General features: G+C 46.0%; 5 protein-coding genes across 5 annotated transcripts; 3 read left to right on the top strand and 2 right to left on the bottom strand.

The window, feature by feature from the left end:
• Positions 1-37,485: 37,485 nt before the first annotated feature.
• On the bottom strand, positions 37,486-38,775 carry LOC311055823 (2-(3-amino-3-carboxypropyl)histidine synthase subunit 1-like; the record flags this gene model as incomplete). Its single annotated transcript, XM_084072089.1, has 1 exon — positions 37,486-38,775. The coding sequence occupies one exon, from the start codon at positions 38,773-38,775 to the stop codon at positions 37,486-37,488; it is 1,290 nt and encodes a 429-aa protein (XP_083928215.1).
• A 4,643-nt stretch (positions 38,776-43,418) lies between these two features.
• On the bottom strand, positions 43,419-44,555 carry LOC311055821 (N-acyl-phosphatidylethanolamine-hydrolyzing phospholipase D-like; the record flags this gene model as incomplete). The annotated part of the gene is made up of 1 exon (XM_084072087.1): positions 43,419-44,555. One exon carries the CDS (start codon positions 44,553-44,555, stop codon positions 43,419-43,421), a length of 1,137 nt encoding a protein of 378 aa, XP_083928213.1.
• Positions 44,556-45,685: 1,130 nt separating this feature from the next.
• Positions 45,686-46,879, top strand: LOC311055820 (N-acyl-phosphatidylethanolamine-hydrolyzing phospholipase D-like; the record flags this gene model as incomplete). Its single annotated transcript, XM_084072086.1, has 1 exon — positions 45,686-46,879. One exon carries the CDS (start codon positions 45,686-45,688, stop codon positions 46,877-46,879), a length of 1,194 nt encoding a protein of 397 aa, XP_083928212.1.
• A 5,733-nt stretch (positions 46,880-52,612) lies between these two features.
• Positions 52,613-56,266, top strand: LOC311055912 (structural maintenance of chromosomes protein 3-like; the record flags this gene model as incomplete). The annotated part of the gene is made up of 1 exon (XM_084072177.1): positions 52,613-56,266. One exon carries the CDS (start codon positions 52,613-52,615, stop codon positions 56,264-56,266), a length of 3,654 nt encoding a protein of 1,217 aa, XP_083928303.1.
• A 7,236-nt stretch (positions 56,267-63,502) lies between these two features.
• On the top strand, positions 63,503-65,719 carry LOC311055919 (mitofusin-2-like; the record flags this gene model as incomplete). The annotated part of the gene is made up of 1 exon (XM_084072189.1): positions 63,503-65,719. Exon 1 carries the CDS (start codon positions 63,509-63,511, stop codon positions 65,717-65,719), a length of 2,211 nt encoding a protein of 736 aa, XP_083928315.1. The 5' UTR covers positions 63,503-63,508.
• Between the last annotated feature and the right edge of the window lie 6,370 nt (positions 65,720-72,089).

Here is a 72,089-nt window from a genome sequence, read left to right as displayed (position 1 = left end):
TCGAGGCCCACTGAATCGCACGTCACTATAAGAGCCCATCACATTACAGATGAGTGGAAGCTGGATTCACATGTGCTACGAACAAGAGCAACTCATGAGAGTCACACAGGAGAGAACATCGCAGTGTACTGAATGGAGGGTTGGAGGAAAATATCCCTCATTGTAAAAGACAATGCATTCAACATGAATGTAGCGGCTGAACTTTCCGAGATGACCCTGAATCTCGCAGAAGGCACTGGAATTGCCAGAAGTGGCGTGGGCAGGATCAGGCCTGTGACAATGTTTTTCAGAAACAGCACCATAGCCAGCCACCTGCTAAAAATCAAACAAGAGCAGCACCAAAGCACAGGTTAATATTTCCATAGTAATGCAAGCTCCACCAATCAGAGAAGTCAACGTCACCGGATGTTACACTTTAGCAATGTGGGTAGTGACATCACAAATTAAAAAATGTTTTTTTCTTGAAACTTGATTGATTGCATGCAGAAGTATCGCTTCTACAGGTGCATAGCATAAAGGCAATTTATTTGTATTTGTTGTACGGATTTTCAGGAGAACGTTTATTTCCTTTGATATTGCAATATTGCCCTGCTTACAGTATGCCAATACACAGCCCTATTAATAACACAGCCATATATGTGCAACCAAATTCATGTGCTTATTTACTACGATATAATACGTAGCCCCACTAGCGGTGGGGCTTTAAAGATAGCAATGTCGGTCGCTCCACCATGTTCATCAGTCCAATCAAATGGGGGTCTACTCCTAAACAATGTATCTCCAAAACTCCTGCTCAGATCATTTTTGATTCTCAAATAATGGGTGAACAATAAGGCAGTGATTCAGGGTACTGGGCCGGGGCATAAGAAGGCTTGGTCCACAAACTGATGCCCTATACACGTTGATGTCTCTTGTTTCAATCTGTTAATCACTGGACTTGTTTTGGTCACATCATGGGAAATGTTCTCCTCAGCTTGGCTAAACTTAAATTGTGATTTAAGCATTCTGAGCATGTTCGTTGAATTATGGTGGAGTTAATGTAATGAATCATCTGTGGTGAAAGTTGATGTCCCCAGTGATGTCCTTTCACAGGGGTGCTCCTTCCATTCCGACATCTCGCCACTCCGACTAGTGGCTTCCGCGTGCGGTTAGGGTTAGGGTTAGGGTTAGGTATAGGTATAGGGTCCGTTAACGTCGGAAAGGCGACATGTCGGGAAGGCGAAATGCACCCCCTTTCACAGGCTGCTTCCCCCATACGGCCATAGCTTCTCGCTGTGGCCTACCTAGCGTCTACCTATTGCGGTCCCAGAGATAGAAAATCAAATGGGGGTCTGTGGCCTAATGCATATCAAACCGGGGGGTCCTTGAAGTTTGACAACCATCCATTTTACCAAGCATACAGGGTTTAAATGGTTTAAAGACGGGGTGCCGTGATTTTCAGTGTTTTTTTCCCCCCCTAAAACATAATCATCAGGTATTATGGTTATACTAGGAGGAAGATTTTTTTCAAAAAAGTGTACAGAAATTGTTAAAATTATGTTTTTTTATGTGGGCACGCCTCCAGTTCATTAAGTATACCTGGTTCTCACCTTAGCACCTCCTCCATCACCTTAGCACCACCCACCTGTCCTAGTCCCTCCTCCTACTCATGCTCACACCTGTTGTGTTTTGATAATGAGGGGGAGGGTATGTTTTTACTATGTCACTAAAGCGCTGTTTTTCTATTGGCCCTCAAGGTTTCAGCCTCCAGGAAGAAACTCAAAATAGTCAGAGAAGATAAAACACCATCAAAACACCACCAAGGGGCTTACTGAAGTTCTATCAACCTCATAGACCAGGAGTCTTCAATGTTTTCAGGCCAAGGACACCCCAGTTGATAGAGAGATGAAGCAGGGACCCCCTCTATATTGTAAAAAAACGTATTTCAGATAAACTTTTGCTGCTCTTTTTTCCCTCTACACCTATAACTCTTTGCCAAAAATAGCCGATCTACAAAATCACAACGCCTCGCAGCGCGAGGCGTTGTGAGCTTGTAGATCTGCTATTTTTGTCTTCAGTTCTCCTCAGAAAAGGGAGGGTTCAAGCGGTTAATGTAAAAACAAAATCATATCACACAAAGATTTGGCGGACCCCCTGTAGTAACTCTGAGGACCCCCTAGGGGTCCCGGACCCCCTGTTGAAGACCCCTGTCATAGACACATAAAAGACAGAAAAAGTGCAAAACCATGGCACCACCTCTTTAATGGTATCAACAAGGAAAAGGGTTTCACTCAAAAGAGTGTCTCAATTTGATCTTTTAATATTCTGTTGAAGAGAAAGGAAATAATACATTTTCCTTATAGCATAACTATTTGGTATGCATGTGCATAAAGAGATTTTTTTATTTAATTTTTTACTGTAATTTGAAAAATATCAGGGTCAGTCTGATGTATCAGCCAGGATTAGCCAGTGGCAACCTCTGGCACAGGCCCCAAGTTACAAAGTAGCCTTGTTGTTAGTCACTGTGTTAAGCCTTGCCCATACTTCTGTCTCTGCCCAGATGGGTGTTGTGAAAGATTATGTAATGACAAAAGCTGCCACAGGGGGATGGCATAGCACTGTGTATAAAATGTTGCAACTGAACAAGCCATTTGGAAAAGGAGGGGTTAGACAGAGGAAAGGCCAGTCATGAGGGCTTCTCTACACATACACCTGCTTTCATACCTGCACTTGACCTTGGTATTGTTCTCTTCCTTCACTCCTTTGTCCTCTTCACCTAACCCCTCTTGTGAGTTACAGGCACAGTTTAATCTCACCAGAATTCACAAAGATGGAGACTTTATTCTGGGCGGTTTGTTCTCCATCCACTACTACACTGTCTTCCCTGAGCTGTCGTTCACCTCCAGACAACAGGACTCCACTTGGTATGGGTGAGTATAACCTGGGTTTACTGTGGGGGATACTTGTCCAGTGGAGATATGTTTTATTCCTGCTTCTTGCCAGACTGAATTAAATATAATTATCCTATATTGTCTGCGTGTGTCTATGATATGTTTGATCATTATGTTTGATCACAGTTTAACAATCTAGTTAAAACATTTGTGTACACCTTGACATATCCCTATGTTGAGCAAATGTTCTAAATTGTGTCAAAACTTGTCAAAATTGGCCAATTTGTGTTTTTTATTCAAACATTGCAAAAATACGTGTGAGCTTGTAGATCAGCTATTTGCCAATTGATTGATTTTTTAAATTATTTTTTACAAATTTAACCCTGTGTATCACAAATACAATAGCAAGCAAGAGAACAGGGTGCTTGTTTTGATGATGTGACATATACAAAGAAAACATTATTCAAGGTCACAGTGGCATTGTGTGTGTGTGTGTGTGTGTGTGTGTGTGTGTGTGTGTGTGTGTGTGTGTGTGTGTGTGTGTGTGTGTGTGTGTGTGCGTGTGCGTGCGTGCGTGTGCGTGTGTCAGTTTTGACATCCAACGGTTCAGGTGGGCCCAGACCATGGCTTTTGCCGTCACTGAGATCAACAGAAGCACTCGCCTACTCCCCAATGTGACTCAGGGATACAGCCTCTACGATACCTGCCTCACACTCAGAGTCGGATTCCGTGCAGCGTTGGCACTGGTCAGTGGGAGAGGGGAGCGCTTTCACCTGGATGAGCGCTGTCTTGGCTCCCCTCCAGTGCTGGGAATCGTGGGTGATTCTTCCTCCACACGTTCCATTGCCATCTCTAGTATATTAGGTTTGTACAGAGTGCCCCTGGTAAGTTTCCTTCTTGAAACCCGCTTTTGCCATCGCCAATTTGAGTTTACTTATTAGTTAATTCAAAAATATTGACTGTAATCTTTTTACAACTTGAAAGACATAGGAAGTATTGACTAGCTCTGGCTCATTTACGTGGATGTGAAAAACTGACATGTTGATTAATGTGCAATGTCCCTGATAAATAAATACATAAATAAAATAAATACTTGAGAGTAGCAGACAGATTTAAGCATTTTTTTCAAAATGTCACAGCACAATGTATCTCTTGTTTGATTCTTTGCCTGAAACTGAGAGTATTAATCCTACAGCCTTGAGTCAGACCAGCCTCGTGATCAGATATAATGTATTTTTATATATAATTAGACAGGGGAGTAAGCTTTTTGGTGTGACATTGAAATCTTAAACCTTATGCTTGATCAATACTTACTAATGTTATAACAATGTAACCTTACGAGAACGCACGATTGCAATGTTGCAATATACACAGCTCTGTTCACACACATCTTTATTCTATGATGCCTATATATTACACACAGTGAGACAAAATATTTTGTCTCACTTACTTTCACAATGTAAACATGTTTGAACTGAGAGAGAGAGAGAGAGAGAGAGAGAGAGAGAGAGAGAGAGAGAGAACCAGCCAAAGGATTTATTGATGTGGCTTGTCGTTTGTAACAGTGTCTGTGGTGCTTAAGGGTGTACACAGGTCTACAGACGCTTCTGCTGAGCTGCTACTCTTTATTGTCACATAAAATTTGGTGCAATTGTGTTGCCTACAGTTTACAATCTTATTTGTTATTTCTAGATTTGTGTCTGCTCTTATTCAATTTCAAATGGCTCATTAATGGGATAAGGGTGGGGCTACAGTACCAAAACAGCTAAATAGCATTGTGTTTTATTCTCTCATTGCAACTTTCTTGTAGCCTGCGACTGCTTGCTAGGCAATCGTCTACATTAGAATCAAAATGTGTAAGAATTTGTAACAGACTGTGACACAATACAGTATGCTAAGGTTTAAGAGCAGCAGTGTTCATGTGTGCACAACTGGTTCGGCCTGCATGACGTTTGCCCCAAATGAGACTCCTGGTCTATATATAGTCTCCACTGTGATTGTAGGGCATGGTAGGGTCTGTGTCAACAGATTATGCATTGTGCTCCAAATGGTTTCTGAAATGGGATTCCAAACATCAAAGGCTGATATGTTTTCAGCAAAATACAATACCTGCTCCACTATGTTTATGTTCATAAATTATAAATGTAGTATTATGCCAGAACAGATGTTTTGTGCGTTTCTCAGGTAAGTTACCTTTCCACCTGTGCTTGTCTGAGTGACCGGAATCGCTTCCCTTCCTTCTTCAGAACAGTACCAAGTGATGCCTTCCAGGTGACCTGCTACACACAAAACATTAGTTTCTATTAAACTCACTTGACAGCAGTGTTAATTTTGACAGCACATTTTGATTCAGTTTTAGTCATAGTCTTTTGAATAAAATTCCATGACTTGACTAAATATCATAAGATTTAGTCATAAGACTAAATCTACAGTTGATTTGGTCGAGTGAAATGTATTTTCACACCCGAGAGCAACCAATGCTAAAATGACTTGTCTTAGTTCTACTGGATCTCTTCTCCACTTTTAGTCCCTAACATACGTATTAGTCTAGTTTGTATTTGTTGAAATTGTCAATATTAGTCATAACTTAGTTTTAACCCATTAAGACCTGGAACTGTGTCATTTGTAGATTTGAGCTAAAAAGCATTATTTTACACTTTGGGCTATTCAAAAATAGCAGATATACAAGCTCATAGCGCGGCACCAAGTGCCGCGCTATGAGCTTGTAGATCTGCTATTTTTGAAAATTCGTGAAAATGTGTGCAAATCTTTGAATATATATATTTTTAAAGCAAACATTTTTAACTCAAATATTTGCTTCTGGGGGTCCCTGGAACAACATATTTTGATGGGGGTCCTTGACATGAAAAAGATTGAGCACCACTGATATAGAAACATACGTTTTTCAGAAAACTGTTGGGATTTAGGAGACATGTAGAATCGGCTTCATATATTGCATATTGCAGTTTCAATTTCATTGCAAAGGGAGATACCCCTCAAGCAAAAAAAATAGTTTCCGAACCCCTGATTTAGCCTATAAGCACTTGCCCTTTATCCAATCAGGTGCGAGCTATGCTCCAGATCATGCGGCGGTTCGGCTGGTCCTGGGCAGGACTGCTGATCGTTGATGACTACTACGGCCACAACGCTGCCAGATCCTTACAGTGGGACCTGGCTCGCTCCGGTCTGGGTTGCCTGGCGTACGTGGAGGTTCTGCCCTGGGACCACGACCCAGCTGAGCTTCAGAGGATCGTCACTGTGATGAAGACCTCCACGGCTCGCGTGGTCGTCGGGTTTTTATACGAGAGCCGTATGGTCTATCTCATGGAGGAGGTTGGTGTGAGTGCTGGAAGACGTAGTCTGATTTCCTTTTATACTTAAGTAAAAGTAGCTATACCGCAATTTAGAAAAGTTCTAAGTAAAAGTCCAGTGTTCAACATTATATTATATATTATTTTTAAAGCATGGGCAGCATCAAAATATACTTAAAGTACCAAAAGAAAAAGTACTCATTATGCAGAATGTACCATTTCAGAGTTTTAAAAATGTGTCAACATATTTGAAAAATAGCCGATCTACAAGCTCACTACATGTCTCAGCTGTTCTTGCTGTCGTTATTCTCTAGGCAGAGATACACACACAACAACAAGGTCACGTCACTTCCTGTACTAGTCCCGGAAGGACCCTATCATTGGCTGACAATCCTTAAAGTGCCATACACACACACTGAGTCCGCAGTGGGCCGCTACACTACCCCCCCCCTTACAAAAGTCCTCGTCCCCGAGGACAGGCCCGTAAGGAAATAAAACACAGCCCATAGGCAACAAGAGCAACAACCTGAGGTAGCATAGTAGTGTGAATCAACAAGAACCCCAAAAACACAATCCCCCACCCCAAATACAGTGTTCTCTTTCTTTTTTTCTTCTTTTTTTCTTACTCACAGTTCACATTGTCCATATCAGTCCTGTGCCCCAAGGGACACCACATAGTCTCTCAGGTGCCTCGGAGGCCTTGTCCGCCTTCTTGGCCGAGACCCCGTAGGGGTCGGGGGCAGGGGAACAGGGGCGGTCGGTGGGACAGTCCCTGGGGAGGGGGCAGAGGGGACATGGGGCAATGGTGAATGGCCGGGGGACACGGGCGGGGGGTCCCCTTGTGGTGTGAGTGGGGAACCAGGAGGGGGTTGGGCAGCCGGGGAAGGGGGAGAGGCTGCCTGTGCATCTGTGCCGGGGGCCGGAGGGCCTCCCCTGTAGGGGGCCAGTCTGTCTCTGTGGAGCGCCACCTTCCTCCCCCGGGGGGGCATCTGCACACAGTACACTACCTCTCCCATCCTCTCCAGCACCTTGCAGGGCCCCGTCCACTTGCTGTCGAGCTTGGGGCTACGCCCCTTCTTCCTGATCGGGTTGTAGACCCAGACCAACTCGCCTGGTGTGAAGTCCCGTCCCCGAGACACGTCGTAGTTGCGCTTCTGCTTCACGGTGGCCTCCTGCAGCTGTTCCCGGGCGAAGCGTTGGGCTGAATCCAGGCGGTCTTGCAGCTTCCTGGCATATTCCGGCCCTGCAGGGACCGCCGGGCATCAGGTGGGCGACCGAAGATCAGCTCGGCCGGGGTGCGCAGCTCTCTTCCCAGCATGAGGAGAGCCGGTGTGCACTCTGTGGATTCCTGCACCGCAGAACGACACGCCATAAGCACCAGGGGCAGGTGTTTGTCCCAGTCTCGCTGGTGACGGGAGGTGACAATGGCCAGCTGATCTCCCATGTTCCGGTGGAACCTCTCCACTAACCCGTCACTTTGAGGGTGCAACGGGGTAGAGCGGGTCTTGTGTATGCCCAGGTGTTAGCACACGGCAGCGAACAACCGGGATTCAAAATTTGTTCCCCTGTCGCTGTGGATGGATTCCATTACTCCAAACCGACTTATCATGCCCCCCACCAGGGCATCAGCGATCGTCTCCGCTTCTTGGTTTGGGATGGCATATGCCTCGGGCCACTTAGTGAAATAATCAATAGCGGAGAGGACGTAGCAGTTGCCCCCGTCAGAGCGTGGGTACGGCCCCGTAATGTCAATCCCCACCCTCTCCATGGGGCACCCCACAGGGAACTGTTGGAGTGGTGCTTGCGAGCGCCCAGTGGGGGCCTTTGCGAGCAACACAGAGGTCACAGCGGCGACAGAAGTCTGCAACGTCCCTCTTCTGCCGCCCCCAGTAGAAGCTCTGTCACAGACGCCGCAGTGTTTTGGTGACCCCAAAGTGCCCAGACCCGCCCGCCCCGTGCATGGCTTTCAGCACTGCATCCTGCAGGCCCTTAGGGACCACCACCTCCCACTGCTCCTCCCCGGTGGCTGCTGTCTTGAACGCCCGCTGCAGCACCCCACGGGACAGCCACAGTGAATCAAACATGGTCCACAGACCCTTTGTCGCCTTGGAGAAAGGCGCCACCACCTCCCATGGTGGACGCTGCTGGGCCTCCACCCACTGCAGGACAGGCTGTAGATCTGGATCGCTCTCTTGCTCGTGTCGCCATTCAGCGTTTGACACTGTCTGCAGCTCCCTGCAGACGACCTCTTCGACCCGTCTGACGGCCGCGCACTCCTCCCCCTCCGCACGCCGTTCCAGCTCCCGCGCCTCTCTCCGCTCGCAGTAGCGGCATCCCTTCGCCGCACACGGCCGACGCGAGAGGGCGTCTGCGTTGGAGTGGTGAGCCCCGGGCCGGTGCTCAATCTTGAACTCGTACTCCTGTAGCTCCTCCAACCACCTGGCGACCTGCCCCTCTGGCTCCCGGAAAGTCATTAACCACTGGAGGGCCGAGTGGTCAGTCCTTGTAACGAAGGGGAGGCCGCACAGGTAGTACTTGAAGTGTCTGATAGAAAGTACTACTGCCAGGAGCTCCCGGCGGGTGACACAGTAGTTCCGTTCAGCTTTATTAAGCTTCTGGCTGAAGTATGCCACCACTCTCTCTTCCTCCGGCCACGGCTGTGAGAGAACACCCCCCACCCCCACACCACTAGCGTCAGTGTCCAGTATGAAGGGCAGTGCAGGGTCGGGCGGGGCGAGGACCGGAGCCTCGCACAAGGCTTGCTTCAGGCCGAGAAATGCCTCCTGGCACGCCTCGGACCACACATAGTCTCTGTCTTTCTCTAACAGCCGGTATAGGGGTGACGCTATGGTGGCAAAACCTCGCACATGTCTCCTGTAGTACGAGGCCAGGCCGATGAAACTCTTTAACTGGCCCTGGTCACGGGGGGTGGGCCACTCCTCCACAGCCCGCACCTTCTCGTCCATGGGGCCGATACCCTCCGCGCCCAACTCGTGCCCCAAGAAAGTCACCTTCCTCCTCATGAAGTGACACTTCTCCGGGTGCAGTGTCAGACCTGCCTCCCTCACTCTCTCCAGAACTCGCCTCAGGGACCTCAGGGCTGCCTCGAAGGAGCGGCCATGCACCAGGATGTCGTCCAGGTATACCAGGCACTCCTGGCGAGGGATACCAGCCAGCACTTTGTCCATTAGCCGAGCGAAAGTGGCGGGGGTGTTACAAAGCCCGAAGCTGAGGACCTTGAACTGCCACAGACCCCGGCCAGTGCAGAAAGCCGATTTGGGGCGGGATTCATGGGAGATGGCCACCTGGTAGTAGCCGCTCTTAAGATCCAATGTGGTGAACCACGAGGACCCCGTGACTAAGTCCAAGGATTCGTCGATGCGAGGGAGGGGGTACGAGTCCTTTGTGGTCACGTCGTTCAGCCGTCTGTAGTCCACACAGAATCGCCAGTCTCCATTCTTCTTTGCGACCATGACCACAGGCGACGCCCAGGGGCTGTCGGACGGCTCAATGAAGTCTGCCTGCAGCAAGTCATCTAAGGCCTTGTCACATGCCTGCTGACGAGCAAGAGGGACGCGGCGTGGGTGGCCCTTGATGGGCCGCTCATGTCCAGTGTCTATCACATGCTCTGCCATGTGAGTCCTCCCCACCTCACTCTCGCTCATTGCAAAACTGTCCTGGAAGTCCACCAGCAGCTGTCTCAGCTGTTCTTGCTGTTGCTTCTCCAGGTCCTCGTACTCTTCCCTCCACAACCCTCCCCCCGGGGGCAGCTCTCCTCCACCGCCCCCCCCATCAGCAGACATCACAGTTTCCCCCCTTGCTGGGGGAGGGGGGGCAGGGTAGGGGTAACCTGGCGACATGAAGGGGGGTGTAGGGACGGGGAAAGCGAGGGGAAGGTTCACCGGGCAGCGAACCGTGGGACATCAGCAAAAGCATGGGGGTAGGGGGAGGAGCCGGGGAAGGTGGAAACGACGAGGGGCATCTTCAGTGTCTGGACAGACTGGGCAGGGGGCAGAGGGCCGGTAGCTAGGGGGCCCATGGCAACTGTAGGACCCCCCGGAAAGTTAAGTGTACCCCTCCCCATGTCCAACAGGCACCCCGTGTCCTGGAGGAAGTCCAGCCCCAGGATGCAGCGGTCCTGCACGTCAGCTGCACCGCTGTAGGCTGCAGTGGTGTGCCGCTGGGCAGAAGGTCCGGTCTCACCAGCGTCACCGATGACCCGGTGTCTACCAGGCCCAAAGTAGGCACCCCCTGGACGGAGACAGCGACGTGGCAGGAGCCCCCACCACCGGAGCTCCCACGGACCCACCCCACCACGACAGGTGGCGTACCGCTGTCACCTACTGCAGACTGATGAGGACGAGAAGGCGGCATGGTGCTGTCATCTACTTCTGGCTGATGAAGATGAGAAGGCGGCATGGTGCTGTCATATACTTCTGGCTGATGAGGATGAGAAGGCGGCATGGTGCTGTCATATACTTCTGGCTGATGAGGATGAGAAGACCGCACGATGCTGTCATCTACTTCTGAGGGGAATTGAGTCTCCCCCTCCCGGCTGTGCTGTCGGGCTCCCCCCGCTGGATGACGGGCCTGGACTGTCGACGTTGGGGCGGCGGCGAGAAGAGGGGTCTGCATATCCCCGTTTATGCGGACCCCGAGGTGTTTCCCCGAACCTGGCGAGCAGCAGGGCAGTTCCTGCGTATGTGCCCGGGCTGGCCGCACTCCCAGCAGACCTGCGGCCCGCGTGGCTGTCCGCGTGGTCCCTGCAGAGTCACCGCCCTCAGCTGCTCGGTCATCTCTGTCGCCCACGCTGGCGCCTCCTCCCTGGCGGGGCATCCCGACGCCGATCTCACCGCACGGGGGCTCATCTCGTGTCCACCGCTGGCAGCAGCGCTCCGCAGGCTCTCCCTTTCTGTAGCTGCCTCGAGCAGTGACTTCGGGTGCTGAAGCTGCACCTGCATGCGCAGGTCAGGGGGAGAGATGGCCCCGACAAACAGGTTAGTAGCCAGCTCATTCCGTGCCTCGGCAGGCATGTGACCGTATGCCCGCCGCACCTGGCTCTCAATGTCATTAGCCAGCCCTCGGAGCGACTCACCAGGCCTCCTGCACTTCCCTCTCAGCTCATTTTTCAGGAGCGCTGGCTGAGACCACGTCCCAAACCGCCTCTTGAGCGCCCCCACCAGGGCCTCGTAGCATCGTCGCTGCTCAGGGTCCAGCAACAGGAGACATGAAAGAGCATCCCCCTCCAGACACAAAGCCAACTGCAGCGCTTTGTCCCTCACTGTCCACCTTCTAGCATCTGCTAACAGTTCGAATTGGGCATGGAATGCTTCCCAATCTGAGCCCCCAGTGTATTTGGGCGTCTTCACCAAGCCAGCAGACGGTGGCGCGTCGGCGTCGCCATGGTAACCACCGGGCGCGGTGAAATTGGCGGGAGACACAGCACCCCTGGTGGCCCCCGCAGCGTGTCCCCCCCGGTGGTTATGGTTAATCATCCACGCTGGGGGGGCTGCTTCCAGTCGCGGCATGTCCATCCCTCCCGGTATCCCGTACGCAGCCTCGTCCTGTGGCTCCATTTTTATCTTCACCCCGACGGAGCTATCCATGCTAACCGGCTCGCCTAGCTAACTCACTGACTGAAGCTAACTAGCTAGCGCACGACAACACAGCGTCTCCTTACCGACAAAGTCTCTTTTTATTTTGTAGTTTTACTTCTGACACCAGTGTAACGATCCCAGGAAGTGGAGGCTGAGACGTAATCCACCGTTTAGGTTCTTTCTTTATTATAATATCTCACACAGTACAACCAGGCTCACATAGCCACACGTTATTCTCTAGGCAGAGATACACACACAACAAGGTCACGTCACTTCCTGTACTAGTCCCGGAAGGACCCTATCATTGGCTGACAATCCTTAAAGTGCCATACACACACACTGAGTCCGCAGTGGGCCGCTACAATATGGCTGCTGTGAATAGAGCCTATTACAAGGCAAGTCAATCGTTCCCCGGTGAAAATTCTTCATATTTCTTCAGGTGAGGCAGTTTTGGGAGAACACATTTCAGTGTAAATTTGCACCCCTTCCGTCAGAGTGGGCGGATGCTGGTGGAGGGGTGTGTACTGGACAAGAGGACCTAGGAACAGCAGAAAGCATCTTTTTGGACATGTCTAACCTCAGGGGAGAGTATAATGTGTACAAGGCTGTGTATGCTCTGGACCATGCCCTCCATGACATGTTGCAATGTGTGCCAGGAAGAGGGCCTTTCATTAGGCACAGCTGTGCTAGTTTGCAGACAATACAGCCATGGCAGGTGAACTATTAATTCACAGTTTTTCAGTTAATGTTTCTAGTTGGACTCACATTTAGAATAGTAAGTTATATTTAAATATGGTTTTGGTAAAAAGTATGCAAAATGTACATAAGATAAAAGGGGTATTATAAATATTCTCATAGTGATGTATAGTAATATAGCTTAGTAATAAATGTTTATGAGAGTTTGGAGCAGCAGTAACACATGTTACACAGAAGCCTTCGGGTATATACTTACTTTTTCATGCTTCAATAATGTAATGCCACACCCAGATGTTTTAATGCCCAGAATGCCAGAAAGTAATTGTTGTGTCTCTTGCTCTTCATAATTTTGCTCATCACCACTTCTAGCTTGTGTATTACCTTGGAAAGATCAACTTCACTACAACATTTGGTGATGATGTATCATTTGATGAGAACGGTGATGCTTTACCAATCTATGATGTCATGCACTGGGCGTGGCTCCCTGATGGAACCACAGAGGTTCACAATGTAGGTGTGGTCAAGAAGTCAGTGTGGGGCGATGAAGAACTCATCCTTGATGAAGACAGAATCTTCTTGAACTTTGAATCCACAAAGGTCACTTTGGCTTTCTAAAATAGCTAATGTCAAGCTCATGGTGTGAATGTAATTGAGTTTAGACTGAAATTGATCATCTGAGGACGGAGGATCACCTAGAGTGATCATTGTTGTTTCCACCGTAGCCACTTCGGTCAGTGTGCAGTGAGAGCTGTTCCCCTGGAACCCGTGTGGCCAGAAGGAAAGGGGAACCTGTCTGCTGCTTTGACTGCATTGCTTGTTCTGAGGGAGAGATCAGCAATGAGACTGGTAAGTTAACATGTAGCTACAGTATGTAGCCTACAGTAGTTTATCTTTAGGATACTTATCTGTCCCTTTAATCTTGCCCTCTTTGTTAGACTCTACAGAGTGCACCAGTTGTCCAGAGATCATCTGGTCCAGTCCCCAACGTGACCACTGTGTCCCTAAGAGCAATGAGTTCCTCTCCTACCATGAGGCCCTGGGTATATCCTTGACGGGTGCAGTACGTTGATATCAGGGAACAAGGAACCAGGAGAGGCCTGGTCCATAAGAAAAAGATATCAGGGAACAAGGAACCAGGAGAGGCCTGGTCCATAAGAAAAAAAGATATCAGGGAACAAGGAACCAGGAGAGGCCTGGTCCATAAGAAAAAAACACAGTCCCCAGTGAACATTTCTCACAAAGTTCACTGGCATTTCTATTTCATGTTATAATTTGTAAACATGCCCAAAAACCTAAACCTTAAAGAAAGGTGAAATGGTTAACCCTAATTGGAAAAAAATGTTTTTCCCCCCCTCCCTCCAGGAAAGGGGTAACAGCCAAAAAGGGCTTAGGGCAAAGATTTAGAATGTAGTCTAAAGGAATACTTAATTAAACAGAATGTGAAATTATATGGACCTTAAAATTAAAGAGTAGCAGGATCCCAAAAAGACTTTCTTTCAAAAATAAGATGGCGAGAGCAAAAATTCCTTGCTCTGCCTTTTTCTGAAAGGATGACCTTTCTAAAAAGGCTTAGCACTGAAGTCCGACCCTAACCATTCCCTAACCGCACGCGGATGCCACATAGTCGGAGAAAAGGTCTGTCGGATTAACGCATGCCTCCCATCCTTGACAGCCATCTCATTGCTAGGCACACTTTTCTGTGCCACTGTTCTGGTGTTGTGTTCATATTGTACTTGTATGCACTACTGATATTAGTTAAAGCATCCAGCCGATAGAGGGCGGTAGAGGGTGAGAAATGAGGAGAAGGAGGAAGTGAGATGCTGCTCTGTTGTATACATGTGAGAGAGAAGTAAAGAGACGGTCCCCTGAATACTTTGTCTTTGTGATTCATCTTTGCACTAACATAACAATTGGCGACGAGGATAAAGAACTGAAAGATGGCTCTGCTTGGCTTACAACCGCCTTCCGCGTTCCTGGAATGCCCGGGCGAGCCGAAAGTAGCGTTTGGCGCGTGGAAAAAGTTGTTTGATAACTACCTGCTTGCGGCGGGGGGGTCTAACTTTTCCGTGGAGAGGAAACGAGCCCTCCTAATTCACTGTTTGGGAACAGAGGGACAGAGACTATACAATACCCTGCCGCTTACTGCTGATACGTACGACGGATCGGTGCTGGCTTTACAGACCTTCTTCATACCAAAAGTCAACGTTGTTGCTGAGAGGTACCGTTTTCGGCAGTGTGCTCAGGCTGTGGGTGAGTCAATAGATCACTATTTGGCAGCGCTGCGGGAGCTCGCCAAGACGTGCAACTTTGGCAACATGGAAAATGAGATGCTTCGTGATCAAATAGTTGAGAAAACAGGCATGCCTCGCATCCGTGAAAAGCTGTTATCAGAACACGAATTAACCCTTGATAAGACTCTAGTTTTGGTCAGAACAATGGAAACAGCTATGGCTGATGCAAAAACATTTATGGAAGCAGAAACGAAGCATGTTAATGCAGTGTACAAACAAGGAAATAGGATGCCTGGAAATCAAACTCCCAGTCACAGGAGACAAAGGGAGGACAGACGTGGAAGTGGGAACAGTCAGTGTTACAGATGTGGGTCGTCAAGTCACATGGCTAATGACCAGTCTTGCCCAGCAAAGAATTCTAAATGCAACATGTGTAGTAAAATAGGTCATTTTGCTCGTGTCTGCAGATCTTCTACATCAGTGAATGAAGTGGAACTGCCAGAGGTACATGTACTATGTGTCAACAACAGAAAGGCTGTTAAAGGGAAACTAATTGGGAATTTCACTCTTGCTACACCAAGGTCCCAAATTCATAACAGTGACATGCTAGTTGACACTGGATCTGGTGCTTCAATAATTCCTAAACAGATCTACATGGAGCACTTCAAGAAGAGCAAACTCAGCCCACCTACAGTACAGCTGCAGACATACTCAAAACATAAACTACCAGTACTGGGACGCCTTGAAGCTACAGTCACTTACCAAAATAGGAGTGCTACTGGGTTTTTCAATGTTGTCGAGTCCGGCACCCCTCTGATTGGGTTGGACTTGTGTGAAGCCCTTGACATTGAGATAAAGGGAGGACGTTTGGTGGACCTCACACCTGAACCTATAATGGACTGTGCTGTGATCTCTCCACCAGAACCTCTACTCTTGCCCATTGATCACAAGGTGGAAAAAGAAATCGGACATGCTAAGAACTTTGTGCATAAAGTGCAAATCCGCTCAGAGGTGAAACCTGTACAGCAAAAGCTTCGCCGTCTGCCGCTTTCAGTACGCGAGGCTGTCACCAAAGAACTGAATGAACTGGAAGAACAAGGAATCATTGAGAAAATTGATTCATCTGAGTGGGTGTCCCCCATTGTTGTTACCAGTAGAAAAAATGGAAAAATCCGCATGTGCGTGGATATGAGAGAACCTAACAAAGCAGTGGTGCCTGACAGCCACCCCTTACCACTGATTGAAGACTTGCTGTCAGAGCTGCGTGGTTCTGTAATATATTCTACTTTGGACCTGAAAAGTGCCTACCATCAGCTGGAACTGCACAAGGAGAGCAGAGGGCTTACTGCTTTCATTACACATGAGGGTCTATTCCAGTACTGCAGAGTGCCCTATGGGCTAAGTTCCGCCCCTGCTGCATTTCAAAAAATGATGAAAAAAATTCTCAGTGGATTGCAAGGCGTACAATGCTACTTAGATGACGTCATTGTCTATGGATCTTCACAGGCCGCTCATGACACTAACCTGCAGGCTGTCCTACACCGCATTCAGGATGCGGGTTTGAAACTAAATACAGAAAAATGCCTTTTCCGGCAGACTACACTGGACTTCCTCGGGTTCAGGCTGTCACCTGATGGCTTGGAGCCTAAGGATTCTCATGTCACAGCAATACTAGATGCCCCTGCACCTGCTGATGCAGCTTCCCTGCGTTCATTCCTGGGTCTAAGTGCGTGGTATAGCAAGTTTATGCCCAACTATGCCAGCGTGGTGGAACCTATGAGGTCCCTGCTGCGAAAGAACACTGAATTCACCTGGACTGATGCAGCTCAAGGGAGTTTTGAACAAGTTAAGGGCATGATTGCTAACGGACCTGCACTGACGCTGTTTGACCCAAACAAACACACAGTGGTCTCAACCGATGCTTCTGATTACGGGCTTGGAGCCGTCCTGACGCAAGTAAACAATGCTGGAGAGGAAGAAACAGTTGCTTTTGCCTCTCGCAGCCTATCTGATGCTGAAAAGAAATACTCAATTGTAGAAAAGGAGGCCCTGGCATGTGTGTGGGCTGCTGAGAAGTGGCGTGTGTGGCTCTGGGGAAGGAGGTTCCTGCTACGCACGGATCACCAAGCACTGACTACACTCCTGACCACAAAAGGGAATAACCGGGCTGGTCTTCGCATAGCCAGGTGGTCTGCTCGTCTCATGGAGTTCGATTATGATGTTCAGTACAGGCCTGGATCACAGAATAATATTGCTGACTGCTTATCCAGGCTACCACTGCCTGGAACCGGCGTGGACTACACAGAGACAGTGGAGTCAGTTGCAGCAATAATGACAGATACCGATGCGATTTCTATGGAAGATTTCAAAGCTGCATGCCACTCCTGCCCTGTTCTTGCCAAACTCTGCGCACAAATTCCCAAACCATGGCCGAGGAGTAGGACTGCTGTTGACCCTGACTTACAGCCATATTTCATGATACGTAATGAACTGTCAATAGTGGATGACTGTATTGTCAGGGGTACTTACCGCCTTGTACCAGAATCTCTGCAGAAACAACTGATTAACATTGCCCACGAGACCCACCAGGGAATTGTCCGCACTAAACAGCGTCTGAGAGAACTGTACTGGTGGCCTAAGATGGACGGGCAGGTGGATGCTCTCATCAAGGCATGCACTACATGTAGACAAAATGATAAGTCAGCTGTGACCCACAATGCTCCACTACATCCTGTCCCATTACCTACTGCTGCCTGGGAGAAGGTTGGCATTGACATTGTTGGCCCCTTTGAAAATGCACCTAGAGAATGCAGGTTTGCAATTACGCTAGTGGATTACTACAGCAAATGGCCAGAAGTAGCTTTTGTCACACACGTTGATACTGCAACAATCATTCAGTTCCTTACAGCAATCTTTTCACGGGAAGGAAACGTAAGAGAAATTGTGAGCGACAATGGTCCACAATTTACCTCTGCTGAGTTCAAGGACTTTCTAAAACAAAGAGAAATCGTGCACCTGAGAGCATCCGTGTACTATCCCCGTGCTAATGGAGAAGTTGAACGGTTCAACAGGGTTTTGAAAGACTGTCTGCAGACTGCTTCAATACAAGGCATACCCTGGAAACCATTCATACGATCCTTTCTTATGGATTACAGAGCAACCACTCATGCAACCACTGGAGTCAGCCCATCATATCTACTCCATGGAAGGCAAATGAGAACAAAACTCCAGATCATGGATGTCATTCCTGCCACAGTGGATGAAGGTGCTGTACGAGAAAGGGTGAAAAACAAACAGGACAAAGTGAAACAATACACAGATGTGAAGAGGAGTGCAAAGAACCAGCACTTCCACCCTGGAGATCAGGTTCGAGTCAGGAAGCCATGGAAAGTTAAAAAATCACACCCTGTGTGAAGGTAGCGGCGCCTTTGAATACATTATGTCATCGATATGTGTTTATAATGTGTTTATAGCCATGTGTCATGTGAAGCTTGACCAATCACTTTGTTGACGGGTCTGACCAATCAGAGCGTCGACGACAGATAAAGTTAAATTGAGGATCTAACTTTAAATAACTTACCTAGAAGGAGACTTTAGCCAAATAAAAATATATACAAAAAAAAACATGAGGAAATAAAAAATAAACCTTGACATCATAGTGATGTCATGAATAGTCCCCTTGCCTGACAAATCACAACCTTGACGGGCCTGACCAATCAGAACCTTGACGGGCCTGACCAATCAGAACCTTGACGGGCCTGACCAATCAGAACCTTAACGGACTCTTGGATTCTCGATCGTCTCTATCAAACCATTCTGTCATAACGGATGACTGGGTCCCGAACTCAGACTTTCTATACATTCACCCTTCATCTGTTCTTGTATCTTTCTCTTTCTATTCGTCATATTAACTTTAAATAACTTACCTAGACGGAGACTTTAGCCAAATGAATAATAAGATGAAGTCATTGTCATCATTTATATAGACATCGAATTCTATATTCATGACATCATAGTGATGTCATGAATAGTGACCAATCACAACTTTGGCGCACCTGACCAATCAGAACGTTGACGCACCTGACCAATCAGAACGTTGACGCACCTGACCAATCAGAACGTTGGCGCACCTGACCAATCAGAACGTTGACGCAAAAGCCAGGCATAGAGGGCTAATATCCGCTCTATACCTAAAGGTATAGAGCGGCTAGCGCCGCTAAAAAGGAGTACAAAAGTTCACAGAACCACGGACGGTGGTGAGACAGAAAAGTCCTCACACATACCTGCTGGATGATGGAAGGACCTGGAATGCATCACACCTGTCTGCACTACCGGTGTTGGACACTGAAATGGAAATGGACAGAGAACTGGGGAATCCCCAACCAGGGATCCATGCTCAATCAGAGACTGATGGACAATGCAGACCGTACAGGGATAGGAATTCCCCTGCTTGGACCAAGGACTATGTTTTGGGCTAGACCTACAGGGGTCAGAACCGGCCTACATAAGCTAAGACACTTGAAAAAAAAAAAAAAAAAAAAAGATATTGTACATTGTTGTTGTGATTCCTTACCTGCTGATACATGCTTATGCCTACTGTTGATTTATTGTTTTTAAGCTATCTGCTAGACAGTGTTATGCTCAGTACAGCATGGACAATGGTTATTGTAAAGGAAGTCAATTTGAAATTAATGGTTATGTAAGCTGTTGGCTTTATTGAAACGGGGAGATGTTGTGTTCATATTGTACTTGTATGCACTACTGATATTAGTTAAAGCATCCAGCCGATAGAGGGCGGTAGAGGGTGAGAAATGAGGAGAAGGAGGAAGTGAGATGCTGCTCTGTTGTATACATGTGAGAGAGAAGTAAAGAGACGGTCCCCTGAATACTTTGTCTTTGTGATTCATCTTTGCACTAACATAACATCTGGGAATCTTCATCTATCATCGAAGCACACCGATAGTGCGTGCCAACAACTCAGAACTCAGCTTCCTTCTCTTGTTGTCACTCAAACTATGTTTCTTGTGCTCACTTCTGTTCATTGGCCGTCCCAGGCTCTGGACTTGTCAGATGAGGCATGCAGCATTTGGGATCAGCTTTGTACTGAGTGTCTCGTGTATCCTGGTAAAGACTATGGTGGTGTTGGCTGTGTTCAAGGCCTCCAAGCCTGGGGCTGCAGACATTATGAAGTGGTTCGGTGCTATGCAGCAGAGAGCAATCGTTCTGGTTCTTACTCTCATCCAGGCAACAATCTGCACAGCCTGGCTTGTGTCTTCCTCACCAACTCCTCGTAAAAACACACAATACCACAATGATAAAATAGTCTATGAGTGTGATGTCGGATCGACAATTGGTTTTGCAGTGTTATTAGGATATATTGGCTTATTGGCACTCCTGAGCTTCCTGCTAGCATTCATGGCAAGGAATCTTCCAGACAACTTCAATGAAGTTGATCTTCTGTGCCGTGTGGATAGCCTTCATCCCAGCATATATCAGCTCTCCAGGCAAATATGCAGATGTAGTGGAGGTATTTGCTATTTTATCATCTAGTTTCGGCCTTTTGGTGGCACTATTTGGACCAAAGTGTTATATAATCATTTTGAGACCTGAGAGAAACACTTAGAAGTCTGTCATTGGTCGAGGTGCAACCACGATGTAGAAGCAGAAATGTTACAATACACTTTCTGTGTGTATTTTATAAGAAATGTATATGGATGGCTTCGACAGCTGACAACCTTACTACTAGATTAAGTTTTCAACTCAAATTAGTAATCCACTCAGAGCAAACATCCATCATAAAGACAAGTTGGTGAGAAATAACCTCCCTTTAAAGCTATACTTTAAAAAAAACAACTAAAGTTGAATTGTATATCTTTTGTGTGTGGCAAATGTTTCACAACACCCACTCCATGAATGTCACCCCCGAAAGCCTTTTATAAACATATTTTCTATTGAAACGGTGGTGGGGCGCCCTTCCCGCTAAAATGAGGTCATCAGTCCAGAAACGGATATGCACCGGTTTCCTGTTCCGAATGTGAAAAGGGTGTTCCTCGCAAAACACAGATCTCCACGAGGCTGGGAGGCTAAGTTGTGGAATGTGGCCGGCAGGACACAAGGAAGCTGTGGGGGAATCGAGTTCCAACTTTGAGTGTGTGTGGCACTCCCTATGGGCAGAAGTGATAGCACTTTTTTAAGGGTGTGCTCTAATAGAGGCCCTCAGCATGTGATTCCAATTTGGGGCTGTCATGATATATGGCTTTCTTTCTTTTTTGTGTGTAAGAAGTAGGCCCCTCCCATACATTTTTGGAAACCCGTCCACGAAAGAACCCATTCGTGACTAAGAACACCACGGACGAGAGGTGTCTGAGGACCCACTACAGCCACGGATTAAGAACAACCCGCTGATCAAGGCTAGTAATTGTACTAGAAACAATCAACTTACTGTATAAATAGTACAACAGTACTAATGTTTGATCAGTTTGCGTTTAATGTTAATGAATAAATCACCACCGATACTACAGTTACACAGCATATCCAGGACTAATTGTGTAGGTCTACCAGGGCAATAGAGGTATATTTAATGTATTTTCCAATGTTGAAAATAAGCTAGAGTTGATAGGAACTGGGGGTAAAATGATGTTACACTGTAAAATAACTTTAAATCAGGCTGATGTTTTTTATTGATTATAAAGGTTTAACACTTGAGGCTATGCTATGCTTGTCTATATTTGTGTCACAATCAAAGTTCATAAACCGTTCTAATGCACTGTTTGCATGTTTTATCATTATGTTTGTGTGATTATATCATGTAATCCCTATTATGCATTAGACAAAAGTCCCAGCTTCCGTTACTCAAAATTAATTTCCCCTCGCCACTAATTTCATTGTTTCGGACTAAACACAACAACAACATATCACATGTGACTACAAGACAAGCCACAACGTGCGTGATTAATTTACGAGTGGCGTAGGCTACTTTTCATTGCTCACTACACATTTGGCTCCTCAGAGCATAAATGAAGAATAGCGTTAGTTCATGCAGGACACGGAAGTTGTGCACGCCAAAGCTGTAACTAGCTGTCAGTCAGCTGATGTGAACATCAGCTTTCTATTCCCCATTCACAGCCCAGCTGGTCATTACATCACACACTCATTATCCAATCACAGCTCACGCTTGAGCAAAGAGGTTCCTATAAATGGTGTTCACTCTCCATTCCGACATCTCAGCACTCCGACTAGTGGCTTCCGCGTGCGGTTAGGGTTAGGGTTAGGGTTAGGTATAGGGTTCGTCAACGTCGGAAAGGCGACATGTCGGAAAGGAGAAATGCACCCCCTATAAATACGGCTTCATATTCTCTAGATCTTTCTTGGTTGCTGAACCAATGCATTTTGCTAGCTGCTGCGAGCTTCATCTACTGCTCATCTACTGCTTTGTGCGCTGCTCTATGATATTTTGGTGCTATATGAGATGAGTCTGCTTATGATGCTGACTTTTACCACTGCTACAGCAGCCAATGCTTCTTCTATTATTGCTGCCAAACACTAATGTGCTCATAGCTTAAGCTAATAGCAAGCTTGCTGCCATGTAGAAATTAGGAATTGTTTGTAGCACAAAGCTAATACAGCATGCTTGCTGCCCAGACAGTAGAAGCTTGATGTGTTTGTAGGCTACTCTCTTCACCATGTGGTAAGTTGAATTGTTTGTAGCTTAAAGCTAACATAGCATGCTGCTGCATTTAGAAGTTTGTTTGTTATACAGCACTGCACAGTTAACATGGCATGCTTGCTTCCCATTTGGAAAGCTTCAATTGTTTGTAGCTTAAAGCTAACATAGCATGCTGCTGCATTTAGAAGCTTGGCTTGTTATACAGCACTGCACAGTTAACATAGCATGCGTGCTTCCCATGTGGAAAGCTTCAATTGTTTGTAGCTTAAAGCTAACATAGCATGCGTGCTGCCATGTGTTTAGAAGCTGTGTTGTTATACAGCACTGCACAGTTAACATAGCATGCTTGCTTCCATGTGGAAAGCTTCAATTATTTGTAGCTTAAAGCTAACATAGCATGCTGCTGCATGTAGAATCTTTGTTGTTATACAGAACTGCACAGTTAACATAGCATGCTTCCTTCCCGGGTGCATTTCGCCTTTCCGACATGTCGCCTTTCCGACGTTAACGTTACGAACCCTATACCTAACCCTAACCCTAACCCTAACCGCACGCGGACGCAACTAGTCGGAGTGGCGAGATGTCGGAATGGAAGGAACCCCCCGTTCCTTCCCATGTGGAAGCTTGAATTGTTTGTAGCTTAAAGCTAACATAGCATGTGGAAAGCTTCAATTGTTTATAGCTTAATAAAGAAATACATCACATGGATGCAACTGGGACACATCATCAGTGTTGTAGCCTGGGGTCATAGGGTGTTTCGGGTCTCGCAACATACAACATACACCCTCGCCCAGGTGACCCAGCCAGGGTTGATCAAGCCCCGACTTACGTCCCAGTAGCACCCACGGTCAGTCCTATAGGGAAAGATAGGGCTAATCAGTCCGCTTCTCCAGAACTACTCTGCCGGAACTCGGGGGAGGCTCTGGCACGTGGAGGGACTAGGCTCTGTGGTTGGCCGCCTGGCCGGGCTCCTCCTTCGTCTCACCAGGTCCAGGACCTGAGCGCTGTACCAGATCCTCTGCACCATCCCGATCCAAACATTTCCTTCTGGCGTGATGGTTCCTTGGGCCGATACCACTAGATTGGGCCGTCTAATGGTATTAGCTCCGCTTGCGGTACGCTGGAATGGAATAGCCCTCCTAAAGGCCTCACCGTGGGTTTGTTGGGCTTCTTCCTCACGGAAGACACAGCATGGGGCGCTAACCCATACTGCTCCCGGGATGCCGTCTAAAGGTAACATAGCATGTGGAAAGCTCGAATTGTTTGTAGCTTAAAGCTAACACAGCATGCTTGCTGCCATTTAACACTCGCGTGACTAAGCAATCAATGGGACCGATTTTGAGAATTGAAAGTGGCTTAACTTCTCTCAGGAAGCTCTGAGAAAGTTCCCCTTTCATGACTTTTCCTAAATATATGTTTCAAACCATCTCCGTTTTTTTTTTTTTTTTTTAACTCATTATAAATATGAAATACATACCATGTATCCCATCCCAGCCGTTTTATTTCGGCTAAATTGATCGCTCTCCCCCTCTCTCCCCCTCCCTAGAGCACTTTACACCTCGAGACCCCCCACAGAGCGGCCCGCAGCGCACCAGAGAACTGATGCGCTGCGGGTCTATGTTGCCATGTCTGCTTATTATAAGCGACTTTGGGCTTGTTTTTCACGTCTTTCTATTATTATTATTATTACCCTTATTATTATTATTACCCATATAATTACATTATAATGGTAATAATGTTCTACTCCACTACACCTCAGAGGCAAATCTTGTACTTTTACTCCACTACAATTATTTGAAAACTTTAGTTACTATACTCTTTTTCGAATTCAGTCATTGTAAAGTCACTTTATAAACAAGGTCGGCTATAGTAACTTTAGTTACTAGTTAGTTTGCAGATATAAATAAAATATATAAAGCAGTCAATAATAAAACCAATCACATCACTTTATAAACAAGCACTGAAAATAACGAATAAAAAAACGATTAATGTACTTTATTTAATAAGACAAAAAAACTGAAAAACAGTACATGGAAGTAGTTTGTAGATCAGATATTTAGCGCAGGAGTAGAGCATGAATGAACATATTTGTGGAACATAGCGATGTGTTCACTTGTTACTCTGAGAGGAGAGGAACAGAGAGGGACAGAGAGGAGACGTTTCTGTCAGCGTGGACAGCTGATAGAATGAGAGCTTTACGCTCAGACAATTATGTGAATATTATATAATATAATATAGGTTTGTCAAGAGATATCCATGTGTTTTGGACAATGGAGATAGTCACGTAATTAGACCGTGGCTTCAGCGTTCATATAGGCTCCATGTTTCACGTTAGTGAGTTCTCTCTAACGCTCTGGAAGACCCCTCGCTCTGCGCTTGTACAAGGAATTCCACTGCCCTGCCAGCGCTCAAGTGTAGTGAAAATAAACTAAACCATTTCGCTACTCACCGAAGCAACGGCTGTTTTGTGTTGTTGAAAGTTTATTCTCGGAGGTGGGAAGCCTCTCAGCACCCCACCTACTCTGTAAAATACACTTTTTGGGCAGAAAATAAAATATGTCAGCGAGACGGAAATGTATTTACTCCACAGTGCCCTCTACAGATCTAGAGTATTTGACTTACCATTAACCAAAATCTGTAGAGGGCACTGTGGAGTAAATACAAATAATTTCCGTCTCGCTGACATATTTTATTTTCTGCCCATAAAGTGTATTTTACAGAGGGTGCTGAGAGGCTTCCCACCTCCGAGAATAAACTTTCAACAACACAAAACAGCCTTTGCTTCGGTGAGTAGCGAAATGGTTTAGTTTATTTTCACTACTCTTGAACGCTGGCAGGGCACTGGAATTCCTTGTACAAGCGCAGAGCGAGGGCTCTTCCAGAGCGTTAGAGAGAACTCACTAACGCTCTGAACCAGGGCTAAACGTCGGGTCTGTGTGATCAATGCACAACAACAACTCCTCCACGCCGCTTGCTCTCGGTCCCAGCATATCCACGGACTTATTATTGTAATAGGCTACATATTTTATTTCATGGCCTTGGAAATGGAATTGTATACTTTAGCTCTCATAACAATATCTACTGACAAACACACTGACACGCAAATATTGATTGATTAATGTACTGTATTAAATAAGACAAAAAAACAGAAAAACAGTACATGGAAGTAAAAATGAGATCCCCACATACACAAATCACAAATCATGATGACATATAGGAGACAGACAGAAATACACACTAGCCTACTGCTTCATGTCTCACTGTTTTCTCAGGGCAAAACGCACGCAGTAACATTTTCATAGACCTGCCTGCTTATTTCTCTCTCAAGATTTGGCAACCCATTTCAACTTTCACAGTGGCTTCAGCGTGCTTATAGGCTCCATGTTTCCCTCAAGAGTTTAATGTGACGCTACAGATTGCACTGTTTTATACGCTTTTTTATAAACATTTTACAGAATCTGCAGTTACCATGACTACTAAATTATTATTTTATAATGTTTCTGCCTGCAACAACATGTGAGTGAGTGAGCTAACTGACTGAGCAGAGTGGAGTTGAATGGCTATTTAAAAGACAATGGGGGCCCCCACTGGGTGGGTGAGAAGGTGTCAGTCAGTCTGGTGCAAAGAGGTGAGACAGTAACCAATCGTAGAGCTTGATTTCTAGATCAAATTGATCGTTTAGCAGGCTGTGTGTAGGATAATGAAACCCCAGTCATGCCAGTGTTAAAAGCTTTGATTTGTTTGTACAGCGCTGCAAAGTTAACACAGCAGCCTTGCTCCCCATGTAGGCTACTGCCTTTTATTCCCAGCAGAAGACATTCCAGTGGTTTTAAAGAGCTTTCATCAGGTAATGAAACTTGGCTATTTTAGCATTTTTATGGCTTCAGGTATAGAAATATATGGAGCTAAATTTTTGGGCCGAAAGTTTGATCTTTTTCCAAAATAAGTACTGCTTCTAAGTTCTAATGCTGTTCTGCTGAGGCACTCTTGACTCTGGGAATACCCACAATACATGGTGCAGTACCATCTAGTTGGCTCTGAAGCTTCAAGCAGAGCTTCCAACAGTTGTAGTGCTCTGCTAGCACAAATGCTTTTATAATGTGTTTATACTTATCAAAGCTGTTGTAGACAATCTGTGTGCAACGGGGCATAATATAAGCAGGGGTGCACATAACTGGTGCGCAGGTGCGCATGCGCACCCAAAATAAAAAATGCGCACCACATCAGGCGACACGAGGCGCTTTTGCACACCAACAGCTGGGACAGGAATTTCCAAGCTTTTATTTTTTAGCAAAACTAAAAAATAAAAGCCTGGAGATCGAGGCTAGGAATTTACTTCCTGAAGCCACACTCACACAATCACTCTAAAGCACCCGTCGGCCCCATGTACAGCCATTAGGCACAGGGGTAGAGATATGACTCGCGTCGCCTCGCATTGCCTCGCTGCGTGCACGCAGCCAGCAGCGGCTGTTAGAGGCACTCGTCACCGATGATGAACGCTCCGTAATGGTGCAAAATATGCCGTGAACGTCCCAATCTGGCGGATAAAATCAGCGCAGCAGCACAGGGCACCAACCTTGGGGGCTTTATCTAACAGCGTGAGAAAAAAAACGGCGAATATCGGCGGAATTTAGAAGCAGAGCGTCCTCCCCCCCCCCCCCCCCCCCGTTGACAAAACTGTCCGGTGGGCACCGTGCTGACCCCCCCCCCGTTGACAAAACTGTCCGGGCTGACCCCCCCCCCCCCCCCCGTTGACAAAACGGGACTTTGGGAATGTGTTCTGTTAAGTCACTAGCAAATATGATTACTAAACAGGGTTCATGTGAAGGAACCCCAGATTCATGTAATCATGGTGCAAAAAATGTTTAATATTCTAAACATTTGTTTTGAGACTTGTTTTTTATAGACTTGGCGCTTGTTTCTCTTACAATCTGGCAACACGCCGTGGTGGTGTCACGTGACTACTCCTTGGGAGTAATCAGGAAGTCTCATACAATACAGCATGCATCTTGGGTATTGTAGTCTATGCAACTGACACAGTCATATCATGGTCAATTCAGTTCAATGCTACCGTGTGAGAATAAGGTGAAGGCGAGGGTGTTTTCTTTCTTAACTGGTCATGTGCAGGCATTATGGCAGTGTAACTGACATGTTAAATAAGGTACACAACTATCATGGGATATTCAAGTTAATATAATCCACTCAGTGAAGCTGTTATTTCTGCATTCCTGTTCTATTCACTTAATTTATCGCTCAAGTTCAGGTAACTATTATGTGGGTGGATTAGTTTGCAGATGCTTACATAGATAATTACTTCATGGATTTAAAGTCTTGTGAAATGGGGCGATTGCTTCAATTGTAGTGGGTTGTCCTCCAGGGGGTGCCATTTAGAGGGCAAGCAAAGGTTAATCTAATTCTCTGCTGCTTCAATTCTATCAGCTTATGACTTAGATGCAGGGAGCGGATTCATAGTGCACTGAAGTAATTTGCATGTTACTTCACTTTTAGCTAACCATGTCATTGTAAAGGGATATTCATTGCTTGAATTCACACTGCTTCTGTTTTGTTTATGAGCTATTACTGCTATTACTGCTATTATGGTACTAATGTTCATCACGCTACAGGAAAAAGGTTACTGCTACATAGTAACATAGTGACAGCAGTGGGCAGACAGAGGGAGTCCTGCTGGCTGAGGCACGTTATCTAGTGCATTGCTTATTTCTCACTCAAATATTTTCAGATGCATATTGTCTGTTTAAGTACTAAAGGAAGTTACGCACCGTCTGGCCACATCTCGAGTTGGACAAAAAACACAGCAGGTGAAAGGTGGAAATCATATAATAGTCATTATTCATTGCAAGGATAAAGGGGGTTTACTTGTCTCTGACTCATACAGGTGCTGCTGGGTTAAGTTTCATTGGATGGTTGCAGAAAGAAGAAAACTTATGATGATAATTGCAATTTAAAATAATTGCTTATTGCAAACAAAGTCTTAAAGATTCATTGCGGTCTGCTTATTGCAAACGGTACAGCTACAGTACTCTTCAGCTGCTTGGTTCCAGCATTCACAATGAAGCAGCAGGTTGCCGGTCTGCAGCCATGAACGCTACTACGTTCACCATGAGTGAATGAGATAATCCCAGCTGTATGCTTGCAGATCTCCACAGCATCCAGATGAGAAGACTTGCATGCTTGCTCTTGTGTGTGTGTCTTTCCAAAAGTTCATCTAGGTGGTGTTCTGCATGCTTGTGGAACCTGAAGCTTTCGTGGATTGCTAGTATCTATGTATCTGAGATTGACATCAGGCATAAGTATGCTGCTGAAAGTGTTGGCTGGGTTCCACTGCACTGATTTGGGTAGTATGATTCTGTTTTTGTATTGTATTTCTTGATCTGTGCGTGATGGGTAAGGTCCGCAGTATGCGTACTGCTGCATATAGTTATTACATTTTACACATTAATTTAGTTTAGTTTAATAAAAATAATTTCTGCGGTCTGCAGCTGCTACACATAGTTTCACACTATTGTAGGATGAACTTTTATACATCTTAAACACTGTAAAACAGATAGGGAGGGAAAAGGTGCAAACGTCATTGGGCCTCATTCAGCAATAAATTCGTAAGTTGTCTTCTTAAATTTCTTCCTAAGTGAATTCCTAAGAGAAGTCGAGTCAGATTCCTGAAACGTTCTTAAAAGGCAGAATTGTTCGTAACTATGTTCTTGATGATGATGAATCACAATCCTCGTAACTTGAAGGGGTGTGCCAGTTAATCCTAATTACCATGGGGAGCCTCCCCACCAATCCCCATATAAGGCATGACTGCATGGCTCTGCCTGCAGTCACACCTGTGTGTGATTGCTGCACACAGAAATCACAGGAAATCACACAGAGAAATAAAGTTGAGAGAATGAAGTAAAGAATACCTAAACTAAAGCCTAAAGATGGTGGAACACCAGACTCCAAACATAAAAATAAATAAATATTTCTGTGGAGATGAACAGCAAATTATTTTATTTAATTAATGAATGTATTTTATTATTTCTCTCACATTAATCAACATATCACCACTCGACATCAATGTAAATTTGCTGAAATTAGCTGTTAAAAATGTTATCCATATTTCATGTTCAGGAGTAGCGTTAGTAGTGGATATAAAACATTTTAGTACTGAAAGCTGGTGGGTGGATATGGAGGGTCTTTAAGGTAGCAGCTGCTTGGTATGTAATGGGGTGGAAATAGGGGTGTGGTGGGTGATATGGTGGTGCAAGGAGGGGTGTAAGGGGCTGTGTGGGGGGTATGGGGATGGGTGTGACGGGTGGGTATAGGGGGGCTTTCAGGTAGGAAGGGGACTTGAAAATGGGGGTGTGGCGAATGTCGGGATATGGGGGTGGGGGTATGGGGGGCGATGAGGGTGGGTTGGGTGGGGGGTTATGGGGTGGGTATGGGGCTTGGGCTTCAACTCAACCGGGTCTGTTTGGGTTAGATGCATTTGGCTGCAGACCCCCACCTGAAAATATTTTCTGCTAGGGAAATGTTTTCAAGATTTATCAAAATGTTTCGAAAATAGCCGATCTACAAGAAAATTGCCAGTAATGGGACGCGTTGTGAGCTTGTAGATCAGCTATTTTCAAACAAAGTATAAAATAGGGTTAAAGTGATTAAACTGTTCCTCGTTTGCTGTGGACCCCCTGGAACAGCTTCAAGGACCCCTGGGGGTCCCCAGACCACACCTTTGAGAACCTTTTTTGCTCTAAAGATATGATAAAAATATTATTGTAATTTAAATCCTATATTATACAACTGTAGAATTGAAGAAACTTCGAGAATTAATTATTTTTGCACAAACATATCACACTTAAGAAGTCAAAGGCCACCCTAAGAGTGCTCTCTAGTATGCATAGATTTCTTCTTAACTTAAGAACAAATCACAGCTGAGAAAACATTTGTGAATGCCAAAATCTCTTATAAAACTTCTTAAGTGGGTCTAAGAACAAATTTGTTCGTAAGTACGGTTTATGAATCGGGCCCATTATTTCTAACCCTAACCCTAACCCCAACTAAAACCATATTTTGTCTCTGTTCTCCATGATCCAGTACCTGCAAAGACGTCCTCTGGCGAGGCAAGACGGATGTTGTTCCTGACCGACAAGGGAAAGCCAAAGTCATGGTTTACGGCCCGGCTCCGTCTCCTCTGCAAAAGATGTGGACTGCTGCGCATCTGTATAACTCACTTATTTCCGCATTGGCGGGGCTACTGTGCAGCTACATTGGTCCCGGCTTAAACTTTGAAAGTTGCTCAAAAAGCAATGAGTGGCATGTACTGTATGAGGAGATGGTTAAATAATAGTCTGCATTCAAAAGTGGTTGGCAATGGCATGGGTTCATTCTGATAGGTCTTTTAAAGATGCAGGTGGCATCCTCATATCTGAGCGGATAGGAAAGTTGCAACACGCTGCTGTTACACACATGTGCTATTAATCAGTGGTGATTACAGGGACGTTCCGTTGCTAGGGGCAACCAAGGAATCTCAACCCAATAGTACACATTCCGGTTTAAGGCACTCCTGAAGTACAGGATCAACATGGCTGTTGAACACATACATATTATATGATAATGATAATGATAATGATTTTATTTGTATAGCGCTTTTCTAAACAAAGTTCCAAAGTGTTTTACAGACATGTCAAAACAAGTAATAAAAACAACCAAGCAGTAGTAACAACATACAACAAAAATATACAGCAATAGAAAAAAACGAATAGACTTAAGAAAAACATTTAGCATACAAGTGTGTTTTCAGGAGAGATTTAAAAGAAAGCACCGATTGTGCCAGCCTCAGCTTCTCGGGGAGGGCGTTCCATAGCCCAGGGGCCCGGATTGAAAAAGCCCGCTCACCCCGGGTAACAAGGTTTGCTGTAGGAGCGACCAACAGAGCCTGAGGACCTTAAGTTACGCTCCGGTTTGTAGGGCTCCAACATGTCAGAAATATATTTGGGAGCCTGGCCATGCAGGGCTTTGAAAGTAATAAGTAACATTTTAAAATCGCTTGTTGCGCTAACAGGTAGCCAATGGAGAGCCGCCAATATAGGGGTGATATGGTCACGCCTCCTAGTATTAGTTAAAAGCCTAGCGGCAGAGTTTTGAACTAGTTGAAGACGGGATAAAACATTTTTGCTCAGGCCGGATTATAGGGAATTGCAGTAGTCTAGTCTTGAAGAAATGAAGGCATGAATGACTATTGTAAGGTCTGTGACTGACAGAAATGATTTAATTTTGTTCCTTAATTGAAAGTAGCAGGATTGGACAGTTTTTGTTACCTGTAGGTTGAAGGAGAGGTTGGAATCGAACATCACGCCTAGGTTACGGGCAGCCAGGGTTACATTTGAGGACAGTGTTCCTAGTTCGGAGTGGAAGGGGTGGGTGGTGTTTTGGGGGCCAAAAAATATTATTTCCGATTTTGTTTCATTAAGCTGGAGAAAATTTTGGGACATCCAGAGTTTGATATCAGACAGACATGACAGAAGGTGGGACATATTTCCAGTGACACCGGGTTTGAGGGGGATGTAGAGCTGGGTGTCATCCGCATAGCAGTGGAAAAGAATACCGTGTTTGCGAATAATATCACCAATAAGCAGCATGTATGTAGTGAAAAGTAAGGGACCCAAAATTGACCCCTGGGGGACGCCACATTTTAGGGGAGCCCGGGATGAGGAGGCCTCCCCAATTACCACTGAGAAATCCCTACCAGTCAGATATGAGCTAAACCACTCAAGCGCTACCTCATTAACGCCGACCCAATTTTTCAGGCGGTCCAAGAGCAAACGGTGGTCCACCGTATAAAAAGCCGAGCTCAGGTCAAGTAAAAATAAAACTGAGCAGTCACCGACATCCGCAGCCATTAAAAGATCATTTGTGACATTTAAAAGTGCAGTTTCAGTGCTATGCAGTGCCCGGAAACCTGATTGAAATGTTTCAAAAATTGAATTAAAATTCATAAAAGAGATAAGTTGCTGGGATACTATTTTTTCTAAAATCTTTGATAAAAAAGGTAGTTTGGATATTGGCCTAAAATTATTTAAAACTAGGGGAACAAGTGATGGCTTTTTTAAAAGAGGTTGGACCAAGGCGCTTTTCAGGCTTGTGGGGAAAACGCCAGAGGAGAGGGAGCAGTTAATGATCCTTAAGATAGTGGGCCCAACTGTAGCTAAAGTCTCCTTCAGGAATGACGTGGGTAAAATATCTAGTGGGCAAGATGAAGATTTCATATGAGAAATGGTGTCCCTGAGTGTTTCAATTGTAACAGGTTCAAAGGAGGAGAGTTGAAAAAGTGGCTGCTGGTTATCGACCTGATCACTCAGACTCGGACACAACCCCTGTCTAATTACCTCAATTTTATTTATAAAGTGCTGGAGAAATTCTTATATCCTACTATAATTCTAGTAACCTCTGTCGGTAGTGGTGAGTGAAGCTACCCGGTTCTCCTCAGTCGCTGGAGCAATTGCTCTGATTTTGCACACAGCCATTGACCATTACCATCTGAACTTAACTGTGAAGCCTGTTTTTCAATTTCATCAAATCTCAGCTTCTTATTAGCGTTTATGTGTCAAACAATGTCGCCTCCCGGGTTGCCAGATCATGTGCGCATATCCCCCCACGGATGCGTCGACCGGGTATGGTCTAGTCTCATTAATTGTAGGATGACCTTGTTTTAGGATGCATGCTTGCATTCTTTTAGTATAGCTTAAATAATTAAATGCTGAGGTCCACAGCAAGCTGCTGTTACACATAGTTAGTACACTTTATTTATCATGAATGATAAACATTAGTTATCATTCATCATAGGATGACCTCATACATATATATATATTTATATATATCAGATTTCGTTAAAAAGAAATAGAATGTCCTTTTCGAATCCTATTCGCGGTGCAGCATAGCAGTGAGCATCGCTTTACGATACCGTCTAGGACTCCTGAGTTCAGGAATCAACAGGTTTCTGCATTCATCAGGCCTGTTGAACACATAGTCTTAAGATGCATGCTTGCATTTGTTTAGTTTAGCTTAACAATCAAATGCTGAGGAACTCCTGAAGCTCAGGAATCAACATGGCTGTTGAACACACACATAGTATATATCTCATTAATTGTAGGATGACCTCGTTTTAAGATGCATGCTTGCATTCTTTTAGTATAGCTTAATAATGAAATGCTGAGGTCCACAGCAAGGGAGGCATGCATTAATCCGACAGACCTTTTCTCCGACTATGTGGCATCCGCGTGCGGTTAGGGTTAGGGTGCGGGTTTGGTTCGGGTTTACTGTTTAATGTCGGAGCACTGCGCTGCTGTCGGACTAACGTATTGCACCCCCACAGCAAGCTTGCTGTGACACATAGTCTCTTATCACATAATTGTAGAATGACTTCAGGATGCGTATTCTATTTTAAGTCAGTAGCAGTCTTGCTACTTCACATAATATAGTATGACTGATAAAGGCGTTTTTTAGGCTTGGCGTTGGCTTCCGTGTGTTGGGGGGGATTTCTGTTATGCACTCTCTGAGGGGAGGCATGCGTTAATCCGACAGACCTTTTCTCCGACTATGTGGCATCCGCGTGCGGTTAGGGTTAGGGTGCGGGTTTGGTTCGGGTTTACTGTTTAATGTCGGAGCACTGCGCTGTCGGAGGAATGCGCTGTCGGACTAACGTATTGCACCCCTCTCTGAGTATCCTAGCTGCCGCTTGGCTGAAACCAGAGAGTATGCATTTATTGGTTTTGGGGGATTTGCTTAAAGGACAACTTTAGTTTTTTACAACCAAGGTTTATGTTTTAGATTGTAATTAAAGTAAATAAAATATGAGTGTTAAATTTTTTAAATGTACTGCTTTCTATAGTTTTAGCAATTTTCGTGGTCTTTTTTACAGTGGGCGGGGGCATTCTGTCCGGTGGCTAAATATGTATTTTTTTACACAATAGCCTGGTGTTTTCTTTATTATTATTTACAGTAGCTCTTCTAGCCACCAATAACTCACATCTGGCCATCAAAGACCACAGGACCCTTTTTATTGTGTAAAAAAGGCATATTTAGCCACCGGACAGAATGCCCCCGACCACTGTAAAAAATATCGCAAAAATTGCCAAAACTGTAGAAAGCAGTAAATGAAAAAAAAATAACACTCATCTTTAATTTACTTTAATTACAAGCTAAAATATAAACCTTGGTTGTAAAAAACTAAAGTTGTCCTTTAAGCATTCTCTGAATATATGCTTAGCAGGCTGCTTCGACAAAATTCAGTGAATATTCTCCCAAGAGCGGAGCTTTAACGCCAAGCTTAACTGTATTCAATTTGTGGCAATAAATGGTTCTTTATCTACTAAGACGAGAGTGTTTCTGATTGAAATGAAGCATAGTGTTAGTTCATGCAGGACACGGAAGTCGTGCACGCCAAAGCTGTAACTAGCTGTCAGTCAGCTGATGTGAACATCAGCTTTCTATTCCCCATTCACAGCCCAGCTGGTCATTACATCACACACTCATTATCCAATCACAGCTCACGCTTGAGCAAAGAGGTTCCTATAAATACGGCTTCATATTCTCTAGATCTGTCTTGGTTGCTGAACCAATGCATTTTGCTAGCTCCTCCTCCACCCCAGCCTCCACCTTTTGATTAGAGTCTGGCATATATGCTTAGCAGGCTGCTTCGACAAAATTCAGTGAATATTCTCCCAAGAGCGGAGCTTTAACGCCAAGCTTAACTGTATTCCATTTGTGGCAATAAATGGTTCTTTATCTACTAAGACGAGAGTGTTTCTGATTGAATTACTACACATTTGGCTCCTCAGAGCATAAGCACAAACTGACCACAAAAGGACCCCAACGGAAACAAGTCCGCAAGGACTTTCTTGGCCGGAGCTTTTTGACAAAGTATTATAAATGTAACTGTGTTGTTTTACATTCTTTTGCCTAATACAAAATTCAATCAAAATCAATCAATTACGGGGACACCCTTTCGTTCCCTTTAGCGTGGGCACCGCCGAGCGAAACCGAAGCACCCCGAGCCAACACGACGCGGCCGCCATTGAAATCTCTCCAGCTCCACAACAACAACAGACGCGAGCCCTTCGCTTCTACCCCCGCTCTTGCTTACCTTTTTGTTTGCTCATGTCTCTATCCCACCACACTCACGCTAATATGTCCTTCCTTTTCGTGGCATGCACATCCTAAACAATACATTATTAGTTACCCGCGGCAGCGTCTACGCGCCTCTAACAGTAACCCGAACCTACTTGTCAGTCAGTCAGGATGCCAGGTTGGAGAAAAACAAGCGCCAGAAACAGGCAAGCAGGTTCATGAAAAAACAAAAGCCACAGGGAGCAAGACGGTGGATCTATATGGGGTCTGAAGGGGTCCGCGATGTTTCGTGCGGCTCCCAAGACCCCCAGGGGTTCTGTGAGGGGTTCCGCGGACCCCCATGGGGGCCCCCATTTATTTTATATATATTTTTTAATTAGTTAATACATACAGAGAGGGACACGGAGGGACCAACAGGCACAAAGCCCCACGCAGCGGATAGGGGGAAGGGGCGAGCAGCGCCCCGACCCTCTAGTATAATACATTTCTTATTGGCCTACTAACTGACTGAGCTGTTTTCATTTAATTAGTACAGTCATTTACTGGTTGCAAATTAATTGTTTATTATCCATGCATTAGATTAGTTTAGATGAACGGATAACATTTATCATTCGTTTTGAAAGTTTTAAAATGCACACAAAATGCTCCTATAGCCCTAGTCAAAAAATCCTTTAGGATTTTCAAATGTTCCAATAGAATTTCTATAGGATTCTGTATTCCTATAAGAATCCGGTAGGAGTTTTCCGATTTTCCAATAGAATCCTATAGGATTCTGAAAATTGCTAATAATTGACACCTCTATCATAATGTTGTAAAATCCTATTGAAACATGTTCTCCCTACTGGAAATGTTATATGTGGGCTATGTAAAATAAACTGTTCTTTAAACCAGCGGTTTTCAATTTTTTTGTCAAGGACCCCCAAAATGCAGTTGACTGCGGGCACCGATATGAAAATATTTTGTGCCGGGGACCATCGTACAAGATTTGTGTTGTTAATATGTTTAAAAAGTATTCCAAATTTTTCAAAATGTATTGAAGATTTTTTGAAAATAGCCGATCTACAAGCTCACAACGCGTTGCGATGTGATGCACTGTGAGCTTGCAGATAAGCTATCTTCAAATAGCTGATAGGGTTAGAGTTGTTAAACTGATTCTGATGCTAATTCTATATAGGCTAAACTATATTTTGCTAGGGACAACTTGAAACCCCTTCAAGGACCACTGGGGGTCCCTACTTTGAGAACCAATGCTTTAAACCATTGCAGGGTTGAAACATGGACATCATCTAAAGTTTTCATACAATATAGGCCTTCAATCATAGACATATTCAAATTCCAAATAAATTAGACACTGTGGTAAAGGACTACTTCCTGGTGTTTGCTCGTTTTTAATTGTTTATTTAATTATTTTATAATACTTATTCTTTTGATTAATAACAATGGTTCTGGGCAGAGCTCTTGTTAGGACCTACGACCACTCCGAAAGGTGGTGAGGTATGCCAAACGTACCACTGCTCTAGTCTCTTCCGTCTCTGTGGGACATTTATGAGAGTATAGGAACTTGGGAGGGGCAAAACGATTATGAAGGACAAACAAGCAACATACTGTTTGTTATGATGCGTAACGGTAAACGCCTGAGATGCGTAACAGCCATGGGCTCTAGGCTTCAAAGACGTTTCTTTTTTTTTGGGGCTGCTGCATGTCCACACTAAATGTGGACATGGCCATACAACAAAAAAGGAAAACATAGGACAGTAAGTGTTGTTACAACACTGTCTCTATGCTTGAGCACTTGTTCTTGTTTGTTAAATGCTGCTCATGCTATGTACACGTGTATATATACTGTACGCGACACCTGCACATTCGATTGATCCTGTTGCTTTGTACATCTGCACATGGTCACTTTGCACATTTGGGTGAACAAGGCACCTGAGACAAAGACAGTGGTGGTGCAAATGCAAGTATACAGTATACACTGTATACATTATATTATTTCCCTTGACAACCACAGGAGTCGAACTGGTTCTGTGCACACTTCATGGTTGGAGGGGCTGGCTCCGAGCCAGGCTTGTTCTGGGTGTGTCTTCGGGCGGTCCGGGCTGGTTGGTTATCAGGGTGGTTAGGTGTCCATGGCCCAAGGCTTTGATTGGAGTAGAAGTCCATGGGATACACCTCCTGCCAGCTCACCTGCTGCAGAGCCACAGCCGCCTCATATGGGGACAGGAGGGGCTTGGAGAAGGCTGTGCCCCAGTCGATCGACAGACGTGGACAAGCAATCTGAACCCACGCGTCCACGTCTGGCATCAAGTCCAGCTTGCTGGGGAAAACCTCAGACAGCAACACTCGAGTGAAGGACCTGCCTGATGACTCGAGCTTGGACTCTAGGTGCTCCAAGACTTTGGGGCTGCCCTGCCGGCCCAGAGTACCCACGATCAGGCCCCATTTCTTGGCCGAGCGTGCCTTGGTGATGGCCTGGAACCTCAAGGCCCGCATGGTGTCATGATCATAATACTCCCTGGTGAACACCTTACTGTATGGGTCATATCTGTAAGCGGGTATGTCTGGGTTGGCAATCATGATTGATTCCAGGTGAAACCGTCCATCTCCCAGGTAAATAATGGCATCGACATGGCGTTCCAAGCGAGGGGAGGTGCAGCCCAGGATCTCTCCGGGTGACAGGGGCCGACATTGGGGCACCAGCACCTCATACTCTGCTTTCAGCGCTGTACTCACTGCCTGCAGCGCGGCCACAAACTGAATGGTGCTGACAAGTGCCAGAGAGCGCCTGGAAGGGAAGTTGAACTTGACCGTGTCCAGGAAGTGTGCGTTGTCCATCTGGATATCCACAAACACGTACAGCATCTTGATGCCTGCTGTGGAGTCTATGGGGATCAGACAGCTGTGGCCGTAGTGCACCATGAAGTCGGCTCCCAGGGCGCGGGCGGTGAAGTCATCCACACAACAGGCACCATACGTCACATCCCCCATGACAATAGTGTCGGCTTCGGTGAATCTCTCAATGATGTCAGCGATGACACAGGCAAACATCTGCAGCCCCTCCGGAAGCTGCAGAGCCACTCTCTTAGCCTGGGTTTGTCTGAGCCGCCACACCGTCTTGTGGATCTCAAAGTTATAATTAGCAGGCAAGGCTCGGATGGCGTCCAGTAACTCTGGGTCTTGCAAGATGTCTTCTGGAATTTGATTGGCGACACGTCGTGGCCCTCTAACCGTGGTCTTTCTAGTAGAAGCAACTTGCGTCTCGCTCAGGGGCGCTGCCATGTCCTCTGAAGCGTGAGCTCAGAAGGTCAATGGGCCAATCAACAGCAGAGGACAGTTGAGGTAGTGGAGTGTTCACTGGCGCCAATATCTCCACCAGAAGTGTGGATATTCAATGATGTCAGTAATTCATGACATATCTATGACATATGATTCCATATTTGGGCAAGGTTTCAGCCTGATTTGATGACCACTTTCTGAGTCATTATGGCTTATGACTCAGAGTGTGAAATAGGAGAAACATTTGACTATTCCAAAAGAATCACATATTATCAAGCATGACAGTATTACATCATTAATCATACGGTAACTATAAGGGTCATAGGAGCAAAGTACTTTTGGAGGCTAGTCTATGACGTCATTAGAATGAAATCATTGCTACGGAGGATGTCAGCACTGCGTCTTTTTGTGTTGGTCCCCAGTGTTGCCCAGGTTATTGTGCAGCAGTGTGAGGCCCTAAAGCACAATTATGACTAAAATGTCAATCCAAATCATGTTGCTGAATATTGCGTAATCAAAATGATGTTAATGGTGGAAAAGGAAAACACCCTCAAAACTACATGCGCAGATCTCCGCCAGGCTGGGCTGCCTACTGTGTAGTCGTAGTTATAACTTATAAAACAATGTTGTCAGCACCATTTAGTAGCATTTGATTATCAGCCTTTAAAGACGGGATGCCGTGATTTTCAGTGATTTTCCCCCCCTAAAACATAATCATCAGGTATTATGGTTACACTAGGAGGAAGATTTTTTTCAAAAAAGTGTACAGAAATTGTTAAAATTAGGTTTATTATGTGGACACGCCTCCAGTTCATTAAGTATACCTGTTCTCACCTTAGCACCTCCTCCACCACCTTGGCACCACCCACCTGTCCTAGTCCCTCCTCCTCCTCATGCCCACACCTGTTGTGTTATGATAATGAGGGGGAGGGTATTTTTTTACTATGTCACAAAAGGGCTGTTTTTCTATTGGCACGTTTGACCCTGAAGGTTTCAGCCTCCAGGTAGAAACTCAAAATAGTCAGAGAAGACATAAAACACCATAAAAACACCACCAGGGGGCTTGATGCAGTTCTATCAACCTCATAGACACATGAAAAACAAAAAAAGTGCAAAACCATGTCACCACCTCTTTTAGTACAAAAAGGTGTAGTACTGTATAATCATCATTTTTGCTCGAGCCATAAGTTATGTCTGTCTTTCACAAATGAATTACTACTAGGCCTAAATAGAAATAAAAGCCTTTTCATTAATCAAAATAAACTAGTGTAATAACATAGTACATGTTGGCATAATTTGTTGTGTAGCGCTACCTGGGGAAAAATCCACCAGTCGCTGACTGATAATATTATGGCAGGGATAATTGCGACCGTAGGTCGCATTTACTATAGAAACCTGCTCCAGGTGTCCGTGCGTCCCTCCGTCACACACGTCCCGTCACACTTTTGCCCTGCTCATATCTCCGCACCCGTTGCCCCGATCCATGCCAGATTTTGCACACACACTCCTTACCTGCCAAACTACACCCTCCAAGGACCCCCGGAGCTCCAGGGACCCCCAGCTGCCTCGGGGACCCCCAAGTGTAAAAAATGAGCACATGTGGACAAATTACCAAATGACCACCCCAACGGGGCTGCTCACGGGGCATTCCCGGGGACCACCCACTCCTGGTGCTCCAGAACGGATGCAAAAGTGGTGGCGCCCCCAGTGGAGGACCCCCTGCCACTGCAGCTCACATAAAATGCCGTAACTCGGGCTAGGAGCGTCCGGGAGAGCCGCGGCCGGTACCTATTCGTCCGCCAAGGCAACGCGGACACCCCACCCCTAATTTCTCACATGGCCCTCTTCTAGCGCCACCTTCAGGCCGCTTTTCACAACACATTTTTGCCCACTACTCCTACAGTTTTGCCCCTAAAAACACGCAAATTTCTACACACTACACAGTATGTGTACACTCATGTCATCAACATGCCTGCCACCACATTTCTTAGACCACCAAACAAAACTATACATTGCCCACACAACTAGGAACCAATCGCCGTTACAGCCCTCTTCTGTATACATGTGACCTACGGTCGCTTATCTCCCGATTAGGGAGTCTTACTGGTATTATCTATGCTCCGTGTCGGTGCATAATCACCCTGAAGGGCTTTAATTTTCAATAATGACCACCTCCCCATATATTATCCCGCTTATTACACGGCTACTTAATAAATAAATTGACCCAAAAGTAACAACAAAACAAAGTATTTTCTTGCTTACGGCAATGAAAGGATTGGTCTGAGCGGAGAAGTTCGCCTCGGAAAACAGACGAGCGTATTCCAAAAGTTAACCGGAAGACTCGCCACAAAACACACTCGCCCCCATTCTATATACCACCGGATTTGCCTATAATACCGCCGGATTCCCCCGGGGGCGACTGTGTTTTGGGGTGAGTGTTTTGGTATTCTTGCGTTGTTGCACCAAGATAAACAAGGAAGTGTAGTGGATCAAATAGAATCACTTTTCGGCTATTGCAGCGTCTATTTCTCACTTCAAATGTTTTCAAAAACATTCCTTAGAGCAATGTTTAGTTGTAAATGACATTGTTTGTTTGTTTACATGGCTGTCATGTTGGATTACAGCATAAAACCAAGCGGTGCAGGTTGACATGAGCAGGTGCTCTGTGCCTTTGATTAGACAGCGGTCTGTTATAGAGCTCATCGGTCATTATACAGTGATAATGCACCGCTGAATTCCGCGATTGACCAATCAGAATCAAGCGTTCAACCAAGCCGTGTAATAAAGAGTTGTAAAGATGTGTTTAGAGCACTGCAGAAGAATTTATGTTTTGTTTTTGAGGACTTCATTTTTTTTAACAATAGGTAGGCTATTCCTTTACCATTTATTTATTTTGGTTTTCAAATTTTTATGTTTAATTTAATGTTAAGACAGTTATCTTTGAAGGAGAGATGCAAACAACCCTGTTTGACAGTCATTATGACTCATGAGACCAATTGTACCTAATTTCCACTCTTTGTTGGTTTCTGCAACAAAGAGTGGAATTTGTAGCATTTGTGGCATCCCCTATGGGTGGAAATTAAATCGCTTTTGGCTCTGTGTGATTAAGATTTGGGGTAGATCGGATAAGATTTGTGGCCATTTTTTGTAAAACCTTCCTGCAAACTTTGGAAGTAAATCTGAATGGAATATGAAACATCTTTTACAATACATCTTAATCACATGACTTAAGAGATAAGATGTGCCCATTTGTGTGATTTGTACAATCTGTAGTAGTAGCAAAAGGTGTGTTTTCAAGAAAACGCAGAATGGGCGGAAATGGGCGTGGCCTCTATATCATGATTATTGTACAGCCTACAGTTGAAGAGTTTCTTATAGCCTCACCATGAGTTTGAAAATAAAAAAATAGGGTGGAAGTTTATGTTCATCCTTGGCCTACTGGGGTGTACGTGAAAAGTTGACAATGGATTTCCAAGCTCACAATGCATCACAACACGTGAATTAATGCCCTGATGCTTTCTGACACTGCTTATAGGCCTACAATAATAAGCAGGACTTTAAATATTACAATAACTTCTGCAAAGAGGGGTTGCAGTTTCAGTAAAACTAGCGAGAGAAATGCTATATGAACTCATTTCTTGTCACATTGCTCTCCTCAGAAAACACTACATAGGTGGAATTGGAATGAATTGTTTTCATTAGCGTCAGTGCTAGGTTTGATAAACAGGTACACTGCGTAGTTACTTTGACAAACCAATGGAGTTAGCTGGTTTTGTCAGAATAACATTTTAGTACTTTTCATTGGTTCAATATTTTTTTAACTCACACACGTAAAGCGTGTTCAATAGTGTTGATTTATAAAAGAAAAAAAACTGAAATGGAGTTAGCTGGTTGTATACAACAAGGAAATAAAAATGGTACCAGCATCTACGGTGCTTGATGGGGTTGTACGCAAGGTTCTTACTCCCAAGTTATACACATCTGTCTTTGCCAGTGTCCTTGGCATTATTTAGCACACAAGCTGCCTCTAACCCCAGACAGGCAATTGGTGGTGGGAGTGGAGGCAAGGAAAGCGGTATTATAATGTTTCCTAATCATGTTTTTCTTTTTACTGGCTTATTTGTTCATATTGCCTATACCCGAGGAAAGTAACCGTTTAGCAATTTACCGCCAGTGGCTCTATGGCTACGAAGCCACTTGCCACTTGGTAGCATCTGAAATAGTCCGTGGTTGGGGTAGCTATATGATCTTGATAAGCCTGTGAGCTTTGCTAACTCAACATCCGTTGTATGGATGGAGGGACTCCTACTTCCACTGATGCATTGGTTTATGGTTGAGGTCAGTACAGTTCCCATACAGATACAGGGAGTCAAGCTAATATTGGTAGTCCATTGTATTGTCTTTGATTTGGTCTCAGTTGAGATTTCCTTTCAGGCTCAGTTGCACCATCACTACTCCCTATATAATTAATAAGTTGTGTTTAATAGAATTTTCTTTGGACTTCACATGACATACACTATCCGAATAATATTGCAACTGGATGACTATAAAAGAGTGATTTTCATTATTGCTAGTGCGATAGTGATAGTGAAAGTACGAACATTCAGAGCTGGTGTCCATCGGTGTGTGTATGCCACCAGGTGATGTCACCAGTGGAAGGTGCGCGCTCGTGATGATGAAAGCAGGCGTGTCTCTCCGTGGTTCAATGTGAAGAAGCTGTCAGGAGGTAAGTTATTCTTCTCCAACGCTTCCTTGAGATGGACAGGAGGATCCAAGTAGTACTCGTTTGAAAGGATGAATGTTCCCCAGTGAATGGCCACCGAGTTTTCAGCCTGAACGTCTATGTGGATCTGAACGGCTTCTTCTGGATCCACATGCTGTGAACGCAATAAGTCCCTGGGCAGGTAAGCTCCTATAGGGATGGCGGCAAGGTTGAAGGGTCCAAAGCGTTGTCCGATCTCCAGGAAGGAGGAACAGTAACCAGTATCACCAGCGAAGAAGAACCGGTGAACTGGACCCAACACTGACCAGCTTCCCCAAAGAGACATATTGCTGTCCAGTGCGGTGCGTTGGCTCCAATGCTGAGAAGGAGTGCAGACAAACGTGATGTCATCATGACCCAGTACAGAGTTCCCCTCCCACCAGTCAAGTTCAACGACGTCCTCACAGCCTACCTTCACCAACCAAGCCTTCAGCCCCAGGGGTACGAACCAGCGTAGCTCGCCTCCAAAGCGAGAGTTCAGACTGGCGACTGATCCTGCATCCAGGTGGTCGTAATGAGAGTGACTGATTAGAACAGCATCTATCCTGGGGAGCTGTTGCACGGTGCAGGGTGGTCCGCGGTACCGTTTGGGGCCCAGGAACTGTAGTGGTGAGGCCCTCTGGCTGAACATGGGGTCAGTCAGAATATTCAACCCGTCCAGTTCCACCAGTACACAGGCGTGTCCCAGCCAGGTGACTTGGAGCCCTGGAGATGAGTACTCACTGCTATTCAGGACCGATGATGGACTTTGGACAAAATATGGAACCATCACCGGTAGCTCGGAGTCCAGAACCTCTTTACTCGTAGGCACGTTGTTCGTTAGGAATGTACCTATGTTGCTGAACAAAATGAACAGATCTACAAGCCAACATGGACATGTCCACGTTGGCCAGGGGTTTGACCAGCGGCCATGTGTGTCCTGACACGACCTTGTCACTTCACCTGACAGCCTCTTATCGCCATCCACCTTCACTAGCTTGTCGTTTGATCCTTTTCTGTCTGAGGGTGCTGTCTGCTCCATGAGCTCAGTGCTTATAACCCAGGAAGTCTTTATATAGAAGAATATGCCAGCAGAATGTTAAGGTGTCTTGTGATCCCTAGTCATATTGCTGTGCTGGAGGCCTGATTGTCTCTCACAATAGTCTACTCACTTAGATTATCTCTCTTGGGGAGTCTGGTTTTAAGATGAGATACCTCGACGCTCGCGTCATCACGGTGTTGTCACTATGGTGTCCGCTATGCCCAAAATTATGGAATTCCATGATGTCAGAGTTGCAAGTAGAGATGGGGATGGAAACCCGGTTCTATTATGTATCCGATTCTGAAGTTAGAGACAGGAACATCAATAAGGTTTGGGCCTATCCTGACTCGTGGAACGACCTACCAAAAGATATAAAGGAGCTTGACTCCCTACCCAAATTCAAACCTAGCCTAAAATAATTCCTTTTGTCAAAATACAAGTGAACATATCCAACTCATTGATCACCTTGTTAGTAGAATCCCCTGACCCCGCCCCTACTTTCTCTGTAAATATACCTTGTGATTCTACGTAGCTTCATTCCATGATGTATTGTTGTATTGTATTGCATTGTGTTATATACCTGCTGTCAGGCAGAAACCAGCTATGTCCCAAATATTAACTTTTCAGGAAATGAAACAAAAAAACGTGTTTTTAGAATAACACACTACTGCCTCATCAAAGTTGTTATGGTGACTTTATGCATTGTCAGATATTTGAATGCGTCCTTATTATCATCACTTTAACCAAATACAGCTCAAGTGGAGTTAGGAGGTTTTTGACCATTAATGTGGAGACGGACCACAAACCCCCCCCCCCCCCCATCTGACAATATTTTGAGGGAGGGACCCCGTACAAGATTTACGTTGTGAAGTGCAAAAAAAACGGGACCCCACTTTGAGAACCACTGTTTTTGGGCGTAGCAACATCATAGTGACATCACTGTGATGACGCAAGCATCAAGGCAACTCAGCTTAAATCCGGACCACCCAAGAGAGCGAAGGGAATTTTGAGAGATACCTACCTGCCTGTCACTGCCTTCTTGAATGCTACGAAGGCAGATATCACAAGACGGAAATTCTGCTAATATTCTGCTGGTAGTCACACAAACACACACTCCTTGGCTGTAAGCAATGAGCTCAGGGAGTGGACAGGACCCTGAGACAGAAAAGGATGACACGATTAGCTGGTGGAGATGGCTGTTAGGTGAAGAAGAGAGTGATGGAGAGGTTGACGACAGTACATCTCTCTCTACGAGTCACGGACTGTTGAAAGATGTGACAAGGTCGTGTCGGGACAAATATGGCCGCTGGACAAACCCCTGGCCAACATGGACATCACCTTCCTACAGCACTATGCTCCGCTTCCTACTGCTGGATAAGAACAACAGCAATGTACCAACGAGTGAAGAGGTTCTGGACTCTGAGCTACCGGTGATGGTTCCATATTTTGTCCAAAGTCCATCATCGGTCCTGAATAGCAGTGAGTACTCATCTCCAGGGCTCCAAGTCACCTGGCTGGGACACGCCTGTGTGCTGGTGGAACTGGACGGGTTGAATATTCTGACTGACCCCCTGTTCAGCCAGAGGGCCTCACCACTACAGTTCCTGGGCCCCAAACGGTACCGCGGACCACCCTGTACCATCGAACAGCTCCCCAGGATAGACGCTGTTCTAATCAGTCACTCTCATTACGACCACCTGGATGCAGGATCAGTCGCCAGTCTGAACTCTCGCTTTGGAGGGGAGCTACGCTGGTTCGTACCCCTGGGGCTGAAGGATTGGTTGGTGAAGGCAGGCTGTGAGGACGTCGTTGAACTTGATTGGTGGGAGGAGAACTGTGTACCGGGTCACGATGACATCACGTTTGTCTGCACCCCTGCTCAGCACTGGAGCAAACGTAACATACTGGATGACAATATATCCCTGTGGGGGAGCTGGTCAGTGTTGGGTCCAGTTCACCGGTTCTTCTTCGCTGGTGATACTGGTTACTGTTCCTCCTTCCTGGAGATCGGACGACACTTTGGACCCTTCGACCTTGCTGCCATTCCTATAGGATCCTACCTGCCCAGGGACGTGTTGCGTGGACAACATGTGGATCCAGAAGAAGCCGTTCAGATCCACGAAGACGTTCAGGCTGAACACTCGGTGGCCATTCACTGGGGAACGCTTCACACCCTCTTCGCATGTGAGTACTATCTGGATCCTCCTCTCCGTCTCAAAGAGGCATTGGAGAAGAAGAAGTTATCTCTAGACAGCTTCTTCACATTGAACCACGGAGAGACACGCCTGCTTTCATCATCACAAGGGCGCAACTTCCACTGGTGACATCACACATGCTAACTTGGGACAGGGAACAAGGTTGCTGAGATAGCCTGAGTGTGTGTGGAGATCTCGGACTGCAAACCTCTAATTTGGTCCTGTTATAATGCTTTATTCAGTAAAAAGCCATTTACTTTATATTATTATAAAGGTTTATCTTTTTTGATAGGGAATGAGCTCTGTAGTCAGCTGCTCTATTGCAATGGGACAAGCCGAGGTCTCCCTACAAACAATCTGGGTAGCTATTCAGGGGATCAAAGTTTAACTGGTGGAGACCATTTAAACTAGACTCAGCAATGTTCCATGCTCTTTGTCTACAATGTCTGACCATGTTTGAGTTCTAATGAAGATACCGTTGATGATCTGACAAAACGTGTGCAAACACTCGAAAAGGAAAGCGCTTACCTGAAGGATAAACTTGATGTTGCTGAACAAAGTGAAGGAAGTTATCTGATCGCCTTCTTGAATCAGTTGATTCCATAACTTCTTGGAAAGGGCAACCTTCCTACTGCGCTTACTATCCAAAATGTCTATCCTTCTTCCAAGTTCAGCTTCAGAAACATGTGCAGCTCTGCTGCACATGTTTCTACATTTCCAGGACAAAGTAAGGATTCTTTACCTGGCCAGGTAGAGGAAGGAGCTTGCCTATACTGTATGATTACCAGTATGGTAATTTCAGCCCTGGTTTGATCAACACACGCCGGAAGTTTGCTGTCAAAAATAAACGGCAGCTGCTATTAAATATTCTTTGTTGTATCCCTGTAAACTAAGAGTGATGGTGAAAGGGAAGCCAAAACTGTTCCACTGCCTCGAGGAAGCGGGGACATTTACCCTTTGTCTTAACTTAAGTTTCATTGATTGTTAAGTGCTTCTATGGATTACATCGCGTAATCTGAGCACTGATTATTATTTAGGCCAATTGACTGTGAAGTGATAACATTGCGTAACTGGAACATTAATTGACTACTAAGAGCTTCTGTGGACAATGTTGTGTAACAGGATGGAACATTGACTATTATTTTGGTTTCATGGTGCTAAGTGCTTTTGTGGTTTCTGTTGTAAAACTGTAGCTTTGACTTTTTTCGGCATCTGCAAACAAGTCTTTCGGCTAACTTCATTGTGCTGTTAACTGTATGTCATGTTTGCTGAAATCTGTTACTTTGATGGTTTGAATTTCTACTAAAACTGCATATGCACCGCGGAATAAGGAACGTTTGCATTCTGATATAAAGAGATAACTTTTGTTGTTTTAGTAATTTGAACGTTTCTTTTTCTTTTCATGATGAATAATTGAATATACTTTCATGATCTATATGATATTCAGTCGTTGATATTAAATGTTCTTTATTGATTCGGATTAAGCAAGGTCCTGTCTTTGTGCCCATTTACAAGCTATGTTGCAGTCTGAGCCTGTGGCCAATTATATTTTAGTGATATTTTAGTTAACCTGCATGTCTGTCTGTGCATGTGCGCACAGATCTGCTATTTGTCTTCATCCTGCTCACTCTCCCCTTGCATCCCCATCTCACTCACAGTTTAGTTCTTTGACCAGTTTTTAGTTTCTATTTTTATTTTTCTCAAGGTATATTAGAAACATCTAAGGATCTAAAGGTTATTCACCTTAATATGTGGAGCCTGTGTCATTCTTTACAAACCCAGTATTATTATCTCTGAAACCTCTCTGACATTACTGATGGAAATATTATTTTGTTCTGTATCAAGCTAGGGATCCTAGAGGAGGTGGGGTGGGTGGGTTGTGGATGTTTCTTCTTATCTTGTTTCTAAACGTCTTTCTTCTGTAGAGCCAGTTCATTTTGAATGTATTCTCATTAGTTCATTGTTTATATTTTTATATTATTATTAGATATTTTGTGATAATAAACAGTTAACAATTGGCTAAATCTATGGGCCTCAATCTGCCCCGCGGCTGACTATTCATTATTTTGAAAAGCACAATGAAATTATTGTTTTGGCCAAAGTCCTCAATGACAACTGGCTTGGTCATTCCTCCAAGGACTGTAACTTATTTGGCAGTGTAAAGTACCCTACTCAGTCAATTAATGAACCCACTAGAGTGGATTATCGATCTGCATCTCTGGTGGACTGGATACAAATAAACTGTATTTACACTTTTCTCTCTTCACCAGAAATAATCACTGTACAAGCTCACAACGCTTCACATTGCAACATATGAGCTTGTAGATCTGCTATTTTTGGTGAATGTTCCCCCAGAATAGGGATGCTGGTGTTGAAGTGGTTAACAAAAAAATCAATCAATCAATCAATCAATCAATCAATCAATAAATCAATTATGCATTTGTCTGATCATGATATCCTACATGATGTACTACTATTCATTATGCATATGCATATTGTCTTAAGGTTGCTTCTGTAGGTAGTTCCTAAGGGGCCAGCATCCAAGTTGTAAATTGAGGCTATATAGGTTTCACCCCTGCTGGTGTCAGAAGCAATTAGGTTACATTCAAGCGAATGGATTTTTGCCGAACTTTACACTTGATTTTATTACCTTAATAAACATTGTCATAAATACTATATGCTTCCAGTCGCTAGTTTGCGTTTTGGTAAATCATGGTCCCATATATTGTAAAATTCATGATAAAGTAGGGTATGCTCTAGGAGGGGTGTGGCTACCTTGTGATGATTTGATTGACAAGCTACATAACCAATAGCGTTAATCCCCCACCCCCACTCTGGTCCCAACCAGTTTCCGTGTCTATAGGATAAAGAAAGATGGTGGATTTGAAAAAGCTGAAAAATAGGCTTCATTAATGGTCTGTAGAGTCTATGGGCGTGGTACTTCAGATATGGTACTATGAGAGTGCTTTTATAGCATGTTATTTATTTTACATGCTTTTGCCTATAGGTCACCAAAATTGTGGTCTATTATAATGATCTCCCCCCCAAAACAAATCATGGACTCCTTTTAAACTGATGTTGTCAATCCTTACCTCAAGCTGTGTATCCAGGTGTATTGTTGCCAGACCCAAGGGGTCGGGCTTACATGAGGCTTTGTATCTGTTTTGTCCATACATGGTATGTCACTTTGTCCCCCGGCCCCAGCCAAAAAAAGTCTGTCCCCCTTTCGTCATAGAAGGGACATAGAAGGGACACACGTCATGCGAAGCCTGGCCATTCAGATTTCAACCACTAGGGGTCTGGCAGTACCAGGTCTCCTGGTTTATTTCCAAAAGACCACACATTTATTTTCAGATTGATCTTTTTTTTCCTCGAGGAGGAGCTGGCTCAGTACCAGAAGTGGGACAAGATGAGGAGGGCCCTAGAGTACACCATCTACAACCAGGAGCTGAACGAGACCTGTGCCAAACTGGATGAGTTGTCTACAAAGAGAGAGACCTGTGGCGACAAATCCAGACAGCTGCGTGACGCTCAGCAGGATGCAAGGGACAAAGTGGAGGAGACGGAGCGCATCGTACGAGAGCAAAAATCTAAGATCTCGGTGATGCAGGAGGAGAGAGAGCAACTGTCAGCCGAACGCCGGGAGCAGATCAATCAGTCGTTGATATTAAATGTTCTTTATTGATTCGGATTAAGCAAGGTCCTGTCTTTGTGCCCATTTACAAGCTATGTTGCAGTCTGAGCCTGTGGCCAATTATATTTTAGTGATATTTTAGTTAACCTGCATGTCTGTCTGTGCATGTGCGCACAGATCTGCTATTTGTCTTCATCCTGCTCACTCTCCCCTTGCATCCCCATCTCACTCACAGTTTAGTTCTTTGACCAGTTTTTAGTTTCTATTTTTATTTTTCTCAAGGTATATTAGAAACATCTAAGGATCTAAAGGTTATTCACCTTAATATGTGGAGCCTGTGTCATTCTTTACAAACCCAGTATTATTATCTCTGAAACCTCTCTGACATTACTGATGGAAATATTATTTTGTTCTGTATCAAGCTAGGGATCCTAGAGGAGGTGGGGTGGGTGGGTTGTGGATGTTTCTTCTTATCTTGTTTCTAAACGTCTTTCTTCTGTAGAGCCAGTTCATTTTGAATGTATTCTCATTAGTTCATTGTTTATATTTTTATATTATTATTAGATATTTTGTGATAATAAACAGTTAACAATTGGCTAAATCTATGGGCCTCAATCTGCCCCGCGGCTGACTATTCATTATTTTGAAAAGCACAATGAAATTATTGTTTTGGCCAAAGTCCTCAATGACAACTGGCTTGGTCATTCCTCCAAGGACTGTAACTTATTTGGCAGTGTAAAGTACCCTACTCAGTCAATTAATGAACCCACTAGAGTGGATTATCGATCTGCATCTCTGGTGGACTTGATACAAATAAACTGTATTTACACTTTTCTCTCTTCACCAGAAATAATCACTGTACAAGCTCACAACGCTTCACATTGCAACATATGAGCTTGTAGATCTGCTATTTTTGGTGAATGTTCCCCCAGAATAGGGATGCTGGTGTTGAAGTGGTTAACAAAAAAATCAATCAAATCAATCAATCAATCAATCAATCAATCAATCAATAAATCAATTATGCATTTGTCTGATCATGATATCCTACATGATGTACTACTATTCATTATGCATATGCATATTGTCTTAAGGTTGCTTCTGTAGGTAGTTCCTAAGGGGCCAGCATCCAAGTTGTAAATTGAGGCTATATAGGTTTCACCCCTGCTGGTGTCAGAAGCAATTAGGTTACATTCAAGCGAATGGATTTTTGCCGAACTTTACACTTGATTTTATTACCTTAATAAACACTGTCATAAATACTATATGCTTCCAGTCGCTAGTTTGCGTTTTGGTAAATCATGGTCCCATATATTGTAAAATTCATGATAAAGTAGGGTATGCTCTAGGAGGGGTGTGGCTACCTTGTGATGATTTGATTGACAAGCTACATAACCAATAGCGTTAATCCCCCACCCCCACTCTGGTCCCAACCAGTTTCCGTGTCTATAGGATAAAGAAAGATGGTGGATTTGAAAAAGCTGAAAAATAGGCTTCATTAATGGTCTGTAGAGTCTATGGGCGTGGTACTTCAGATATGGTACTATGAGAGTGCTTTTATAGCATGTTATTTATTTTACATGCTTTTGCCTATAGGTCACCAAAATTGTGGTCTATTATCATGATCTCCCCCCCAAAACAAATCATGGACTCCTTTTAAACTGATGTTGTCAATCCTTACCTCAAGCTGTGTATCCAGGTGTATTGTTGCCAGACCCAAGGGGTCGGGCTTACATGAGGCTTTGTATCTGTTTTGTCCATACATGGTATGTCACTTTGTCCCCCGGCCCCAGCCAAAAAAGTCTGTCCCCCTTTCGTCATAGAAGGGACATAGAAGGGACACACGTCATGCGAAGCCTGGCCATTCAGATTTCAACCACTAGGGGTCTGGCAGTACCAGGTCTCCTGGTTTATTTCCAAAAGACCACACATTTATTTTCAGATTGATCTTTTTTTCAGATTCATTTTGTTTAAGTCAAATATTGGGCTCAAAACGGACCACATTTGGAGATGATTGATGACATCATTGTGATATCATCAATATGTCATACAAGTTGAGTGTCAAGAGCATTGAGCAAGAGTGCATTCATTCCTACAACACGCCTTGCTACAAATGAAAGCGGGGCAAGGAATAGTTTCATCCAATTGTATCCTTTATTCGTTATTACATTCCCATCAAGAGGGGAGTATATCTCTAAGCCAGGCTAAGGAAGGTTCACAGTTAAATCACAATGTACATCAAACAGGTCATCATCCAGGGGTTCCGAAGTTACAAGGACGAAACCATTGTAGACCCGTTTAGTCCAAAGAATAATGTCATTGTTGGACGAAATGGGTCTGGAAAAAGTAATTTTTTCTACGCCATTCAGTTTGTGCTCAGTGATGATTTCAACAACCTTAGTACTGAGCGTCGACTGGCCTTGCTCCATGACGGAACTGGGCCTCGTGTCACTTTGGCCTTTGTGGAGATTATATTTGACAATTCTGACAACAGGCTGCCAATCGACAAAGAGGAGGTGTCCCTCCGCCGTGATATCAGTGCCAAGAAGGACCAGTATGTCTTAGACAAAAAGACGGTAACTAAGACTGATGTCATGAATCTGTTGGAAAGTGCTGGCTTCTCTCGTAGTAACCCATACTACATTGTTAAACAGGGAAAGATCAACCAAATGGCCACAGCTCCTGACTCTCAGCGTTTGAAACTGTTGAGAGAGGTGGCAGGGACCAGGGTTTACGATGAACGCAAAGAGGAGAGCATTACCCTCATGCAGGAGACGGAGGGTAAACGAGAGAAGATCAGTGAGCTGCTTAAGTATATCGAGGAGCGTCTGCATACCCTGGAGGATGAGAAGGAGGAGCTGGCTCAGTACCAGAAGTGGGACAAGATGAGGAGGGCCCTAGAGTACACCATCTACAACCAGGAGCTGAACGAGACCTGTGCCAAACTGGATGAGTTGTCTACAAAGAGAGAGACCTGTGGCGACAAATCCAGACAGCTGCGTGACGCTCAGCAGGATGCAAGGGACAAAGTGGAGGAGACGGAGCGCATCGTACGAGAGCAAAAATCTAAGATCTCGGTGATGCAGGAGGAGAGAGAGCAACTGTCAGCCGAACGCCAGGAGCAGATCAAACAGAGGACCAAGCTGGAGCTGAAGGCCAAGGATCTGCAGGATGAGCTGGCAGCTAACAGTGAACAGAGGAAACGTCTGCTGAAGGAGCGTCAGAAGCTGCTGGAGAAGATTGAGGAGAAAAAGAAAGAGATGCAGGAGACGGAGCCCAAGTTCAATATGGTGAAGGAGAAAGAGGAGCGTGGCATTGCCAGACTGGCCCAGGCCACACATGAGAGAAGAGATCTGTATGCCAAGCAGGGTCGAGGCAGCCAGTTCACCTCCATGGAGGAGAGAGACAAGTGGATCACGGAGGAACTGAAATCCCTGGACCAGGCCATCAATGACAAAAATAGACAGATCACTGCCATCCACAAAGACCTAGAAGACACTGAGACCAACAAGGAGAAGAACTTGGAGCAGTACAATAAAATCAATCAAGATCTCAACAAAGTCAAGACTTGCATTGACGAGCTCAATACAAATTGCTATGAAGTAAAGAACAGGAAAAATGAGTTGCAAAGTGAAAGACACTACCTGTGGCGTGAGGAGAACACAGAGCATCAGGTCCTGGCAGACAAACAGGAGGACCTGGAGAAGAAAAAGCAGCTCCTAAGAGCTTCCACTGGCAAGGCTATTCTGAATGGTATTGACAGCATCAACACGGTTCTGGAGTATTTCCACCAGGAGGGCATGAACCAGCATGTCATCAATGGCTACCACGGAATTGTCATGAACAATTTTGAGTGTGAGCCTGCTTTTTACACCTGCGTGGAGGTGACTGCTGGTACTAGGTTGTTTTACCATATTGTAGAGACTGACGAGGTGAGCACCAAGATCCTCATGGAGTTTAACAAGATGAATCTGCCTGGAGAGGTCACCTTCCTGCCCCTCAGCAAGCTGAATGTTAGGGACACGGCCTACCCAGAGACCAACGATGCCATTCCTATGATCAGCAAGCTACGCTACAGTGTAAACTTTGACAAGGCCTTCAAACATGTGTTCGGGAAGACCCTGATCTGTCGCAGCATGGAGGTTTCCACACAGCTAGCCAGAGCCCTCGCTATGGATTGTATTACTCTGGAGGGTGACCAGGTGAGCCACCGTGGAGTTCTGACAGGAGGCTATTATGACACCAGGAAGTCCCGCCTGGAGCTACAGAAGGACATGAGGAAGACCGAAGAGGAGCTGGGCGAGCTGGAGGCCAAGCTGAACGAGAACCTTCATAAAAACATTGAACGCATCAACAATGAGATTGACCAGCTGACGAACCAGGTGCTGCAGTTTAAGACACAGCTGAGGACGTTCAAAGCTTCCCGAGAGAACATCTTGTCAGAGATGAAGATGCTCAAGGAGAAGAGGAAACAGTCTGAGAAGACCTTCATGCCTAAACAACATAGTCTGCAGAGTCTGGAGTCCAGTCTGCATGCCATGGAGTCCACCAGGGAGTCACTGAAGGCTGAGCTGGGGACAGACCTCCTGTCTCAGCTCAGTCTGGAGGACCAGAAGCGTGTTGATGACCTCAATGATGAAATTCATCAGATCCAGCAGGACAACAGTCAGCTTCTGAAAGAGAGGATTAAGTTGGAGGGCATCATGACCAGGGTGGAGACCTACCTCAATGAGAACCTACAGAAAAGCCGTGACCAAGTTGAACAGGAGTTGAACGAGCTGCGAGAGACTGAGGGAGGCACGGTGCTCACAGCCACCACCTCTGAGCTGGACGGAATCAACAAACGTGTCAAAGACGCTTTGGCAAGATCAGAAGATCTGGACGGTCTGATTGACAAAACGGAAGCCGAGATCAAGGACCACGCGAAGAGCATGGATCGCTGGAAGAACATCGAGAAGGAACAGAATGATGCCGTCAACCATGACACTAAGGAGCTGGAGAAGATGACCAACCGGCAGGACATGCTGCTCAAGAAGAAAGAGGAGTGCATGAAGAAGATCCGAGAGCTTGGCTCGCTGCCTCAGGAAGCCTTTGAAAAGTACCATACCCTTACACTTAAACAGTTGTTCCGTACGATGGAGCAGTGCAATACAGAGCTGAGGAAGTACAGTCACGTGAACAAGAAAGCCCTCGACCAGTTTGTCAAGTTCTCGGAGCACAAGGAAAAGCTGATTAAGCGCCAGGAAGAGCTGGCCCGCGGCTACAAGTCAATCACGGAGCTGATGAACGTCCTGGAGCTGCGCAAGTACGAGGCCATCCAGCTCACCTTCAAACAGGTGTCTAAGAACTTCAGTGAGGTGTTCCAGAAACTGGTGCCAGGAGGCAAAGCTGCATTAGTCATGAAGAGGGACGACACAGAGGGAAGCCAGTCCCAGGATGAGAGTGAAAGTGGTGTTGATGGCGAGTGGGGCTCAAGCTCCCAGAACAGTGCTCCCTCAGTGGACCGGTTCACGGGGGTTGGCATCAAGGTGTCGTTCACAGGGGAGCAGGGTGAGATGAGGGAGATGCAGCAGCTCTCTGGTGGTCAAAAGTCTCTGGTGGCCTTGACTCTCATCTTCGCCATTCAGAAGTGTGACCCCGCCCCCTTCTACCTGTTTGACGAGATCGATCAGGCCCTCGACGCCCAGCACAGGAAGGCCGTCTCAGATATGATTGTGGAACTGGCAGGCCGCGCCCAGTTTATCACCACCACCTTTAGGCCCGAGTTGTTGGAATCGGCCCATAAGTTCTATGGAGTCAAGTTCAGAAACAAGGTGAGTCACATCGATGTGATCTCAGCAGAGCAGGCCAAAGATTTTGTGGAGGATGACACCACCCATGGTTAAGAGGATTGTCCACGTCTGCAGCACACCTGTTCCATCCTCACTGCAAAGACGCTAAATCGTCCATAAGTCACTTTTGTTGTTAATGGAGTATGGTTTACCAGTCTCCCTTTATACCAGGCAAAGTTATCTATTCTTGACTTTGTGCTGTTTGATGACAGAGAATGACAAATAAGTCAACATTGAATTTTTTGCCATTTTTTGGCTGCTTAATATTGAACACCGGCATGCATGTGCGTGACACTTTTATTGTGGCCGTTTGACCGGCTTTCTGGCCGAGCCCTGGTGTGCGTATGTACATGCGTGTGCACGTGCGTATAGGTGCATGCATGCATGTATTGGGACGTTTTTTCTTTCTTTCTTTCCCCTTAAGGAGAAGTGCAGTAAAACAACAATGTATACGATCCATTCTACACCACTGGACTGATGTTTATTCATCCTCTCTTAAAGTTTCTATACACACACACTGTTTATTCTATTAATGTTTGCACACAAGCATAACCTTTATTCTATCATAAAGTGTGGCAACACCAGGTTACTGTATTTAAAATGCAATTCATTTATAACTTAGAAATTCCAATTATATTAAACATTAAATATCACAAATTATATTAACCCATTTAGACCTGAGGCCAATTCTAAAAACGCCGTCTAAATCCTGACCTAAGTTTTCTGAAAAACTTCAAATATTTATTCAAAGATTACAACAATTGTTTGTTGCTACAGTATATACTGTACATAGCAACAAGAACCCCAGAAGGGGTTTCCCGTCCTGAAAGGTGTAGTTACAAATAGGGGTTCCCGCCCAAAATCATTTGGAGCCCTATAATGTAAGGCATAAGTTGTGAGTGTGAGGGACAGTGTTTTTTTTTAAAAAAAGGTTTCTCTATATTTGAGGGGGGCATGCCCATTTATGGGCATATTGATGACATCAGGGATCTCCATAAAGGCCTATGGGCATAAAATACAGGTGTACTGATGGCATCAGGGATCTCCAAACATGGACAAGAAAGGGACACAAGCAGACAGACAGATAAAGATTTCCATATATGGGCATTATAGGAACATAAACAGCCAGGTTTGCGTAAGCGGGTGGGGCATGTATTCCCAACTTGTATTGTTCCCGGGTAGGCAAAATAAAGTTAAATATTTCCTTTAACACAGGCAGGTGTGCACACGAAATGTGGCATTGATTGTTCTAGCGGTCTGCAAGTTTATCCCAAGACACACAGACGGGCAAAAACATGATCTCCCTCTTGCCTTCTGCCTGGCAGAAATAATAAGAAATCAAATCATGTGGATCTGACTTGGCTGCACGTCAATCTCATAGTGGTTATCAACCTTGTCTGGACCAGGGCCCACTTGAAAATCTTCGAGGAATTTGTGGCCCACCCATCTGACCACTTAAAACGACTGTTTGTCTGCCATGTTAAGTGGGTCAGATGGGTGGGCCGCATGCATTTTCAGAGCATGTGTTAATGATCAATCAATCGATTGTGTTCCATGGCCTTGGATCAAGGGAACTTAAGTAGTATACCTAAGTTATTATTTACTGGTATCATATTTGCCAGACCCAGGGGGTCGGCCTACAGGAGGCTTTGTCGGTCTGTCCCTCTTTTGCTCTGCACACATGTCATGAGAAGTCTGGCCATTCAGATTTCAACCACTAGGGTGTTATGTCTCACTAACTGTTCACTGACTGCTGCTCTGTTCGATTGTGCTGCGCTCGTTTAGCCTTGCCTATTGTTGTGAGTGTGGGGATATTCGGGGATCGATTACTCAAGTCTGACTGAAGTCTGAGATTGTTGTTGTTATGCTGCTCTCCTGAAAGTATTAAGTAAAGTGAAGTTCTTTGGCAAACTGTGTCATGGCCTGATCATTCTCAAACACAACATTGGCGACGAAGATGGCTGGTATTTCTCTCCCACCACCCAACCCCTTCCTGGAATTACCTGGCGAGCCTCCAGTGCCCTGGACTCGCTGGAAACAGTCGTTCGAAACATGGCTAACGGCTACGGGGCTAACCGGCGTTAACGCGGCACGCAAGAAGGCGCTGCTACAACACTGTCTGGGAACGGAGGGACAACGGGTGCTCGGGACGTTGGAAACCGGACCCGGTGATATCAACTATGCCACAGCCGTGGAGCTTCTGAAGGGTCATTTCGCGGCCCCACAAAGTGCCCTTCTCTGCCGTATCTTGTTCAGGCAACGACGCCAGCTGCCCGGTGAGTCTGTACACCAATATGTGGCTAACCTGCGGGGGTTGGTCGTCTCATGCAAGTTCGGCGCGCTGCAGGATGAAATGATACGTGACCAACTGATTGAACACACAAGTAACGTGAAAGTGCGTGAGAGACTATTAATGGAAAAAGATGAACTGTTGCTGTCTGAGGCAGTTGCAATTGCATTTAAAGTCGAGAGTGCAGCTGAGTGTGCTGCTACGTTCGCTTCTACACGGCAAGTGCCCACATCCAGCCGGGCAGATCTCTCTCTGAATCCACTACTGCCACGCAGTGACTCACCGGACCCTGACTCCACAGCTGTGATGCAACTGGAGCGACGTCAGCGCCCTCGGACCCATCCACAACCACAACAGCCCTGCGGTAACTGCGGGTCTCGGTCGCATGCTTCAAGAGCCCAGAACTGTCCTGCCCGTGGCCAGTCATGCCGTAACTGCGGTAAGCTAAATCATTTCGCTGCTGTCTGTCGCTCTGCCCCGGCCGGCCCAGGGGACCAGGACTCCCAGTCTGGTCCCGCCATTATACACAATGTGACCTCAGGTGCAGTGCCCTTCAAATCATGTTCAGTCTACCTCAATGATGTGTGCAACCGTCTGCTGGTGGACACCGGTGCAGGCTGGTCTCTCCTGAACATGGATACCTACAATACTTTTTTCGGCTCACTGCCCCTGTCTGCCCCCTCTACTGCCCTTTATGGTTATGGGGGGTCTGGAATCGACCTAGTGGGGTCTCTCCAGGTGAATGTCCGCTACGGGACCAAGACTGTGCCCGGTTTTGTTTTTCAAGTGGCCCGTCGGGGCGCTAACCTGATGGGTTTAGACCTGTTCACCGCTCTGGGGTTCTCCCTCCTAGACACGGGGGGGTCGGCTATTATGACTGTCACCACACCATGGCAGCAGAAGTGGCCGTCACTGTTTCATGGTCTGGGCTGCCTCTCTGCTTTCGCTCATCAGCCCCTCCTCAACCCCTCAGTTAAGACTGTCATCCAGCCGCTGCGCCGCATCCCGCTGGCTCTACGTGACGGAGTCACAGCTGAGCTAGAGCAGCTGCTGGAAGCTGGTATCATCGAACCAGTGGATGCTTCACCATGGGTTTCGAACCTGGTGGTAGCAAAGAAGAAGTCGGGGGCCCTGCGTGTCTGTTTGGACCTGCGTGCAGTGAATAAGGCGGTGGTCCCAGACCAGTACCCCCTCCCCACGTCAGAGGAGCTCACAGCTCAGTTCTACGGCTCCACAGTGTTTACCAAACTCGACCTCAGACAGGGGTACCTGCAGGTGCCTCTTCACCCCAGCAGCAGAAACCTCACAGCCTTTGTAACACATGCCGGGGTGTTTCGCTACACACGGATGCCGTTCGGCCTCTGTTCGGCTCCTAGCTGCTTCCAGAAAGTCATGGTCTCTGTGCTAGCTGGCATACCAGGCGTGGCCATATACCTGGACGATATCGTGGTGCACTGGCCCACGGCTGACGTTCATGACGAAAGACTCAACAGGGCGTTTGCAGCCCTGGCCAAGCACACCCTGACTCTCAATACTGAAAAGTGTGTCTTCTCCGTTCCAGAAATTGAGTTTGTGGGGTTCCGACTGTCTGCAGGTGGCATAACTCCACTTCAGTCCAACGTGGACGCCATTCAGGCCATCCCAGAACCTAACTCAGCTGCCCAGGTCGCCTCGCTCTTGGGCATGGCCGGATACTATTTGAAGTTTCTACCAAAGTACTCTGACACCACAGCCCCCCTGCGTCGGCTGCTGCGTAAGGATGAGCCTTGGATGTGGTCTCGGGCGTGCAGTGACGCTGTACGTGCCCTCAAAACGCAACTTACTTCTCCCCCAGTGTTGGCCCACTTTGACATTGCTAGCCCCACCCTTGTGACCTGTGACGCATCATCTATAGCGATAGGAGCTGTGCTGTCACAGATCCAGAACGGGGTCGAGAAACCCATTGCCTTCGCTTCCCGTGCCCTTAACCAGACTGAGCAGCGGTACTCCGTGGGCGAGCGTGAGGCATTAGCCTGCATCTGGGCCTGTGAGCGGTGGCACCTCTACCTCTATGGCCGTTTTTTCACTCTCAGGACAGACCACCAGGCTCTTACGGCGCTGCTGTCCACGTCCGGGACGGGCCACAGACCACTCAGGCTGCACCGCTGGTATGACCGCCTCCGCCAGTACAATTTTGAGCTGAAGTTCACCCCAGGCAGAGATAATGTTGTGGCTGACCTGCTGTCCCGCGCTGTCCCTGCCCCAGCCCCAGTCCTACATGTCGGCACTGACTGTATTGAACAGGACATTATTAACATGTTGCACACGCCTCTCCAGGCCACTGTCTCTCTGCAGGAGCTCAAGGACGCCTCTGAACAGGACCCCCTCCTTTCCCTGCTCTGCACCTACATCCACGATGGCTGGCCTCCTGTGGTCCCAGGGGAGCTGGCCGCATTCTCCCGTGTGCGACAGGAGCTTTCCTGCTGGAACGACACATGTGTGGCACGGGGGCTGTGCACGGTGATCCCTGGTGCCCTACGTGCACGCGTATTATCCATGGCGCACAAGGGCCACCTGGGCATTGTGAAGCTGAAACAACGCTGCAGAGACCTGGTGTGGTGGCCAGGGATAGATAAAGACATCGAGGCCTTGGTCAAGGACTGCGCCGCCTGCCTTGTTAGTGGCAAGACTGGCCACCAGCCGCCCCCGCCCATGCAGCCTCTCGCCTGGCCCTCTACACCCTGGGATCACCTACAGCTGGACGTCTGTGGTGAGATCCATGGGGTTCCACACCATCAGCGCTTCCTGGTGGTCGCCTACGACCTGCATTCAAAATGGCCGGAAGTCACCCCTACCGGTTCTGTGACCTCTCAGGTCATGATTGATTTCCTGGACTCTCTCTTCAGTCGCTGGGGCCTTCCCCGGACCATTACGACGGATAATGGCCCCCAGATGCTCTCCGCAGAGTTCACTAATTACCTCCGCAGCAAGGGTATCCGCCATGTGCGCACAGCGTACTATCATCCCCAGGCCAACGGTGGCGTGGAACGCTTCAACCAGTCCCTGAAGAGCGGCTTCAGGGCACACATGGCCCAGGGGTGCTCCTTCTCTCAGGCCTTCCGTCACACTCTACTGCACTACAGGGCCACCAAGCACTCGACCACAGGCGTCTCCCCAGCCTCCCTCATGCTGGGCCGAGAGCTCACCCTGCCTCTTGACAGGCTCCGTTCCCCTGCGCCCCTTTCCCCGCCCCTTTCACCTTCCCCTGTGGTCAAGGCCTCAGTCACCCGTCAGCAGGCTCAGATGAAGCGCCGCTTTGACCAGTCGAAACGGGCCAGGGCGCCAGTCATCGCCGCCTCCGACTGGGTCAGGGTCCGACGGCCTCACCGGGACAATAAAATGGCCTCGTTCTGGTCCTCCCCCATTCAAGGTGCCCGCCAGCTGGGCCCCGCCACCTACCTCCTCAACGATGGCTCTCGTTGGCACTCCAGCCGTCTTCGAAGGGTCCCTGCCCCGCCACGCACGGCTGTTGACATGCCCCACACCGGGGATTCCCCGGTGCCTTTAGCTGCACCTGCACAGGTCATGGACATTCCTCTGCCCACTCGGCCTCAGCCCTGTGCCTCCCCACGTCCTGCTCGAATGCATTCGCGCCCTGCCCACTTACAGGACTTTGTGTCAGCTTTGTATGCTTGAACTTTTGCCGGGGGGGGGGAAATGTTATGTCTCACTAACTGTTCACTGACTGCTGCTCTGTTCGATTGTGCTGCGCTCGTTTAGCCTTGCCTATTGTTGTGAGTGTGGGGATATTCGGGGATCGATTACTCAAGTCTGACTGAAGTCTGAGATTGTTGTTGTTATGCTGCTCTCCTGAAAGTATTAAGTAAAGTGAAGTTCTTTGGCAAACTGTGTCATGGCCTGATCATTCTCAAACACAACATAGGGGTCTGGCAGAACCAGGTCTCCTGGTTTCCTTGTTTAATATTAATGTTACTGTATGATTAAAACCTTTGTGTTTTGCGAATTATGTGGAGGCCCACTTGCAATATCTTTCCGGCCCACCGAGAAACACCGTCATACTTCATGTGGCCAGCTTGTGACGTCAGTTATCGATGACATAATATGACATCATATATGATGTATGACTCCAACTTTGGCCAAGGTTTCAGCCTGAGAAAGAAATTAGGGACGGCAGTGGCTCAGGGGTAGAGTGGCCGGTAGAGCGGTCGGATGGGAACCACAAGGTTCCTTAGTTCGATCCCGGGCTCCCTCAGAGTTAGTGTCGAAGTGTCCTTGAGCAAGATGATGAACCCCTAATTGCTCCTAATGAACAGGTTGGTGCCTTGCATGGTTTTCTCTGCCATGTGTGTGTGAATGGGTGAATGTAATGCACAATCTATGTAAAGCGATTTGGATAAAAGCGCTATATAAATGCACCATTTATTTTTTACCAAGTAGCTTGAGATTTAAATTACTTAACAAAGCTGATAATAACGCCCTGCCCAACTGTTGCTATCTCTACGTTAGCAGCTCGCCAATAAGTTTGCAGGTAAATTTAAGTGCTATGCGGCCCTCAAACCTACGTTGCACCACCGATCTAAACAATCTGCCCATATTTGGAGATGACTACATCTGTCAGTCCTTGTCATTTTTATGACCAAATATGGAGATCCCTGATGTTCACTATATGCCCATATATGGAGCTGACTTTGATTTGTTTGCGCCTGATGCCATGACAACACATTGAGGTTAGACAACACACTCCATATTTGGGGCGCACTGTAGTTGACCCGTCCGGTCCTCCCATTGGCCAATTTTAATATAGGATAACTGTCTGATAACACTTACATCATTAGACAATTGAAGGTGTAACGGTGACATTATATTAGCTTTGAGAACTATTCTGTATTGTGAAGAACCAAGTTTCAAGCAGACTTGATAATTCAGTCCTCTATCCACGTGCCATGTCTATGGATTTACTACGACCCATCTCCAACGTGATTCACAGCACACATGACAAGAGTCTGATGGGCGAGGTGAATGCATCACCGCTCAAGCACTTTGTCACAGCCAAGAAGAAGATCAATGGTATCTTCCAACAGCTGGGTGCCTACACAAAGGAGAGTTCTTCCTTTCTAGACACCCTTATGAACAATGAGTTAGACCCAGTTACCACAGAAGAGCAGGTTCAGGAAGTTCATAGCTACCTCTCCAAGGTGACTGGGATCGCAGAGGTTCTGGCCCGCAGACACATGAAAGTGGCTTTCTTTGGAAGGACAAGTAACGGGAAGAGTTCTGTGATCAACGCCATGCTATGTGACAAGGTGCTGCCGTCAGGCATTGGACACACCACCAACTGTTTCCTGCGGGTGGAGGGTACAGATGGCAACGAGGCCTTCCTGCTCACCGAGGGCTCAGAAGAGAGGAAGAACATCCAGACGGTGAACCATTTGGCCCACGCTCTTCACCAGGACAAGGATCTGGATGCGGGCAGCCTGGTGTGTGTCAGGTGGCCCAAAGACAAGTGTGCCCTGCTTAGGGACGACCTGGTCCTTGTGGATAGTCCAGGCATTGATGTCACCACTGAGCTGGACAGCTGGATTGACAAGTTCTGCCTGGATGCAGACGTGTTTGTTCTGGTGGCCAACGCTGAGTCGACCCTCATGCAGGCCGAGAAGTCATTTTTTCACAAAGTCAACGAGCATCTCTCCAGTCCCAACATCTTCATCCTGAACAATCGCTGGGACGCCTCTGCCTCTGAGCCTGAATACATGGAGGATGTCCGCAGACAGCACATGGATCGCTGCAGCAGCTTCTTGGTGGATGAGCTGGGTGTGGTGGACAGAGCTAAAGCCAGCGACCGTATCTTCTTTGTATCCGCCAAGGAGGTCCTACAGGCCAGGATGCAGAAAGCCCAGGGAATGCCAAAAGAAGCCGGTGCCTTTTCAGAAGGGTTCCAGGCAAGAATGTTTGAGTTCCAGAACTTTGAGAGGCGCTTTGAGGAGTGCATCTCGCAGTCTGCGGTGAAGACCAAATTTGAACAGCACACGATGAGGGCCAGGCAGATCTCAGAAAATCTGCGCCTCATGATGGACTCTGTATACATAGCTTCTCAGGAGCAAAGGGTCCACTGCCTAGAGACCAAGGAGGACCGTCAGGATCGCTTGGAGTTTATAGAAAAACAGCTGGACCTGCTGACCACGGACTATAAGACCAAGATCAAGAATATCACCAAAGAAGTGGAGAGTCAGGTGTCCAACAGCATGGCTGAGGAGATAAAGAGGCTATACATGCTGGTAGACGACTTCCATATGGACTTCCATCCCTCGCAGGTGGTGCTCAAGGTCTACAAGAATGAGCTTCACAGGCACATTGAGGAAGGCCTGGGCAGGAACATGTCAGGGAGGTGCTCCACATCCATCACCGGCACACTGCAGACCACACAGACGGAGATGATGGAGAGTTTGAAGCCTCTGCTTCCAGCTCAGGTCAGAGAGCGGATGGACAAGCTGGTTCCTCGGCAGTGCTTCCGCCTGAGTTACGACCTGGCCTGTGACAAGCTGTGCAGCGACTTCCAGGAAGACATTGGCTTCCGTTTCACCCTGGGATGGACCATGCTGGTCAACCGCTTCCTGGGACCCAGGAATGCCCGGCAGGCGCTCATGGGCTACAATGACCAGGTTCCTCAACCCATGGCCCTGACACGGGTGAGCGCCAGCATGCTTCCCTTCCCTCAGAGCTCCCTGACCGAGGAGCAACTCCAAGTCTCCATGGTAACTGGCATTGCCTCGCTCAATTCCCGTACCTCTATGGGCATCATTGCCGTTGGGGGCGTGGTCTGGAAGGCGATGGGCTGGCGACTACTCGCCCTGTCAGTGAGTATGTACGGCCTGCTGTACGTTTATGAGAGGCTAATGTGGAACACCAAAGCCAAGGAGAGGGCCTTCAAGAGGCAGTTTGTGGAGTACGCCAGCGAGAAGCTGCAGCTCGTGGTCAGCTACACCGTCTCCAACTGCAGCCACCAGGTCCAACAGGAGCTTTCGGGCACCTTAGGCCAGCTGTGTCAACAGGTCGACGTGACTCGGCAGAACCTGAAAGACGATATTAAAGGTGTGGACAGTAAGGTCGAGCTGCTAGACGCGCTTCAGAGCAAAGCCAAGCTGCTGAGAAACAAGGCGGGTTGGCTGGAGAGCGAGCTCAACTCATTCACACAGCAGTACCTCCAGCAGGGCCGCTAAAAACACAACGCTTCACAACGCCAGATCCGCAGGGATCACCAGGGGGTCCAAACAGACCCTTACGGATCTGTAACTCCATTTTAATTTCAAGGACCCCTCAGTTTGATAAGCATAAGGCCACACTGACCCCCATTTGGATACCATCTGAGACCCCAACCTGTGTTATTTTAACTCTGAGAGTGTGCAAATGGAACCGTTTAGTTCCATTTGTACACTGTCAGAGTTACAGACCCTTTAAGGGTTCATTTGGACCCCTGGTGGTCCCGGAACCAATGTTGAGAAACAGTGTGCTAAAAGACCCTGTAGCGACGCTTAAGTTGGCAGAAGCGGTCTTGAGAGCGACCTGAAAATACTTGCAACCTTGCGACCTGAAAATACTTGACTTCAGTTCTATAAACTGTAGTTTCAAAACTATTAATTCAATCCTATTAACCAATATGTGATTATTTTGCTATGATTCCCTGCTTTCATATGACATGAAAAGATGAAAATGAAAAAAATGCTAGATGACTCAACCAAATTTGGTTACTATCCCTAGATTCCCAGCGACACTCGCGCAATACTGCGGGAACCCAACTTAGTTACTTTATTATATATATTATTATTATATATATTTATATTCCACAAATTTCAGATAGACAGACAGACGGTCTTTATTGACTAGCAATAGAAACAGGAAGAAGAAAGGAGATACTGTTATGGGTAGCAACAGCCAGGATACTAGTAGTAATGATAGTAACGTTAACAATGCAAAGGGAACAAACAAAAAAAGGGTCAGGTAGGAAAGGAGTATCAGCCACAAGGTTACTGCTGAGCAGAAAAAAGAAAAGAAAAACCTTGCCTGACCCTACACGCAGATGGACCATAAAGTTAAATAATAATAATAACTAGAAAAAGTGCTCCTCGGAGCACAACTCTCCGCTGTTGGGAATGTTCTATCTGTATAAGTGTCCTATCCGTCCTGTCTGTATAAGTGTCCTATCCCTCCTGTCTGTATAAGTGTCCTATCCGTCCTGTCTGTGTAAGTGTCCTATCCGTCCTGTCTGTGTAAGTGTCCTATCCAATTGTTACAGTATCCGCCATTTCTCAACCATTTCGTGATTGTTCCTGTCTTACCTCACTCTTACCAGACTTGTGTTGGGAATGTTGGGAATGTTCTAATTCTTATGTTCTAACTGTCCTATCCATCCTGTCTGTATAAGTGTCCGATCCGTCCTGTCTGTATAAGTGTCCTATCCGTCTGTATAAGTGTCCTATCCGTCTTGTCGGTATAAGTGTCCTATCCGTCCTGTCTATGTAAGTGTCCTATCCCTCCTGTCTGTGTAAGTGTCCTATCCGTCTTGTCTGTATAAGTGTCCTATCCGTCCTGTCTATGTAAGTGTCCTATCCCTCCTGTCTGTGTAAGTGTCCTATCCCTCCTGTCTGTATAAGTGTCCTATCCGTCCTGTCTGTATACTGTAAGTGTCCTATCCGTCCTGTCTGTATACTGTAAGTGTCCTATCCGTCCTGTCTGTGTAAGTGTCATATCCCTCCTGTCTATGTAAGTGTCCTATCCGTCCTGTCTGTGTAAGTGTTCTATCCGTCCTGTCTGTATAAGTGTCCTATCCGTCCTGTCTGTATAAGTGTCCTATCCGTCCTGTCTGTGTACTGTAAGTGTCCTATCCGTCTGTGTAAGTGTCATATCCCTCCTGTCTATATAAGTGTCCTATCTGTCCTATCTGCCAATTATGTATCAGCCATGCAGCCATTTCGTGATGGTTCCTGTCTTACATCACTTTGACAGTGGCAAAGCCACTGTCAAAGTGATGCCATGTATTTATACAGTATTTCACCGTATTGTCACGTGTCACGTGAGGCTTGACCAATCGGTGTGTCATATTTAGAAAGTGAAAACAATACTCTCCTGCGGAGAGTAATAATAATAATAACTAGAAAAAGTGCTCCTCGGAGCACAGGCCAATGTGAAAAGGGTGCCATTTCTTCTTAGGCCTTTCACAGCAATCGGACACAGCATTCGTGATTTGAGGCATTTTGTTCCAAAAATGTGTTTTGCTTAATTAAACCTGCTGGTGGCGCTATAACAGGCCAATGTGAAAAGGGTGGCATTTCTTCTTCGGCCTAGTTGGAATGTGCGTGCAACATTTCACGGAAATCTCACGCTGCGTTCATGATTTGAGGCATTTTGTTCAAAGCTGACCTATCCTGCAAACTTTGGAAGCCAATGTTAGCCAATTAGGATGGAATATGAAATATCGGACACATCCGTCTTGATCATGACTATAGAGATAATGTATACCGATTTGCGTGATTTTTGGACAGAATCTGAAGGAGTAATAGCAAAACAAATGTTTTACAAAAGTCAGCCTCCTGGTGGCGCTCTAAAAGGTAGATGTGAAAAATGCAGGGCAAAGGTTTTTCCTTGGCATCTAGGGAGTGTGCATGCAAAGTTTCACGCAGATCAGCGCAGTTATAGGTAAAAATGCGAATCGGCCTGTTTTAGCGCCACCATGAGGCTGATTTGAAAAATTTCAAGTGGCATGGAGCACCGAAGTCCTGACGTCCCTGCCAGTAGAGGGCGCTGTTACGCTGGTTCGTGGCTTTACTTTTTGTGCTGATATCCTCATTGGGGAATCTTAGATCGCCTCATATAAGAACTGTGTTCCAAAAATAAACACACCACCCTGGCGATTTTACTCACATGGATATGAAGCATCGACTGAAGGTGTAAATGTACACATTTACCCAAAGAGTAACACACTAGAAACGAGTCAAACAACCCAAAGACTACATTTCCTTTGAACGCGGCTGCTGTAAGGACAGTGATTTCAGACCCGGAAGTAGTAGTTCTTAAGACTTTTAAGGCAGAATTAATTCCCTTTTTGCCATAAACAGGCTGTATCAAATATGAATGAATATCATAAACGATGTAGAGCCACCCCCCTGACAGAAACGCCAGGGTGGTGTGTTTATGTTTGGAACACAGTTCTTATATGACGTGATCTAAGATTCCCAAATGGGGATTTCAACACAAAAAATATAGCCACGAACCAGCGGAACAGCGCCCTCTAGTGGCAGTGACGTCAGACTTCGGTGCTCTATTTCTTCCTCGGCCTCGTGGGAATGTGCGTGACATTGCACGCTATGTTCATGATTTGAGGCATTTTGTTCAAAACAAACCAATCCTTCAAACTTTGGAAGCTAATCTAAGCCAATCAGGATGAAATTATGGAAAATCGGACTGATCCGTGTTGATCACATGACTATAGAGATGTACCGATTTGCGCGATGTTTGGACAAAATCTGTAGGAGTAATATTAAAAAAACGTGTCTTGCAAAAATCAGCCTCCTGCTGGCGCTATAACAGGCCGATCTGAAAAACTCAGGACAGAGGTTCGGCTTTGGCATCCAGGGAGTGTGTGCACAGTTTTGCAGCGACCGGGCCAATGGTGCCGGAGATTAGCTGCTCACGGACGGACGGACGGACGGACAGGGTGCAAAACATAGTCTCGGCCATGCCTTTCGGGCTGGCGGAATTACGCATATCTCTCAAAGACCCCCTAAGGATGTCCAAATTAGTTTTTGGGAAAAAAAATGAAAAGACAGGCACATTTGAAGTTATAAACAGATTGATTTATCCATAAATTGGTCATGTAACTAAATCTAGACTTATTTCTCATCTACAGCTGCTATTTTACATTTTAGATTTCAAAATGCAAGCTGAGCTGCAAAATATTTTTCCCCCATATCCCCCCAAGCTGCTAAATAACCTGATCACATGTCTGTCTACTTGCTACCACTGCCTGCTCTCTGCGCAGACCGTCTGAGGACTCTGTCTTGCCGCAAAGCATCAATGTGCTTCCCTCTGCCAGAAATGACAAAAGCCAACTTAATAATCTTAATAAAAAAAGGTAGATATTTATATAGAAAGGCCTGACCAGGGACAGGGCTCGCAAATTTGCCTCGGCTAGAAACCCCACTTAGAATGCAACAGTTTCATGTTTTATAACTTGATACATAGTTTTTTGTATTGTCCATGTCAAATAAAAATAGATTACACACACTCACTACCTGTAAACACGCTCGACCACCTTCATCTCCTCCTACAGGAACCCTATGGTGAGACCAGCATTCTCCATCGTATGGTGAGTCCAGTGTTCTGCTAGACCTTCATGTCCTCATGCGCGTGTTACGCTGCAACCCATAACTTGTGTGAATAAAACATTTGAACCAATCTGTATCATAATAAGGTCCACAACCGCCAGTAACTCACATAGCTTTCAGAGAGTGGGCAACACCAGAGCCAGTGTTGCCCACCTGTTTATACCTGATTAAAAACCCAGTGTTTTATGTCAAGGACCCTCAAATTAATATTTGGCTGCAGACCCCCATTTGAAAAGATTGTGTGGTAAACATTTGCAAATGTATTAATGTTCCCAAAAATAGCCGATCTACAAGCAACACATTGTGAGCTTGTGGATCTGCTATTTTTGTAGAACTAAACATGGTTAAAATGTTGATGTTATATTATGTACTGTTGGTGGACACCCAAGTTCAGTGGAGCCTCATACTGGAATTTTGCCCCTGCAGATAAAAACACCTTTTTATGAAAATGTTAGTCTAATGTCTTTGTATGCATGTTCGCCATCATTTCTGCTAACTGCTAACTGTTTCCACCCACCTTAGTGCAACCAACACCCCCAACATCTCCACTGTATACACCCCTATACACAAATCCACGGAGCGCTGCCCTGCGTGCAGCCATTGCTGCGCTGTCAACGCTCCGCGGACGCGACACCGCAGCAATGGCCGCCTACAGGCAGCTACAGGCAGCGCGTCTGTGGATTCGTCTATACTGTCAGATGTCCTTCTGTTAACCCCAACTCCCTTTGATGTTACTGCCACCCCAAACCCTGTGTGATGCCCCACTCCCTTATATGGAGTGTTATAGGAGTGTCTGCTCTGCTCATGCTGTTCCTTCTAGGTGAACAGGGTGGGGCAGTCTACCGATCTGCTAATGGCTCATTGGAGAGCACCTGGGCCAGGTGCCTCTAGGAGTCTATAAAAACCAGCCCATGATCAGTGTATGATGAGATCCAGAGGAGAGAGGACTGCCGTCCTTTTCAGATCTACTCTGCTCCCCATGCTTCTGTTCTGTTCTATTTGATTATTCTTTCCATCCACACACCCTGCACTAAGCCATGTTCCACTCATCCACACTTACACCACTGATTTACTCCACACCTCATTGGATCCTTATTGTTATCACGTTACTTTACTTTCCGTTATCTCTTAGTTGCCTGTTATGAGTTTATTAGTTCATAAATACACTTTGTTACACTTTACGTTGGTCTCCCTCCCCTATTGTTTGTCGTGGCAAGAGCCAGCCATGACCTGTCACTCCTGTCTCAGGTTGATTTGCTCCATCTGTATACACACACATGTACAAATTCACTGTACTCATTTAACAAATGTTGGTTAAATACTTTAACCAGGTCTACCTGCATTCTCTCTCTCCTCTTTGTTTCCATCAAATACCAATCTACCTCTGGCCACATCATTCTCCATGGCGGCATCACCGGATATACTACTGTTGGACTTAACTTCATGCCATCCACCCCAATTTTTTTGATATGTCATTCCCCACCCGACCAAAGCTATCCCTCTTACACTTCCCATAATCCCAGCATTCCTGCAGTACTCCTTTAGTGGGGTGCGAAAATCCCTGTGTCCCTGTAAATTTGCCCAATAGTTTGTCAGTTCTGCTTCCTTAATTCCAATGGCATTTCCCCCATTTCTACCTGTAATGCAGACACTGGTGAGGATTTTACGCCCCACTGCATACCCTTAATGCCAGTGCCTGAATCACATCCAACTTCTTTAAAAGAGATATAGCCGCTGACCCATATACTACACTGCCATAATCTAGTACAGACCTAATCAAAGCTACATATAGTGTCTTCAGTGATGAGCAACTAGCTCCCCATTCCCTACCAGTCAAACATCTCATCACATTTATAACTTTTTTATACTTATCCTCTATCTTCCTAATATGGTCTGCCCATGTTAACCTTGTATCAAAAAGAACTCCCACATATTTAAATGTTCCTACTTTTTCTAATTCCTTCCCATACATCCTTAATTTCAGCCCTTCCTCAATTATTTTCCTTGTGAAAAATACAGTTTGTGTTTTTTTCCACTGAAAATCTACACCCCCAATTAAACCCCCACTCTGTCACCTCACAATTGCTTTCTGTACTTTCCTAATTACATGTGTGATATACCTTCCTCTTTTCCACAAGGCCCCATCATCTGCAAACAGTGAACTTCCTATATCTTCTGGCACCTTAGAAAATACATCATTTATCATCAT

This window comes from Gymnoscopelus microlampas, assembly GCF_963454915.1.
Source record: "Gymnoscopelus microlampas genome assembly, chromosome: 11".
Taxonomy (NCBI): domain Eukaryota; kingdom Metazoa; phylum Chordata; class Actinopteri; order Myctophiformes; family Myctophidae; genus Gymnoscopelus; species Gymnoscopelus microlampas.
Note: the sequence above shows the minus strand (reverse complement) of the source record. Positions and strands in the feature narration are given on the sequence as shown.